The sequence below is a fragment of the Drosophila miranda genome (assembly GCF_003369915.1).
Source record: "Drosophila miranda strain MSH22 chromosome Y unlocalized genomic scaffold, D.miranda_PacBio2.1 Contig_Y3_pilon, whole genome shotgun sequence".
NCBI lineage: Eukaryota > Metazoa > Arthropoda > Insecta > Diptera > Drosophilidae > Drosophila > Drosophila miranda.
In genome coordinates this window covers 2,704,388-2,776,082 of record NW_022881625.1, presented here as the reverse complement: position 1 = coordinate 2,776,082, position 71,695 = coordinate 2,704,388, and the positions used below count along the sequence as shown (strand labels likewise).

The window sequence follows — 71,695 nt, the reverse complement described above, 5'->3', positions numbered from 1 at the left end:
CTCACGCAGGAGACGGAAAGGGGCGAACGGGTAATATCATATGCTAGCAGGACGCTAAATGGACCCGAAAGGAACTATTCGGCGACCGAGAAAGAATGTCTGGCCATTGTATGGGCCATCCGCCGGTTGAGGCCATACTTGGAAGGATATCGCTTCAAGGTGGTCACGGACCACATGGCTCTGAAATGGCTAAATAGCATAGAAAGTCCGTCGGGAAGAGTGGCGAGATGGGCATTAGAGCTACAGCAGTACGACTTTGAAGTCGCGTACAGGAAAGGACAGCTCAACGTGGTAGCCGACGCACTCTCCGACAACCGGTGGAGGAGCGAGGCCGTCGGACAAGAAATGAGGAGGGAACACAACCAGTAGGCGAGCCGCCCTGCAAGTGGTTAGAGGGCATGGTAGAAAAGATCAGAAAAGAATCCCGAAGTACCCCGACTATGTGGATAAGGGGGGAAACTTGTACCGGCACATTCCTCACCGGGCAGGGAGCGAAGAAGTCGCCTCGTGGAAGTTATGTGTGCCGAAATATGCCGAGAAAGGGTTTTAAAGGAAAGCCACGATAGCCCGGAAGCAGGCCACGCCGGCGGAAGGAGAACCGCGGCACGGGTGGCGGCAAGATATTACTGGCCAGGGATGTACAGGGACGTGAGGGCCTACGTGCGGAAGTGCGAACTATGTCTTCGCTTTAAGCCAAGTCAGCTACAAGCGGCAGGAGAAATGTTGACACAGGTGCCGAAAGAACCATGGGCAACGGTATGCGCGGACTTTGTGGGTCCTCTGCCGAGGTCGAAACATGGGAACTCGATGCTGTTGGTGCTGGTGGATCGATTCTCCAAGTGGACCGAGTTGGTGCGCTGAGGAAGGCCACAGCAGAGGCACTGTCGAGAGCGCATAATAGCCCGTTTTGGCACGCCCAAAGTCTTCATTACGGACAATGGGGTGAAGTTTGCAAGCAGGGCATTTACAAGATTCCTGGAGCAGCTAGGAGTTCGCCACCAGTTTACGGCGCCATACACGCCGCAAGAGAATCCGACAGAGCGAACGAACAGAACGGTAAAGACCATGATAGCTCAGTTCACCGAGGGTGATCAAAGGTGTTGGGATGAAAAATGGCCGGAGCTGATGCTGGCCATTAATTCGGGAGTGTCGGATACAACGGGATATTCACCGGCGTTCGTGGTGCAAGGAAAGGAACCCCGGCTGCCAAAGGCCTATATGACGAGGAGACGGTAGGCACGGGACAAGGCACAGAGACGCCGAAAGAAAATGCGAAGAAATTAAAGGAGCTGTTTCAGTTGGTTCGACGCAACTTGGAAAGGGCAGCCCAGGATCAGGCCAGGCATTACAACCTGAGAAGAAGACCGTGGAGACCCAAAGTGGGAGAGGTCGTGTGGGCCAAACAGCACCACTTTCCAATGCAGCGGAGGGATTCGCCGCGAAGCTGGCACCAAGGTACGATGGGCCATACCAGATAGAGGACTTTATATCCCCGGTTATCTGCAACCTAAGAAAGGAGGGCGACAGGAAGAAGAGAACGGCACACATACGAGATCTGAAACCCCAACCCGAGGAGCGAGAGACACAGGGGTGAAGGAGAATGGCTGTAATAGGTCGCCCTAAAGGGTCACGCAGGACCAGGAACGGTAGAGTGCCACGCAGGACACTGGGGAAGGGTGCCGCGCAGGAAAGCGAAAATTAGTAAAAAGAAAGGCAAATAAAGCTAGAAGAGGAAAAGCTCAGCAAACCTGAACAGGAAACGCGTCACCCAAAGCTGGGAGGCGAATCCAGGGTCGGGGAGTGTAATCTAAGACAGTGGATGACCAGGAAAAACCCAGGGGCCAGGCTCACGCCTCAACGCGGACTCACGGGGCAACTACGAGCGTCGGGCCGGAACGACGGGTGCCGCTCATGCGTGGACTACCGGGCGAGGAGTCGGATGATCCTCGGGTCCGAGCCACTGTGTGAGGGAGACACCTGTCAAAAGAGTCCGGCCGGTGGCGCATAGGAGTTGCCCTGGGATGTGAGCCCAAGATTCCAGCCCGGGCGGAGGGTCGGAGGACCCATTGTTCACGAGCGGAATCGCGGCAAGCGGCCCGCATTGAGGGCAGAGGGCGAGCTGGAAAGGGAGAAAGGATTGAGTAAAAGTCATCCGGGTCGGGAGAACTCACCCAGGCCAAGGAGGGTCCGAGCAGCACGGGATGAAGAAGACAGGTCGGCGGTGGCATGTAAGAATAAATAGCAATTTTTATAACGATTAAAAGTAAATAATTAGCAATCCATTAATCCATTAAATAGCAATTAAAATAAACAATAATAAAGGGCTAAATAAAAATTGTGAATAAGCAAAAATAAAATGGGGTAATAAAAAGCAAAATAATCATGAACGGGAAGGGGGTGGGTCCATCAAAGATGGAAAAGTGTTATCCATGAGCCAACAGAGAAACGCGGCGGATAGAGAGCGGAGAGCGCGACGGCACTCACACAACCAGGGGAAAGATGCCGTTAGAGAGCGCGGCCGGCAGAGAGACGAGGCTGAGGGCCATGAGTACAAACGCAACAACCGTTAGAACCAGGCAGAAGAGACCGAAACACGGAGCACCGGCACCGGTAGAGGGAACGATTGGCAATGCAACGCGTGTATATAGGCGGGTGGAAAACGGAACAGCGAACACTTGAAGGTAATTATCACCAGAAAGAACGCAAGAAAAGCAGCAAGAACAAAAAAATGGAGATGAAACGCGGGCTCAACCACGAGGATGGCAGGAAGAAGATGGAGGATATTAGGGCCTTCCTGGAGGAGCAACAGGCGATCGTAGGAGAAGGGGGCTATCGCGCCGGTACTTCTCGTCAGCGACGGGCGTCTCTGCTCTCGCGTAGCGACGAGGAGGATTGGTGCGATGGCTCCCAGTTCCTTCAACTGCTGGCCTCGCCGTTGGTTTCACCGGCGCCATCGGGGCACGACTCGGTGTCGCCGACGGTGTCATCGGATGAGGAGGAGGAGGACGACGACGAGGTCATATGCACCGACGGCCCGCGCGCGCCAACCGCTCAGGAGAAGGCCAGATGGAGACGGCAGCAAGGGGCGAGCCGGAGACGAGGAATGGAAGGCCGCTGACCCTGCGCGACAAAATCGAGGCGGTGAGGCGGAGGTTTCAGGAGGCGACGCCGGAGGAGCAGCGCCGGATGCACCAAGTGCTGGAGAAGGCGTGGGCCATCAGGCGGCGGAGGACGAGCGGATGGAGGCGCGGCGGCGACAGGCGGAAAGAGCCGCCAGTACGGAGGAGCGCGGCCCAGACGGCGACGGCGGTCCCGACGGCGACGGCCGAAGCAGCGGCAGCCACGGCGACGGCGGAGGCAGCAATGGCGACGCGGGAGGCAGCGACGCGGACTGCAGAAGCGGCGAAGGTGACAGCAGAGACGCAGGCGCGGAAATGGCGACGGCGGTCCGACGGCGACGGCCGAAGCAGCGGCAGCCACGGCGACGGCGGAGGCGGCGATGCGAACGGCAGAGGCGGCGACGGCGGCAGCAGGGACGCAGACCGCGGAAACGGCGACGGCGGCCCAGACGGCGACGGCCGAGGCAGCGGCAGAAGCAGAGACGCGGGCCGCGGAAACGGCGACAGCACCGACGGAGGTGGAACTCGAGGCGTGGGAGCGCGGACCGTGGGTGTGGCCCGCACCGGAGAGGTCGACGGCGGCCGAGCGCCCGGCTCTGAAGCGGCAGGCCTCCTGCCCGGAGCCCTGTGCAGGACCGAAGCGACCGGCCCTGCAACGGCAGAGCTCGGCACCGGCAGCCACGGTCCACTGGACGGCGATCCCGCGGGAGGAGTGGCCGGCGGCGGTGGTCCGCGCGCAGACCCAGATTCGCCTCGTGGGTAGGAGGGTGAAGAAGCTGGTGAGCGAGCGGGTACCCGGTACCGCATTGCGATGTCGGCCACACGCACGGAGGTGTTCCGCGAACAGAAGTAAGGGAAAACGAGGGGGAAAGAATGAAATTGTTTTCTTGATTCTGGCTATAATAATTATACGATCTGGTTGAGATTTTACACTCTAGAACATATAGTCATCCTCTACGATTCTGCATTTTTGGTTTTATCGTATCTTTAAAAATGTGGATGCCACAGATTTTCGTCCTTTGTGGGGGTGGAAGTGGGCGGGGCAAAGTTTTGAAATATTTTTGTAGCAGTGACATATCACAGATGTCTGGATCCAAAACATCGTTGCTCTAGCTCTTATAGTCTTTGAGCACTAGGCGCTGAAGGGGACGGACGGACGGACAGACGGACGGACGGACGGACGGACGGACGGAAGGACGGACAGACGGACAGACAGACAGGGCTCAATCGACTCGGCTATTGATGCTGATCAAGAATATATATACTTTATGGGGTCGGAAACGATTCCTTCTGGACGTTACACACATCCACTTTTACCACAAATCTAATATACCCCAATACTCATTTTGAGTATCGGGTATAAAAAGGGGAAAGGAAAAAAAGAGCAAAAAGAAAAAAAAAGAAAAAAAACAAGGGCGAAACACGCGGGAAGAAAATGAATAAAGAGAAGACGAAAAAGAGAAAAGTGAAATACTTACTGGGGAGAGATATCGAGTGGATCGCCTAAACGCCCCTACACCTTATCGATAGGCGGGGATTCGGCCCCAGCCAGAAAATTGCAAGGGCTGGCAGCGCCGCCCGAGCAAAGGCGCCAGAGGGCGCCAGGGCGCCCGTGATCCCAGATACAGTAAGGAGCGCGCGTAAAATGGGGCCGTTTGAATGGGGAAAGCACACTCCGTCGCAAGGTCGCGGAAAACGGGAGTATTCCGCTACGGGAAGAAAGAGGGGGGTGTGAGGAACCGCGGTTCAGCCTCAACGCTGCCACACCTGACGAGAGCCCACGCGTGGTGGAGATCCATAGATAAGCTGAATTGTAGCATCTAGCCCTAAGTCCTAATATAAGTACGAATAAAGAGAAATTCGATTAAAGAAAAGGAAGGTCTTATCATTTGTCGTTGGGGGCTCGCTCAGCGAGCCAAGAAGCAGGTCCGTTACAATATCTCTGTAGTTTTGTAGTCCTTATTTGTAGTAATTGTAGATAGATTGTCCTTATCTGTAATGTAATTTAATTAATTTTAGTTATTTATTTTAGCATATTTACCTTTCTTTCTTCTTCTTCCTTCCCAACTATCACCCATTCCCCAATATCTGAAAAGTGGCAAGGCCATTAATGACCCAAAAAAATACCACGCCAATTAGGAAAATACCGCGCCGATAACACACCAAAAAGTCACTACAAATTGCATTTCTCAATGCTAGTGTGTTATCGGTCGCCAACTTCGGCAATTACGCCCAGCCATTCCCCTTTTCACCACCACCCATTTCAAACTTCAATACATACCCATAGCAGTTGAGCAGGAACAAAATTAACACTGCCAACCTCCGCCACTCTGCCAAACGCCCCAATAAAGCCATTTCAACCGCCCATATGATGCTATGCGGTCGACTCTTCGGAGCGTCTCGCGCCCGGATCGTAAGATCCGGAAGTTTAAAGTATCCGGGCGGTTATACGGGAGCAGGCATCTATCCCCCCCTTCCCATCCCATCCCTTACAACAGAGCAGCCAATACACACAGCACAAAGAACACACAAGAACACTAGCCATTAACCAACGACAACACGGACAGCCACTAAAGCAAACGGCAACTCCAATTCTCCATTGCCTACTTATCGGTGCTGCTGCCTTCGGACTACTTTCATCTCACTTAATATTGGGGTGAGTGAAAGTGGAACCGGGGGTGAGAGCACCGGTAAATGACGATCGGCGATCGGGCCGGTCGAGTTGAGGGGGAGAGTATGGGAGTTGGTGGACATATGAGTGTTCCACCATGAACCTCGTCCGCCACTCTCATCTCGTCCACCCGCTCGAGAGGTTGTGATCGTCGGACGTGCCATAACCGTTTCGTGTCGTGTCGCTTTTGATTGTTTTGTGCCGTGTCGCAATTGACGTTTTTTCTGTGTTGCCCTGTTCTTTTTGTGGTGTCTGTTGTGTGCCGTGCCTTGCCGTGCCGCCCATCCTCCACCACACCCATTACTATCTATGACAAACTTTTGTTCCCGTCCACATCACAAACCAAAAAGAGATAACTGTGATAGACGAGAAAACAGAGAATAAAAGTGTCAATAAATACATTAAACACAAACACACACACACAAGAGACTTTTCAATTAAAAACAACAAACAGGCAACAGATCGGCAACACACAAACCAACAGCCAGCCATGACCAGAGGAATGGCCAGACGAGGGTCAACCAGACGACACAGCGACGGCGGCAGAGCGGCCCGCAGAGGCGCCCTAGCAGCAGCAGCAGCAGCCAACAACACCAACACCAACACCGCCAATAGCAGCAGCAGCAGCAGAGCCCTCGGCGCAGGCGCCAACACCAACGCCCCAGCCAATGCAGAGCGCCGACGCCACAGCCATCCATCGAGTGAGTACCCAGCCATTGCCATGGCCGATATATCCACGGCCACAGCCACTCCCCCTCGAGCCCCATCACATCAGCAGCAACAGCAGCGCCAATATCAAGTGCAAATCCCGCAACCCCGCCAAATCACAAAATCCCGCCAAACACAAAGGGAAAGGCCGAAAAGACGCAACTTTTCCCGCCTCTCACACTCTCGGACAGTTCGGGAGTAACGGGAGAGGGAGAAGACGGCGGAGAGCGGGCGCGCAGGAGCAGAGCGCCAAAACGGCCAACGGGCAGCCACACACACGACCGGATCGAACCCGTTGCGTGTCGAACTTGGTTCGAGTTCGAGCAGCGGGTCGATCCGAACCATAGCCCAGCCTGCACCAATACAGCGGCAATCAGCAGCAACTACACAACCACAATCACAACAAATCCCACCAACACCAAAACGACGCCGCGGCCTCATCGACAGTGGGAGTGACGATGAGGGTGAGGGTGAGAGGAAGCAGGCTAGACGACGGGGCCGCCATCACCAGCAGCGGCAGCAGCGGCCGCCAATTAGGAAGCTGAAGAAAAAAAGGCAGACAATGGAGGAGCTAGAGGCTATTGTCCAGGAGCAGCTGAGGCAGCACGAGCTGAGGGAGCAACAGCAGAAGCAGCAGAAACGGACGGCACCACAATTAATACCACAATTAACAATAGAGATAATAATGACGCCAATACAAATACAAATACTGACAAAAAAAAAAAAAAAAAAAAAAAAAAAAAAAAAAAAATACTGCCAATACAAACACCAACACCACCACCGCCATCACCATCACAAACACCCCTGCCACTACCACCGACGATGACATCCGGCACGGCGAGTTCGGGCATCAGCCCAGCCAGGAACGTGGCTTGAGGATCCTCATCCGAGGACTATCCCACTCCATGCCGCCGGATTGGATTCGCAGCAGTATGCTGAACGAGGGGTTCACGGTTCGGTTTGTAAGGGTGATCACCGATCGATTCGATCGCAGCCGCCAATTACACCTCTTTGAGGCTGAGATCGCCCCCAAACCGGACCGTGGCCAATACGTGGTATTGAAGCTGCGACGCCTGGGTGGGAGGCCCGTCACGGTTGAGAGACTTGGAGTCTCCCGTGACCCCGCCCAGTGCCATCGATGTCAGGTGTTTGGCCACACCCGCGCATACTGTAGGCGAGCTGCTGTCTGCATGAAATGCGCGGGTGGACACCTGACGACGGAGTGCAGCAAGCCAAGGAACGTCGCTCCCAAATGCGCCAACTGCCAGGGCCAGCACATCAGCTCATACAAGGGATGCCCATCCATTAAGGCAGCCAGGCAGCGACTCGTGACCCACAGGGTCGCCAGGGAGGAGGAGCGTCGCAATCAGCAGCCACAGCCAATCCAATAGCGACAACAGCCAATCCAACGTAGCCAGCAGCAGCCACATCCACAGCCACTCCATAATCCGCAGCAGCAACGCCAACACCAACCGGATCGGCAGCATCGGCAGCAGCATCGGTATGGCGACCAACATCCCCAGCCATCGACCAGGGGGCGCCAACACCAGAGGGTCCAGCCGATGCAGCCGATTGCGAATGATGCTCCGACGCCACGCCAACACCAGCAGCAGCAGTGGCCAGACGTCCAGTGTGATGGCAGCTGCGCTCAAAATCTGCAATTATACGAACAGCAAATAAAAGAGTTGGAAAGGAGGATTAACCAGATGGCAGAGCAACTCACCAAATTGGCTGCAGCAAATGGCAAGGGCACAACAGCCATGCCCCCACTCCAACCAACAGCAGCAGCAGTTCCTGCCCCTCTGCCAATACCATCAGTCGCCGCCAATACAGCAGCAGCCATATCGGATTCAGAGTCCGACATTGACTGCGACGCGACTGAATGAAAAAAGACACATGAAATCACAAAAAAAAAAAAAAAAAAAAAAAAAAAAAAAAAAAAAAAAAAAAAAAAAAAAAAAAAAAAGCACATGAAATCCACACTTACCTGCCAATTATCAGACAGAGCTGCAAAAGAAGAAGAAACAGGAGGGAGAAGCAGACAGCCAATACGCAAATACTCACCTGCAAACGTCTGCACGCCAACACAAACCAGACAAGGGTCGCCAGCAACTACATCCAAATCGACGACAGGCACCTGCAAATAAAGACAAATTAAACCACACGCCAAAACAAACACCTTCTCATCTGGGTGGCCGGACCAGCAGCCACTCAAAACGCCATTACAAACCGACGATGAACGTGGCCGAGGAGGCCAGGCCAATACAACTGACAACGCATCCTGGTGGCCGGACCAGAGCCACTTGGATGCGGCCAATCAACACAATCGACAACGTATCCTGGTGGCCGGACCAGTTCGCCACCTGGATGCGGCCAATAATACGATCCGTTGGCATCACAAACCGATGCAAATGCCAACAGAATGAATCTGATCTCTCAGCTTTATTTTACGTGGCGGTTCCTCAGGGAGGGATTTCAAACACGGCGTCTAATGTTTATTTGCAGCTTAGCCTCGATTAGTGCGATATATATACATATATCACGCCATCACGCACCACCGCTACATACGCAGGAACCTGGTACGATGCGCCAGTTAGCGCCCCTAAAAAGAAGCTATAGCTATGTACATAGCGACTCTTCCGGTACCAATTGAAAGTATCCTGGTCGGGCATACAATCCCCCTTGGTGAGGGGCGAGGTGTATCTAACACGTCTTCCGATCTATGGGTCTCGGCACCCGGTTGAGAGCGCAACTCCACGAGGAGCCTAGCGGCTCTCCCCGCGTAACGTTTGGGTATCAACCACAGCCACCACGATACTCCCACTAGGGGGCCGACCTCAATGTGCAGCCTTGGAACTGCACAACCCGTGGTACCGATCTTAAGGACTCAGCTCGATCCTCCCTTTTAGCCCCGACCGGCCTGGATAGGGAATCCACCCAGCCCGTGCGCCGCTTGCGCGTTCAGCAGCTGCTGTCGCCTGGAGAACGCCAGTCCGGCGAACCCGTCGAGAGTCCGCATTCTCTCCTGAGAAGCCGTCACATCGGAGAAGGTCCAGTCGCCATCCGTGTACTGCACTCCAAGTCCATCGAGGTCTCGCAAGTCTTCATAGAGGGGACAAGCACATAGGAAGTGCTGCCAATCCTCGCGTTCTGCGCCGCATAGACAGGCTTCTTCCATGCAGAAATGCATTGAGCGATCCGTGGCCCGTCAGCAGGAACCCAGCGCGCAGCGTGAAGCCAAACCTTCGTTCGCTGTAGACGAAGCCTGCGTTCGGGATGAACAACGACAATGCAGTTGGGTGGCCGGACCAGTGCCACTCGAGTGCAGCAACCAACACCAACAAACGACAGATGCAGCGTGGGCGGCCGGACCAGAGCCACTCGCCATCTCCAACTTTTGCCCACGATGCACGCCATCTCCAAGTCCAGCCATCGCCACTAAAGATCTCATTTGGTGCCACTAATTCCTGCACAGGGGGACAGCGGAGCCGGCCGGTATGCGGAGCAATGTTCTGCATTGCGTTTGCCATGCCGGCCGGTGCTTTGTTGTAGTTGTCCTCCTGTTAAAAATAAATGATATTTAAGTATGTTTATTGTTGTGTAAATGTATTGTAATTATTGTTTGCTTTACCTTGTATATATCTCTGTAGTTTTGTAGTCCTTATTTGTAGTAATTGTAGATAGATTGTCCCTAGCTGTAATGTAATTTAATTAATTTTAGCTATTTATTTTAGCTGTAATGTCTCCTCTTCCAGGCTGAGGTAAGCTCAGTCCTGTCCAGGGGTCTTCCTACAAGACATTTGTACTTCGCAGGAACTCCGAAAGGGGGGGTCGGCTCGTCTTACTGGGCGGACGTGAGGGTCGAGAAGAAAGGCGCGAAGCGAGGCACACCCGCGTGGGTCGAGAGAGAGGCGGACGCAGGGCGAGGCACACCTGCGTGGGTCGGGAAAGGGTGGTCACAGGGCGAGTCACACCTGTGGGGGTCGAGAGAGGGGCGCAGGGCGTGTCACACCTGCGTGAGGGGGGGTTTCGAGGATTGATCGGGGGTTAGTGGAGGTGAGTGTGGCTCGCCGGCGAGTAGTTGTTGGTGACCGGGGAGGGGTTTGGATCCCCAAAAAGACTTACACGGGGTTGGTTCTCGTTACAATAATGATTTATTTGCTTGCTGGTTAAACAGGTAATTTGTTACATTGAATATTTTTTTGTTTTTTCGTCACGTTCCCGGAAGGATTCTTAACTTGTATCTTAATTGTCACGCGGGACAACGTCTATACTCGGCCCGGGTCTCGGGAAAACTTCGCTGCCGCCGATCTCTAACTTATCAGTATCTACGTGTCTTCGTCTTCGTCGGCTTCGGATTGGCTGCCGCTTCGCGGAGCGTCCCGAAGCCGTGAAGGGAAGGGGCGGGGGTTCTTATCGGCTAGTCTGTGCTTCGGGAGCTTAAGTTTAGTGGTGGGGGTAATGTGTTGGCCCGGTGGGGAGTTGTCGCCGGCTAACGATTCGTGTCTCGGGAGCTTATGGCTAAACGCGTGGCAATGTGTTGGTGTGGGGGGCGTTCTTACCGGCTAATTGTCAGTGCTTCGGGAGCTTTTCGTTAGAGGCGGGGGTAATGTGTTGGTACGAGAATGTGGGATTGGCTGTCGTGAAACGGTAGGCGAAACGATATGGGGAATGAGTTTCTTTATTGGTGGTACATTTATCGTATGCATTCTCTGTTCTTAAGGCTAAGTAACGATATATTTAAGGGAAACTGGAGATATAAAAAGGGGAAAAATGAGGCGGTGACGATCCCGCGATGTAGCGCGCTGTGACGAACCTTCTTAAGGTTCGTTACACCCCCCCCTTTCTTCCGGGAGGAGGTCGACGCAGACAGGCGCGGCCCGGGATCGCTTGTGGACCCGGTAGCACTGATCCCAGGACCAGCTTCGGAAGCGGAGCCTCTCCGCTTCCAGCAGCCGCTGGTGTATCTCCTCGATGAGGCCCGCCGGTAGGGCCCGGCCTGGGATGTTCACCTGCCAATCTGCCGGCGCGATTACCCACTGGGTGGGCTGGTTCAGCTCTTCGATCAGGGAGAATTCCGCTGGACTTTGCCCCTCCCGCGTAGATTCGTCTTGAAGAAATCGTAGTATTTCATCCAAGTCGCAGTCCACCAGCAACTCGTCTTGTCCTTCCCACTCCCAGTTGGGGGTCGCGCGTCTCCTCCGCAACGGGTTGTTTTACCCTCCGTAGGGTCATGGTGGGGTACCCGCTGTCCGGCCCCGTTTCCCACTGCTCCTCCGGTTCGGTCAGCTCCGCTTGTCGAACCCAAGCGGCGTTTCCCTCTTCTGTAGCCCCGGTGGGCCATTCAGTGGGAGGGCCTTGCGCTGCCTCCGCGTTGGGCGCTTCGGCGTGCGTTGGTGTGGTTGCCGCTGACTCTTCTGGGGGATTGGGGCATCGGGGAGGATCCGATGCGGGCGTTGGCGGTCGGCGTGCGGGGGCGTGGCGCGCGACTTCGGGGGATTGGGGCATCGGGGAGGATCCGATGCGGGCGTTGGCGGTCGCGCTTCGGCGTGCGGGGGGGCGGTTACGCGTGACGCGTAACCATGGCGTGACGTGTGGTGAAGGTCTCTGTTCGGCTATGATTGCGACGTAGGGTTCTCCTCTCTCTCCCCGTCGTCGTAGTACGCGTTGTATGGTTTCGGTGTGTAACGCTCCAGCCCTCTCGGGCGTAATGCACGGCGCGGGGATCGCGGCTCTGGTGAACGGCATCTTCAAACTCTGTTCGAACATCGGCGCGTATGATGGCGTCTCTGGTTCCGGGAAGCTGTGCTGGCTAGAACCGGCATCTTCGAACTCCTCTTCGAATGACGGTGACCCTGGCTCCGGGGAGCAGGGCGCGGCTCGTCGTTAATACGGCGGCGGCGACCACAGGTTCTCTCGACGGAACCCGGATGGTCGGCGGGAGAACAGCGGGGGGCTGTCTCGGGAACCCACGTGGTCGGCTGCCCCTGCCTCGTCGGCGTCTAGCTCCATATCTGCGTACATGTCCCCATCGGAGGTGTGGGGTTCTTCGGCTACTCCTGGCTTCGGGGCGGCTTCCTCGTCCGCCTTGGCAGCGGACTGCGGTTCCTCGGCGTCGGAGAAATCCGTGAGGTCTACGACTTCGGGTGACTCTGCTGATGCAGCGGCTCTCTGGTGCGCCTTAGCTGGGGTGTTCTCGGTGGCGTTCATGGCTGGTTCTTCGGTGCGTAGAGTTCGGGGAGGGGGAGAGTGTCTATTTTCTATTTAATCTATATTAATCTTCTTAATTCTAGGGCCTCCCAGGGGGCGTGACGAAAACTTACATTGTTTTGTTTATGGTATAGTAGGGTTTTATCAAAATCGCCTTGCTCGCTCGGCGTTCGGAATCTGACTTATTTCTTGTATTTCTAACGTCATGCATTTCCCTCCGCTGACAGCGCGACTCACGGGAGCCGGCGTCAGCGGGCTTGCAATTCTGTAATCTAAGCTATGGTAAATGGATCCGTGGGACGATTATGGACGTTTGGGGCATGGGTTTATGAATGTGTGTAATGAGTGTAATGCATGAATCGGCCGAATTGACATTTATATATTTTTGTTTCGTTCTTTCTTTATTTTTTTTTTGTTTTTTTTTGTGGATATTTCATTTTCGTCGTCTTTTCCCTTCGTAACTTTCGTTTTACGGGCAGCGCAGCTATGCATCGCACGCGGGCGCCGATAGGATTTCGGGCGCCGATGGGCCAGGTGTAGGGCCAGCTCTTATCGCTGGGCTCGGCCGGCCTCTGGGCATGTATCGCCGCGGGAAGGCTCTGCCGGGGGCAACAGTACCGTGCGCCGTCTCTGTTGTTCTGGCCGGTTCGTCATTGGCCGGGGGGTTACGGGGGGCGGCCTCCACGTCTCGTGCTGTATGCTCGTTCCGAAGGCCTTGGGATTTGAGGCGGCGGTATAGCACCCAGATGATGGCGCAGAGAGGGATGGCGACGACGAGGGTGAACAAATAGGAGGCGGCGCTCCTTATCGTCACCGTCTCGTTCAGGTCGTCGATGTAGTTTGAATTTTGTAGGCTTAACTCCCCTAGGAACGGCAAGCTTAGCTTTTCCTTGTGTGCCGTTACGTTTATTCGAGTCATCGCCGGTACCACCGCCTTTCTTTTGGAGTCGCCGAGGTGATTCACGTACCAGGTCCCGTTAAACGAGACCGGTGGGAGTACGTAACTAGGTACGATCCCGAGATTGCTTGGGTGGTCCCCGCCTCATCTACAACGGTGAACCTTGCGTCGTTGACGATGATGGTGCCGTGGTCCACCACGACGATCGGATCCAAGTGACCGGGCGAAGTCGCGCAGTGCGCGACGGACCCGGTCACCATCTGCTGAGCGCAGGTGATCCCCTCGCGTTCTCTGCAAACCGTAGCGCCGATGGTGGCTTCGCAATCCCCGATGCTAAGGGTTTGGGGCCCGCATTCTGCCACGATGTCTCCCTCGCTGAAATCCAGTATCTTGTTCTGATGTTGGACCGGGAAAATAAGCATTTTCCTACAGACCAGCTTCGGTTGGGGAAACTTGATGACAAAGTGGAGTAGGTCTGCGCTCTGGAAGACGCAAATATTTGACACTTCTAGTAGCTCCACTAGGCTGATGTTAGCGAGGTGTTGCTCGCCCAATTCCTTAATGTCAGCGCCGTCCAGAAGGGCGGGGCTGATCACGTTGATCTTGGCAAGGGTTAAGGCCAGGATGAGGTCTTCCAGATCCGTTATAATGATCCTGTTCCGGGCTATTATGGCTTCGGCCCGGTCGGCGTTGTCCTCCTTGGCGATGTGGTTCACGAGGCGGGTCAGCTCGTTGATCCGGGTTTGAATCCTGGAGTTGATTTCGTTTTGGCCACGGCTGGACTCCGCCAGCTGCTTTTGTTGGAATTTGACCTGCACCCAGTCGTCGAAGTCGGGCGTTCCGGCCACTACCTTCAATGCTGTTCCGAGCAGGTTTATACTCCTTGTTCCCCGATGGTGGACCCTTAGCGTGGCCACCAGGTTCTTGATGTGGTCCAGGTCGGCTGCTATCACTTGCGCCATCCGGTCTAGGCTAAACAGCTCCGCGGCTTGTTCCGTTTCGGCGACGTAATCTTCGTATGAAGTCACGTTCGTAGTGTGGTGCAGGTATCCGTGGTTGGCCCAAATGGCCCAAACGGGGACGCCACCGCTATTGGGATATAGTCCGCGTCAGTGTAGTCATTCAACTTGAACAGCGCGCGCGTCGAGGTTAGCAGAGTGAGGAAAATCAGTAGGTCCTTCATGTTGTGTGGTTTTGTGTTATCTTCGGATGCGTTTGGGTTGGGATCGATTCGACCGTTTGGCTGTGGTGGCGTAATGGCACTGATCGGTGATGGTGGGGTCTCGGACTGCCGGAGACGCTTGTCGCGGGCTACGCCGTCGGTCGACCTAGTGTCGGTACTTTTCGGGATCCGGGCAGTCGTCGCTTGCCTCGCTCGGGTTTTTCCCCGGCACGGGCGCCCCTTCCCCCCTTTTCCCTTCGTTTCAGCCGGTACCGGTGCCCCTGTCGTGGTCCGGCGCTTGTTCGGCGGTACCTGGGTCGTCCGCCTCCCCGGCACGTTCGTCGGGTTCGCGGTCGTGGAATTCTCTCAGATCGTTGATGTTGGCGACCTTCCGTTTCCGGCTGCTCGGGTGCTGCAGCTGAACGATGTTTGGCGACGGGAAACCCTTCACGCGATAGGGGCCGTCAAATTTAGGGGCCAGTTTTGCCGCGAAGCCTTCGGCGGCGTTTGAGAGGTGATGCTGCCGTAGAAGTACTAGCGAACCGATCGTGGGACGCCACTGTCGTCGGCGAAGGTTGTAGTGCCTCCCTTGTTCTTGGCTGGCCCTTTGAATGTTGTTTCTGACGATGGCGAACACTTCTTTTAGCCTGGCGGCCTTACCCATAGGAGTTTCCTGGGCGCTTCCCGTCCCCGGCGTGACCTCGTCGTATAAGGCGACGGGCAGTCGGGGCTCTCTTCCGTGTACGTGGAATGCCGGGCTGAAACCGGTAGTCTCCGAGACGCTCGAGTTGATCGCCAGCGTCATTTCTGGCAAGAGTTCGTCCCACGTGTTTTGGTGATCGTCCACGAATTGGGCGATCATCGTCTTCACGGTCCGGTTTGCCCTTTCCGTCGGGTTCTCTTGCGGACAATAGGGCGCGGTGTGTTGGAGTTCCACGCCGGCGGTGTGCAGGAAGGTCTTGAACGACCGACTGGTGAACTGGGTGCCGTTGTCACAGACAAACAACTTCGGAACACCGAAGCTACTCAGTATGCGTTCCCTGAAAGCTCGTTCGAGGCTAGCCGTCGTTGCCTTCTTAGCGGGCACCAGTTCGACCCATTTGGAGAAGGTGTCAAAGAAAACTAGCAGGATGGCGTTCCCCCGTTTGGATCGGGGTAACGGTCCGACGAAGTCGGCGCACAGGGTGGCGAAGGGTTCCTCGGCCTTGCGAGTGAGCATCCTGCCCATTGGCTTGCGTTGGGTAGCCTTGAACTTCTGGCAGCTCACGCAACCGCGGATATATCGCCTCACGTCGCGATAAAATCCCGGCCAATAATACCTCTGGGATATCCTCGTGATAGTTTTTCGTACGCCGAGGTGGCCTGCCGTCGGTTGGTCGTGGCACTCGCGGAGGACTCTCGCTCGGCAGTCCTTGGGCACACAGAGCTTCCACGGCACGTGGTCGTCATCGTCGGCTCCGTGCCCCAGGTTTCGGTAAAGCTGCACGTTTTCGTACGTGTAGTCCGGGTATTTTTGGGGCTCGTCGTGAACTTGTTGGATCCTTCTTCTGAGCCACGGGCAGGTCGTGCCCTCTTCTTCGACGCGTGAAAGGGATTCCAAAGGATGCCTGGAGAGCGCGTCGGCGACCACGTTCTGGTTGCCGGCCCGATAATGTACGTCGTATTGGTACTGCTGCAGCTCCAGCACCCATCTCGCCACTCTCCCGTAAGGGCTCTCAAGGGTGTTTAGCCATTTCAGCGCGAGATGGTCGGTCACCACGTCGAACCGGTATCCTTGCAAGTAACAGCGCAATTTCCGGATTGCCCATAGGCATTCCTTGTCGGTGGCCGAATAATTCTCCTCTGCCTTGTTAAGGCGCCGGCTGATGTAGGCGATGACGCGTTCCTTCCCTTCGATCTCTTGGGTGAGGACCGCGCCCACACCCACGTTGCTCGCGTCGGTCTGCAGGGAGAATTTGACGTTGAAGTCCGGGCAGGCGAGCACCGGGGCGGTGGTGAGTCGCACTTTGAGTTCGTCGAAGGAGTCCTGATGTTCCTGTCCCCATGCCCATGCTCTCCCCTTCTTTAGTAGCAATGACATCTGTTGCACTATGGTGGCGAAATTGGGGACGAATCGACGATACCAGCCCGCCATGCCTATGCATTGCCGCAATTCCTTCAGGTTACTGGGCGGTCTCAGGTCTTTGATGGCCGCTATCTTGTCAGGGTCGGTATGAATGCCTTCTGCGCTGACCATGTGACCCAGGTATTTTATGCGGCGCTGGAAAAAATACGCATTTGTCTGCGTTGATCCGCAGATTGGCCCGGCGCAGTCGCGAGAAGACTCTCTTGACGTTGCGCAAATGTTCCGCGAAATCCTTGCCGACGATGACGATGTCGTCCAGATACGCGAAAGCGAAGGGTTCCATGTCTGCGCCGATGACCGTGTCGAGGGTACGCTGGAACGTGGCTCCCGCGGAATGTAACCCGAAAGGCATTACCTTCCACTGATAGAGGCCTCTTCCGGGCACCGTGAACGCCGTGGCCTCCTTACTGTCATGAGCCATCGGTATCTGCCAGTATCCATTCTTCAGATCCAGCGTGGTGATGAACCGCGCGTTTTGGAGTCTTTCCAGTATATAGTTGATCCTCGGCAACGGGTATGCGTCCGGGATCGAATGTTCGTTTAGTTGTCGATAGTCCACACACATGGACGAGGACAATGGGGGCGCTGTGGGGACTTCGCGAGGGCTCGATCAGGCCTTCTGCTATCAGCTGGTCGACCTGCTCGTCGATGATCCGACGCATAGCCGGGTTCTTTGGGTATTACCGTTGCTTTATGGGACGCTGGTCCCTCATAACTATCGTGTGCTCCGTGAGGTCCGTGGTCCCTCGGAGGCCTGCGAGCTTCGGCAGCTCTTCGTCCAGGAATTCCTGGATTTGCGGCGCCACGTCGGGAGGCCAGGGGTCGGGGACCCTTTCTGGCTCCTCTTCGCTTAGCCGGCTGGTTCCGGGAGCGGGGGTCTGGTCTCGGCCCTCGGGGAGTATGGTCATGTCGAACGCGCTTGGCGGTTCGATCCCACGAGGGTACTCCCTCATATTAGCGACCCCCGGGGTAGTTTCGGGTGTAGGCAGGGCATTTTCGGGACTCCGGCTGAATACATGGGTCGTGTCGTATTCGGCGTGATGCACGAACATGCGGGTCTCGATGATGCCGCTAGTACTAGACCAGTGGCTCGTTCGGGTGACGCAGATTTCCGCTCTGGTGCCTGCTATTGTGAAACCTTCGGCGACGCGGGGAGGGTGGCTCCGGCAGCCCACCGTGGCGTTGGTGCTGATGAGTTGATCTCCGGCCACGGGCGCGTCGGGGCCCCGGTCGCTCCTATTCCCGGTTCTCGGCTGGGAAAACTTCGGGCAGTAAGGACGATTTCGGATGTGGGAGTTTCCGTTATCGAAAGGGCTGCGTTACCGCGCTCGCTCGCCGGGGCGGCTAACGTGGTCGTTGTATTCGGCGCTGGGCCGCTGGACGATCGTCGCCGCCGTGGGGGTTCGATCGTTGCTCCGGGCTCTCCACCACTCGTCGAGGACGTTGGACCGGGGGTCCTGGTGGGTCTGTTCGCGTCCCTTGTTGCCTTACCCGAGATTTTGCCCTGGTTGGATGACCTGGGGTCAGGGCGTTCCGTCGGGGTCCTGGGCTTCGTGTTCCTGATTCCTTGTTTGCGTGGCGTATCGTTCGTCGCCTTGGGTTTCGTAGGCGCGTGTTCCGGGGTGTGCACCTGGCTGGCGGTAACTACCGGTGTATTTGTCGCGAGGCGACTGTCGCGGAGTTGGAGGAGGGTGGTACCACACTGTATCGTTGTTTCGATGGCGCAGAGGAAGTCCATCCCCACGATGACCTGCTCTAGCATGTTTGGTAACGCTAGGAGCGGTATCTGTACCTCGCGCTTGTCCAGTTTAACGAACGCCAACAGAATTTGCGTTACTTCGCGTACCGACCCGTCTGCCAGGCGGATCTGGACGCACGCTTCCCTGAGGCCGGCGTCGTTGCCGAGCTGCCGGTTGGCGCTGACGAAACTCCGGGACGCCCCGGTATCCACAGTGGCCTCTGTGGCCCGTCCTCCTATCGTCACCCTCGCCACTATCCGGCCGTCCTGTATCTGTAGTGGGTGGCTTAGTTCTGGGTTTGGGGAGGCGTCGTTACCGGCTGTTCCCGTGCCAGTCGGGGACGCTGGTCGTTTCCCGACGAGTCTTGGCGGCAGCAATCGATGGTCCTTACGCCTCGCTTACCGCATTCCCAACAGAACAGGATAGAGGGGTTGGTGCAATTGTGGGAGGCATGGCCGGCTTCGCCGCAGCGGCGACAGGCCATCCGTGGGTTGGCGATGCGGTGAGCGACTTCCGGCGCTGGAGTGTCGGGTCGGTTTGACGATGGTCTCCTTGCCGGTCCTGCCGTGTCCCATTGGGCTTCCGAAAGGAGGTCCGGTTTGCTTCGACCTCGTTTTGCGTCTGGTGCGTCGTCGGTCTAGTGTATCTTGGGCCGGGCCGAGGGGCAGTGGGAGCAGTGGGGTTATTCCGCTCTTGGATGGATTCGAACTCCGTAGCCAACATCGTTAGTTGGGCCAAACTTCGCAGTTCGTGTCTTCGCACGTACAGTTGATATGCCGGCAGAGTATTATCATAAATCCTGTTGAGCTCTTGGGCATCATCGTACCCGGCGTGGTGCATGAGCAACCTGAGCTCGATTATGAAGTCCTTGAATGACTCGCCCGTCGCTTGCTTGCGGGCTCGGATCTGATCCTCTAACTGTTCAAAATACCGCGGCGGGAGGAAAAAGGCCAAAAATTCTGGCCGGAAGTTGGCCCACGAGGCGCCTTGCAGCCTGCTGGTGCGGAACCAGCGGTTGGCTCGGTCGATAAGGATTTCCGCCATAGCTCGAGGCAAGTGGTTGGTGTCTATCCCGTACGAAAGCGCGCGCTCTTCCAACAGCTCGATGAAAGACAACGGATCATCCTGTCCGTCGAATTGGATCCCCCACCTCCTAATCCGTTACGCCATCTGGGCAGCTTGACTGTATCGATGGGCTTCCAACGCGTCGTTACCTCCCGGGGTCTATCGCTTTCAGGGAGGAGCCTCCTCATGGGAGAGGGCGGACTTCTGGGGACGGGGGTCTTGGGGGGACGGCTGCGGTCACCACGATGGGCGGGCCGGTTGGTCTGCCTTCGGGGCCCCAGGGATCTGCAGACCGCTTTTGGGGTCTGCCTTCCGTCTCTCCGCCTGCCCGGAAGTAGAGGGTTGCGGCGACTTTGCGCGTCCCGGTGGTTTGGCGTATTGCCGTTCGAGTTCCGCCAGTCGAATCCAGGCCTCTTGTTCGAGGGGTCCTTCGACCAGCGTGGCGAACCTTTTCCGTAGGTCCTCAACTGTCCCTTCGCGGTCGAACCCGAATTCTTCCGCGAAGGCTTCCAGTTCTTCCCGGCGGCGTTTGTGGATCCAGCCGGTGCTGACCCCCGGATTAACGATCAATTCGTCCCCGTCGTATTCACCTGATTGTTCCCCCGTATAGGGCTCCATGCTTCTCTTGGTCGTTGCGTCGCTGTTCCTACGGACTGGTTCAGCGTCCGGGATCTTGAGGTACTGTGTTCCCTTTTCTTTTCACTGTCACTTAGTACACGTACGTAGACTCGTTCGCGATCCTCACCGTTAGAATTGTGGGGATTTGAGCACGTTACGCGCCGCGGTAGTGGGGTGGGTTTTTTTTCTGCGGTCGAGCGTTCGGCCGCGTATGCACGTAGGCGTACACGCGGGGGGTTATCTTTCCCCCTTCTTTTTTTTGGTCTGTCTCTTGCACTCCCGACTGCCGTGGGTTTTTAATCCACGAACCCCTCGTTAGAGTTTCCTTCGGGTCCCTGCTCGGGCGCCACTTGTAATGTCTCCTCTTCCAGGCTGAGGTAAGCTCAGTCCTGTCCAGGGCTCTTCCTACAAGACATTTGTACTTCGCAGGAACTCCGAAAGGGGGGTCGGCTCGTCTTACTGGGCGGACGTGAGGGTCGAGAAGAAAGGCGCGGAGCTAGGCACACCCGCGTGGGTCGAGAGAGAGGCGGACGCAGGGCGAGGCACACCTGCGTGGGTCGGGAAAGAGGGGTCACAGGGCGAGTCACACATGTGGGGGTCGAGAGAGGGGCGCAGGGCGTGTCACACCTGCGTGAGGGGGGGGGTTTTCGAGGATTGATCGGGGGTTAGTGGAGGTGAGTGTGGCTCGCTGGCGAGTAGTTGTTGGTGACCGGGGAGGGGTTTGGATCCCCAAAAATGACTTACACGGGGTTGGTTCTCGTTACAATAATGATTTATTTGCTTGCTGGTTATACAGGTAATTTGTTACATTGAATATTTTTTTGTTGTTTCGTCACGTTCCCGGAAGGATTCTTAACTTGTATCTTAGTTGTCACGCGGGACAACGTCTATACTCGGCCCGGGTCTCCGCGTAAGTGAAGTCTGCTCGGCGCTTGCGCGCTCGTGAAAACTTCTCTGCCGCCGATCTCTTACTTATCAGTATCTACGTGTCTTCGTCTTCGTCGGCTTCGGATTGCCTGCCGCTTCGCGGAGCGTCCCGAAGCCGCGAAGGGAAGGGGCGGGGGTTCTTATCGGCTAGTCTGTGCTTCGGGAGCTTAAGTTTAGAGGTGGGGGTAATGTGTTGGCCCGGTGGGGAGTTGTCGCCGGCTAACGGTTCGTGTCTCGGGAGCTTATGGCTAAACGCGTGGCAATGTGTTGGTGTGGGGGGCGTTCTTACCGGCTAATTGTCAGTGCTTCGGGAGCTTTTCGTTAGAGGTGGGGGTAATGTGTTGGTACGAGAATGTGGGATTGGCTGTCGTGAAACGGTAGGCGAAACGATATGGGGAATGAGTTTCTTTATTGGTGGTACATTTATCGTATGCATTCTCTGTTCTTAAGGCTAAGTAACGATATATTTAAGGGAAACTGGAGATATAAAAAGGCGAACCTTCTTAAGGTTCGTTACATAGCACAATTACCTTTCCAATACCTGACAAGTGGCAACGCCAATATTGACCCAAAAATACCACGCCAATTAGAAAAATCCCCGAGCCGATAACACACAAAAAGCCAATTCAACTTGCATTTCTCAATGCCAGTGTGTTTTCGGCCGCCAACTTCGGCAATTATGCGCAGCCAATTCCTCACCCACCCCCCACCCACTTCAAACGTCACTAAATGCCAAATGTGCAGGAATAAAATGAACACTGCCATCCTTCGCCACTCTGCCAAACGCCCCAATAAAGCCATTACAACCGCCCACAAGATGCTATGCGGTCGACTCTTCGGAGCGTCTCGCGCCCGGATCGTAAGATCCGGAAGTTGAAAGTATCCGGGCGGTTATACGGGAGCAGGCAAACTTTCCCCTTCCCATCCCATCCCATCCCCCGACAACAGAGCAGCCAACACAAACAGCACAAAGAACACACAAGAAACACATAACAACAAACAAACAGCACAAATCAGAAACATAAACAGCTACATCTGCCTCGACACATCTACAATAGGAGAAAGGGAAGGGGGAGAGAGGAAAGAGGCGACGGCGAGGAGGGAGAGAGGAGGCGACAGTGAGAGCACATAACTCGTCCCACTCATCTCGTCACCCTCAAGTCCATCTCGACTGCATACTTTTTTTTTTTTTTTCTTCTTATTTTTTTTTTTTTTTTTTTTTTTTTTTTCTCGTGCCTTTTCCACACACCAACATCTATGACAAGCTTGTCCACATCACAAACAAAAAGAAAACTGATAGAAGAAAGCAGTGAATAAAAGCCAATAAATACATACACAACACACAAGAGACCAATAAAAACAAAACAGCAGCAGACCAACACACAAACAACAGCACCATACAGAGAATGCAACAGTCAACCAACGACACAGCACGCGCAGAGCGCCGCAGAGCGCCTAGCAGCAGCAGCAGCAGCCAACAACACCAACACCAACACCCAATACACAGCAGCAGCAGAGCCCTCGGCGCAGGCGCCAACACCAACGCCCCAGCCAATGCAGAGCGCCGACGCCACAGCGACGGCAGCTGCAGCCAACAGGAGCAGCGAGCCAATGCCAATTCCAGTGAGTACCCAGCCATTGCCATGGCCGATATATCCACGGCCACAGCCACTCCCCCTCGAGCCCAATCAAATCAGCAGCAACAGCAGCACCAATACAAACTGCAAATCCCGTAACCCCGCCAAATCCAAAAAACCCGCCAAACGCAAAGGGAAAGGCCGATAGGACGCCGCTCTCGCTGCCGCTTTTCCCGCCTCTCACGCTCTCGGACATACAAAACCGTTCGAGAGTAACGGGAGAGGGAGAAGACGGAGGAGAGCCGGCAAACCGACGCGCAGGAGCAGAGCGCCAAAACGGCCAACGGGAAGCCACACACACACACACACGAACGGATCGAACACGTTGCGAGTCGAACTTGGTTCGAGTTCGAGCAGCGGGTCGATCCGAGCCATAGCCCAGTCAGCACCAATACTACGACAAACACCATCACCAGCAGCGACCGCCAATCAAAAGGCCAAAGAAGAAGAGGCAAACCATGGAGGAGCTGGAGGCCATTGTCCAGGAGCAGCTGAGGCAGCACCAGCTGCGGCAGCAACAGCAAACGCAGCAGAAACGGACAACAAAAACCGCCAACACCAACACAGTTGCCGCTCCTGCCTCTCTGACGCAATCTACACAGCCAACACATGCCCCTGCCCCAGCCTCTGCCACTACTATAAATGCAAATAGCCAGACCCACAGCCATCACCAACATCGACAACAGCCAATACATAGACAATCACCAGCCATTCACATAGACAATACTGACAATATCAATACAAATAATTACGCCAACGCAATTACAAATACAAATACACCCGCCAATACAAACACCAACACCACCACCGCCATCACCATCACAAACACCCCTGCCACTACCACCGACAATGACATCCGGCACGGCGAATTCGGGCATCAGCCCAGCCAGGAACGTGGCTTGAGGATCCTCATCCGAGGACTCTCCCACTCCACGCCGCCGGATTGGATTCGCAGCAGTATGCTGAACGAGGGGTTCACGGTTCGGTATGTGAGGGTGAACACCGATCGATTTAATCGCAGCCGCCAATTCAACAATTCAGCCAATGGACCGTGGCCAATACGAGGTATTGAAGCTGCGACGCCTGGGTGGGAGGCCCGTCACGGTTGAGAGACTTGGAGTCTCCCGTGACCCCGCCCAGTGCCATCGATGTCAGATGTTTGGCCACACCCGCGCATATTGTAGACGCGCTGCTGTCTGCATGAAATGCGCGGGTGGACATCTGGACATGCAGCACGAACGTGCCAGGCCACGCAGGCCAGCACATCAGCGCCTACACGGGCCGCAGCGCCTACAAGGAAGCCAGGCAGCGGCTCGTGGCCCACAGGGTCGCCAGGGAGGAGGAGCGTCGCAATCAGCAGCCACAGCCAATCCAACAGCGACAACAGCCAATACAACGTAGCCAGCAGCAGCCACATCCACAGCCACTCCTAAATCCGCAGCAGCAACGCCAACACCAACCGGATCGGCAGCATCGGCAGCAGCATCGGTATGGAGACCAACATCCCCAGCCATTGACCAGGGGGCGCCAACACCAGAGGGTCCAGCCGATGCAACCGATCGCGAATGATGCCCCGACGCCACGCCAACACCAGCAGCAGCAGCGGTCAGCAGCTCAGTGCGATGGCAGCTGTGCCAAACTTCTAAAAGAGAGCGCCATTAAACTCAAAATGCTGGAGGAAAGGTTGGCAGCAATGGCCACGCTGATCGCAAACCTGACAGAGGCTAGAGGCGGGGGCTTGGCAGCCATGCCGCCACTACAGACAACACCACCTACACACCCGCCGCCACCACAACCAGCAGCCAATACAGCAGCAGCAGTAGCTATATCGGACAGTGAGCCGGATATGGACATGGACGACGACAGCCAATGGACCGATGAAGAGCCTTACGATGACCTACGTAGGTTCCTAAATGGACAATCCAGTGGCGACTTCGAAAGCGACGGATTATACGGCGTCTACTGATTCGGCCAAATTGCAGAAGTTTAATGCCAATAAAACCTGAAAATAGACAAAAATTAAACACAATTAACAAAAATCTGCAAATGACCAACAAACATACTCACCTGCTATTAAACCGACAGAGCTGCCCCTCCAGCAGCTGCCTCGCCACTCCTGCAACTCTCTTGAGGCATAATGGGCCAGCCACTAAAACACAATAAAAACAGTCAATACACGACATCGCGAAAAACGGCCAAAACACACAAAATCCACACTTACCTGCCAATCACCAGACAGAGCTGCCAATCAAGAAGCTGCCACCGACCATCACAATGACGTCACGCCACTCCGAACCAACAGCTGCCATTTCCAACGACGACGCAGGTGCTGGCGTCTGTTGCCGCTCCACCGGGTCACACCCGTCTCTCATGCCAATTATGTGAGGCCTGGTGTTGAGCCGCCGGACGCCTGCAATTGAAGTGGAAACAGGAGAGAGGCTGCCAACAAACACAAATACTCACCTGCAAACGCCTCTCACGCCAACACAAATCAGACAAGGGTCGCCAGCAACAACATCAAACGCCGACAGCACCTGCAAATAAAAACAAATTTAATCACACGCCAAAACGAACACCTCCTCATCTGGGTGGCCGGACCAGCAGCCACTCAGAAATCGCAATTAAAACCGACGACGAAGGTGGCCGAGGAGGCCAGGCCAATACACCTGACAACGCATCCTGGTGGCCGGACCAGCAGCCACTCGGATGCGGCCAACAAAAACACAATCGACAACGTATCCTGGTGGCCGGACCAGTTCGCCACTTGGATGCGGCCAATAACTCGGACCATTGCCATCACGCATCGACGCCAACTCCAACACACAACGACAATGCAGTTGGGTGGCCGGACCAGTGCCACTCGAGTGCAGCAGCCAACACCAACAAACGACAGATGCAACGTGGGCGACCGGACCAGAGCCGCTCGCCAACAACACCATCAATGCCCACGATGCACGCCATTTCCAAGTCCAGCCATCGCCACTAAAGACCCCAGGTGGTGCCACTAATCCTGCACAGGGGGACAACGGAGCCGGCCGGTATGCGGCGCAATGTTCTGCATTGCGTTTGCCATGCCGGCCGGTGCTTCGTTGTAGTTGTCCTCCTGTTAAAAATAAATGATGTTTAAGTATGTTTATTGTTGTGTAAATGCATTGTAATTATTGTTTGTTTTACCTTGTATATATCTCTGTAGTTTTGTAGTCCTTATTTGTAGTAATTGTAGATAGATTGTCCTTAGCTGTAATGTAATTTAATTAATTTTAGTTATTTATTTTAGCATATTTACCTTTCCCTCTTCTTCTTCTTTCCCAACTATCTACCATTCCCAAATACCTGACAAGTGGCAAGGCCATTAATGACCCAAAAAATACCACGCCAATTAGGAAAATACCGCGCCGATAACACACCAAAAAGCCAATTCAAATTGCATTTCTCAATGCTAGTGTGTTATCGGTCGCCAACTTCGGCAATTACGCCCAGCCATTCCCCTTTTCACCCCCACCCATTTCAAACTTTAATACATACCCATAGAAGTTGAGCAGGATCAAAATCCACACTGCCAACCTTCGCCACTCAGCCAAATGCCCCAACAATGCCAATACAATCGCCCACATGATGCTATGCGGTCGACGCTTCGGAGCGTCTCGCGCCCGGATCGTAAGATCCGGAAGTTTAAAGTATCCGGGCGGTTATACGGGAGCAGGCAAACTTTCCCCTTCCCATCCCATCCCATCCTTGACAACAGAGCAGCCAATTCACACAGCACAGAGAAACATAAGACACGGGCCATTGTCCAACAACTCTTCGACTCTTCGGAGCGTCTCGCGCCCGGATCGTAAGATCCGGAAGTTTAAAGTATCTGGGCGGTTATAAGGGAGCAGGCAAACTTTCCCCTTCCCATCCCATCCCATCCTTGACAACAGAGCAGCCAATTCACACAGCACAGAGAAACATAAGACACGGGCCATTGCCCAACAACACACAGACAGCCACTAATGCAAACAGCCATTAAACTTTCATTGCCTACTTGTCGGTGCTGCTGCCCTCGGAACACTTTCATCTCACTCAATTTTGGGGTGAGTGAAAGTGGAAGCGAGGGTGAGAGCACAGGTAAGTGACGATCGGCGATCGGGTCTTTCGAGTTGAGGGGGAAAGTGTGAGAGTTGGCGGACATGTGAGAGTTCCACCATGAACCTCGTCCGCCACTCTCATCTCGTCCAACCGCTCGAGAGGTTGTGATCGTCGGACGTGCCATAACCGTTTCGTGTCGTGTCGCCTTTGATTGTTCTGTGCCGTGTCGCCATTGACGTTTTTTCTGTGTTGCCCTGTTCTTTTTTGTGGTTCTGTTGTGTGCCGTGCCGCCCTTCCTCCACCACACCCATTACTATCTATGACAAGCTTTTGTTCCCGTCCACATCACAAACCAAAAAGAGATAACTGTGATAGACGAGAAAACAGAGAATAAAAGTGCCAATAAATACATTAAACACAAACATACACACACAAGAGACTTTTCAATTAAAAACAACAAACAGGCAGCAGATCGCCAACACACAAACCAACAGCCAGCCATGACCAGAGGAATGGCCAGACGAGGGTCGAACAGACGCCACAGCGACGGCGGCAGAGCGGCCCGCAGAGGCGCCCTAGCAGCAGCAGCAGCAGCCAACAACACCAACACAAACACCGCCAATAGCAGCAGCAGCAGCAGAGCCCTCGGCGCAGGCGCCAAAACCAACGCCCCAGCCAGTGCAGAGTGCCGACGCCACAGCCATAAATCGAGTGAGTACCCAGCCATTGCCATGGCCGATATATCCACGGCCACACCCACTCCCCCCTCGAGCCCCGTCACAAAAACCGCGCCAACCACAAAGGGAAAGGCCGAAAAGACGCCGCTCTCACTGCAACTTTTCCCGCCTCTCACGCTCTTGGACGCACAAAACTGTTCAGGAGTAACGGGAGAGGGAGAAGTCGGAGGAGAGCCGGCAAGCCGAAGCGCAAGAGCGGAGCGCCAAAACGGCCAACGGGCCGCCACACACACACACACACGACCGGATCGAACCTGTTGCGAGTCGAACCTGGTTCGAGCTCGAGCAGCGGGTCGATCCGGGCCAATGCTGAGCCTGCACAAATGCCACCAATCCCACCAACACCAAAACGACGCCGCGCCCTCATCGACCGTGGGAGTGACGATGAGGGTGAGGGTGAGAGGAAGCAGGCTAGACGACGGGGCCGCCATCACCAGCAGCGGCAGCAGCGGCCGCCAATTAGGAAGCCGAAGAAAAAAAGGCAGACAATGGAGGAGCTAGAGGCTATTGTCCAGGAGCAGTTGAGGCAGCACGAGCTGAGGGAGCAACAGCAGAAGCAGAAGCACATGCAGCCAACACCAACACAGTTGCCGATCCTGCCACTATGCCGCAATTAACACAGCCAACTACTATAAATGCCAACAGGCAGACCCACAGCCATCACCAACATCGGCAACAGCCAGTACATAGGCAATCACCAGCCATTCACACAGACAATACCACAATTAACAATAGAGATAATAATGACGCCAATACAAATACAAATACACCTGCCAATACAAACACCAACACCACCACCGCCATCACCATCACAAACACCCCTGCCACAACCACCGTCGATGACATCCGGCACGGCGAATTCGGGCATCAGCCCAGCCAGGATCGTGGGTTGAGGATTCTCATCCGAGGACTCTCCCACTCCACGCCGCCGGATTGGATTCGCAGCAGTATGCTGAACGAGGGGTTCACGGTTCGGTTTGTGAGGGTGATTACCGATCGATTTGATCGCAGCCGCCAATTCAACCTCTTCGAGGCTGAGATCGCCCCCAAACCGGACCGTGGCCAATACGAGGTATTGAAGTTGCGACGCCTGGGTGGGAGGCCCGTCACGGTTGAGAGACTTGGAGTCTCCCGTGACCCCGCCCAGTGCCATCGATGTCAGATGTTTGGCCACACCCGCGCATATTGTAGACGCGCTGCAGTTTGCATGAAATGCGCGGGTGGGCACCTGACGACGGAGTGCAGCAAGCCGAGGAACGTCGCTCCCAAATGCGCCAACTGCCAGGGCCAGCACATCAGTGCCTACAAGGGATGCCCATCCTTTAAGGCAGCCAGGCAGCGACTCGTGGCCCACAGGGTCGCCATGGAGGAGGAGCGACGCAATCAGCAGCCACAGCCAATCCAACGTAGCCAGCAGCAGCCACATCCACAGCCACATCCACAGCCACATCCACAGCCACATCCACAGCCACTCCATAATCCGCAGCAGCAACGCCAACACCAACCGGATCGGCAGCATCGGCAGCAGTATCGGTATCGCGACCAACATCCCCAGCCATCGACCAGGGGCGCCAACACCAGAGGGTCCAGCCGATGCAACCGATCGCGAATGATGCCCCGACGCCACGCCAACACCAGCAGCAGCAGCGGCCAGACGTCCAGTGTGATGGCAGCTGCGCTCAAAATCTGCAATTATACGAACAGCAAATAAAAGAGTTGAAAAGGAGGATTAACCAGATGGCAGAGCAACTCACCAAATTGGCTGCAGCAAATGCCAAGGGCACAACAGCCATGCCCCCACTCCAACCAACAGCAGCAGCAGTTCCTGCCCCTCTGCCAATACCATCAGTCGCCGCCAATACAGCAGCAGCCATATCGGATTCAGAGTCCGACATTGACTGCGACGCGACTGAATTAGACGATGGCGACGACGACGAATGGACCGATCACGATCCATTTGAGGTGCTGGATGGCCTGGGCGAAATATGGAGGGCCCAAATTGCCAGCGCACGCGAAAGCATGCGATCGGCCGGCGCCTACTGATGCGCCCAATCGTCGATCCAGAGGCCAGCCACTGCAACAAAGAAAAACAGTCAATACACGACAACACGAAAAACGGCCAAAACACACAAAATCCACACTTACCTGCCAATCACCAGACAGAGCTGCCCCTCAAGAGGCTGCCTCGCCATCAACATTGACCATTTCCTGCCAAAGGGAAGGAACAGGAGGCCTCTTTCGATGACGCTGCCGCCTGACCATGGCTGTGACGTCACGCCACTCCGAACAAACAGCAGCCATTCCAACGACGACGCAGATGCTGGCGTCTGTTGCCGCTCCACTGGGTCACACCCGTCTCTCATGCCAATTATGTGAGGGCGGGATGGCCTGGTGTTGAGCCGCCGGACGCCAGCAAATCCTACAAAGGAAGAAGAAACAGGAAGGAGAAACAGACTGCCAAAACACAAAATACTCACCTGCTGTTTTACGCCAACACCAACCAGACAAGGGTCGCCAGCAACTACATCCAAATCGACGAAAGGCACCTACAAATAAACACAAATTAAATCACACGCCAAAAACAAACACCTCCTCATCTGGGTGGCCGGACCAGTAGCCACTCAAAATTACACCAACAATCCGAAGACGAACGTGGCCGAGGAGGCCAGGCCAATACACCTGACAATGCATCCTGGGTGGCCGGACCAGAGCCACTTGGATGCGGCCAATCAACAACAAAAACGACAACGTATCCTGGTGGCCTGACCAGCAGCCACTCGGATGCGGCCAATAAAACAATTCGTTGGCATCACATTTCGATGTCAATGCCAACACACTGGACAATGCATCTCGGGTGGCGGGACCACTGCCACTCGGTCTGCTGCACCCAACCAACGACAGATGCAGCGTGGGCGGCCGGACCTGAGCCGCTCGCCATCAACACCATCATTGCGCACGATGCACGCCAATACAAACATCCAGCCAATAAACAACACACAGGGGGACAACAGAGCCGGCCGGTATACGGCGTAATGTTCGCATTGCGTTTGTTATGCCGGCCGGTGCTTCGTTGTAGTTGTCCTCCTGTTAGAAACAAAATAAATACAATTAATATGTTTATATGTTGTAAATGTATGTCAATTATCGTTTATTTTACCTCGTCTGCAATAATGTATTTGTTGTAGATGTCAGTCCTGTTGTTTCTGTAGTTTTTGCATGTCCGTAGATAGTTTGTCCATAGTTTTAGTACTTGCCTGTGATATTAGGAATAAGTTTTTGTAAATTAATGTAGTTTTCTGTGGATAATTGTATATTTTTCGTAGTTTTCTAATTAGTTTTACCTTCTTACTCTTCTTCCCAACCTATCTGCCATTCCCATAATTCCCCTTGACACGTGGTATTACTAAAAATACCACGCAAATACCAGACTCTGACCGATAACACACCAAAAAGCCATTTCAAATTTAAAATGCATTTATCAATGCCCAGTGTGTTATCGGTCGCAACTTCGGCAATTATGCCCAGCCAATCCCACACCCACCCCACCCACCCACTTCAAATGCCACCAAAGACCAAACAAGGCTAAGCAGGAACAAAATGAACACTGCCATCCTTCGCCACTCTGCCAAATGCCCCAATAAAGCCATTTCAACCGCCCACATGATGCTATGCGGTCGACTCTTCGGAGCGTCGCGCGCCCGGATCGTAAGATCCGGCAGTTTACAGTATCCGGGCGGTTATACGGGAGCAGGCATATTTCCCCCATCCCATCCCATCACCCGACAACAGAGCAGCCAATACACACTGCACATGTGGCGGACATGTGAGAGTTCCACCATGAACCTCGTCCGCCACTCTCATCTCGTCCACCCGCTCGAGAGGTTGTGATCGTCGGACGTGCCATAACCGTTTCGTGTCGTGTCGCCTTTGATTGTTCTGTGCCGTGTCGCCATTGACGTTTTTTCTGTGTTGCCCTGTTCTTTTTTGTGGTGTCTGTTGTGTGCCATGCCGTGCCGTGCCGCCCTTCCACCACCACACTCATTACTATCTGTGACAAGCTTTTGTTCCCGTGCACGTCACAAACCAAAAAAAAGCACCTCGTCGTCGTTGTGGCTGTGGCTGCCCTCTTGGAGAACCAGTGGCACTGGTCCGGCCACCAGCTGGGAGCCAGGAGTAGACGGCACACATATTACTGTGGCGACACGGGTCCGACCGCCAAAGTGAAATGGATGTGAGTGTGTATGTGCGTCGGCAATTGTGGCCCTAATGTAGAGCGAGTGGCACTGGTCCGGCCACCAGCTGTGGGCAATGGCGGACAACGACACACCTACTCGAACGGCACAGGTCCGGCCGCCCAAGTGTAATGGGGGTTTGTGTGGGTGTGTCTGAATGGCTGGCGGTAAGTATTTTGAGAGCACTTTTTAATCGTATGTGTGGCTGATGGATTTTTCCTTTTCCAGGACCATAGGGCACTCTGAATGCCATGGCACTGGATCCGGCCACCAACTAAGGACGATGGCGGACACGACACACATAACTCGAACGGCACAGGTCCGGCCGCCCAAGTGTAATGGATGTTTGTGTGTGTGTGTGTATTTCCATTCCAGGTGCACATGGCACTCTGAATGCCACGGCACCTGGTTCCAGCAACCAGTTGATGGCAATGGCGGACATGACACACCTACTCGAACGGCACAGGTCCGGCCGCCCAAGTGTAATGGATGTTTGTGTGTGTGTTTCTGAATGGCTGGCGGTAAGTATTTTGAGAGCCCTTTTTAATCGTATGTGTGGCTGATGGATTTTTCCTTTTCCAGGACCATAGGGCACTCTGAATGCCATGGCACTGGATCCGGCCACCAACTAAGGACGATGGCGGACACGACACACATAACTCGAACGGCACAGGTCCGGCCGCCCAAGTGTAATGAGGGACTCCATTGAAAGCATCCGAGCGCTCTACGAGCTGGTGGCCATCCAGCTTCATGACGATAGGGTCCTCCCAAACTTCGCCGTTGTTTAGGATAGCGGTGGAGGAAAAAAGGAAGCAGGAAAATGGGAAAGCACCGAAAAACAAGAGGAGCAAAGGGGTGGACACCCAGACGAAAACCTGCGCGGTTGGAGTGGATGCGAAAACTCCAACTCCAGGAGATAAAGACACAGGGGAGACACCGACGGCGCCTCCGAACAGGGAGTGGAGGAAAGTTGAAAGAAGGCCGAGAGTTAGGAAGCCGAAGCCTTCTAGGGTGATAACGGAGAAGGCACGCCCGGATGCCATCATCATAGCGGCGAAAGACCCGAGCAGCTACGCAGAGATTCTGCGAAAGGTAAAAGGAGACGAGAAGCTACAAGGGCTAGGAGAGGCGGTGGCAAGAATCCACCGCACCCAAAAGGGGGAACTCCTGCTCCAGCTCAGCAAATCAGGAGAGGAAACCTCGTCCTTCCAGAGTCTGGTCGGCGAGTCGCTAGGGGACGCAGCAGAGGTCCGCGCCCTCCAACAGCGAGTCATCGTTGAATGCAGCGACTTGGACGAGGTGACCACCAAGGAGGAGATAAGGGACGCCCTCATGTCCCAGGTCCAGTTGGCAAACGTGGCACTGGACGACATATCAATAAGGAGAGGGTACGGACAGACGCAGATTGCAACTGTCCGACTTCCGACAGAGGACGCCCGCAGGGCACTCAAAATAGGAGGACTGAAGGTCGGCTGGGTAAGAGGCAGACTTAGGGAAAGGGTCAGCGTCACCAAATGCTTCCGCTGCATGGGGTTCGGCCACATGGCCAGACAGTGTAGAAGCGATGTAGATCGTTCTAAGCTGTGCCGGAGATGCGGGAAGGAGGACCACCTTGCAAAAGACTGCGACAAGGACCCCCAGTGCATGTTCTGCAAGGGAAAGAAGGAAGATTGGAGGCATATCGCAGGAAGCGGCAGGTGCCCCCTCTTTAGACAGGCACTTGCAAAGAGGATAGGATGAGGTGCATGCAGCTGAACCTTAACCACTGCGAGGTGGCACAGGCACTACTGAGCCAAGACGCCAGGGAGAGGAAACCGGACGTGGTCATCGTATGCGAACCATACAAACCGGTGCCAGGCAGCGGTTGGGCACAAAGTAAGTGCAGGAAGGCCGCGATCTGGGGCGTCGAGACCCCGCCGCTCGATGTGGATTCGTCAATGGAGGGCTTTGTAAGAGCTAGACTCAAGGGTGTAACTTTCTACAGTTGTTACGCACCGCCGAGTTGGGACCTGTCGCGTTTCAAAACTATGTTGGAACACATTGCGGAAGACACTCGTGTGAGGACACCCTTTGTCATCGTGGGCCGTCGAATGGGGCAGCAAAGAGACCAACGCAAGAGGGTACTGCCTACTGGAGCAGTTCTCGTCTCTCGACGTCGGACTGGCAAACGACGGGAAAAAGATGACCTTCTGCAGGGCGGGAAGATCCTCAATAATAGATCTGACCTTTCTGAGCAGTTCGCTATGTAGACATTCCACCTGGAGAGTGGGTGTCGAATTCACATTTAGCAACCACCAGGCGATACACTTTGAGCTCGGACAGCGCAACAGAGTCCCCAGGAAGCCAAAAACAACGGGGCCAAAGTGGAAGGATAGTCTACTGGACGTCGCAGCCTTCTCGGACTCCTTCAGGCAACACGAGTGGAACCTAGCTGGTATCTCAGCGGAGGAAGCGGCACGGGAACTGACGCAGAGGATAGCCGACGCATGCGATCAGTCCATGCCAAGGAGGAAGCCGAGGAAGACGAGGAAGACCTTGCTACTGGTGGACGCAGGAAATAGGCGAGCTTAGAAGGGCTTGTCTCCGAGCGCGACGGCGTGCCGAAAGAGCGAGAGGCCGCTACGCCTTTGAAACCAGGCAAGAGGAATTTCGCACGGCAAAACACGGGCTGAAGGTGGCCATCAAGAAGAGTGAGAGCGACTGCTTCCGCCACATATGCGACGAAGCGGAGGTAGACCCCTGGGGTACTGCTTATAAAGTAGTCACCAAAAGGATCAGAGGAATAAGCACTCCTACCCCGACGTGCCCGCAACTGCTGCATAGGATTGTGACAGCGCTGTTCCCCAGGCACCCGCAGAAGGAAGAAGCTAACCTGGACCAGGAGGAACCACCATACGAGCCAGTATCTACACTGGAGGTCATAGAAGCAACCAGGAGAGTTGGCGACCGGAAGGCACCAGGGCCGGATGGAATACCCAACAAGGCCCTAAAGCTCGCGGTGGCCACCCGACCGGAACCCTTTGCGGAGACTTTCAACAGTTGCCTCAGGGAGGGAACATTCCCAAAACGATGGAAGAGGCAGCGTCTAATTCTGCTGCCCAAAGGCAACGATCCATCGGCGTACAGACCAATCTGCCTGTTGGACACGGTGGGCAAGCTGCTTGAAAGAGTGCTGTACAACAGGCTTCTAGAGTTCGTGGAGGAAACAGAAGCACTCTCAGAGGCGCAATATGGATTCCGGAAATCCCGCTCGACCGTGGACGCCATCATGGCGGTAGTTAGCATCGCAGCGAAGGCCATAGAAGGAACAAGATGGAGGTGGGGCACCAAGGAGTACTGTGCCATCGTGACGCTGGACATCCGAAACGCTTTCAACTCGGCCAACTGGTCAAGGATCGAGACGGCGTTGTACCGAATCGGGGTACCGGTATACCTTCTGAGGATGATCTCCAGTTACTTCTCGGACAGGGTGCTGAGCTACGAGACGGACCAAGGAGAGATAGCGTACGAGGTTACGGCAGGAGTCCCGCAAGGATCAGTCTTGGGGCCGCTCCTGTGGAACCTCATGTACGACAGCGTGCTCAGACTGCAGCTACCCCCAGGTTGCCAGCTAATCGGTTTCGCTGACGACCTGGCCCTAGTCGTTGTAGCTAAGGAGGTCCAGAAAGTCGAATTGGTAGCCAATACAGCTATTGATCTAATTTCTGGATGGATGTGGGAAGCCGGTCTGGATCTGGCTGGCCACAAGACGGAAGCAGTCCTCATCACGAGCAGGAAGAAGACGGAGTACGCCACAGTGCGAGTAGGAGCAGACCTGATAAAATCGCAAGACTCCAAGTATTTGGGAGTGATGTTGGACAACCGCCTAACCTTCCGCTCGCATGTGGAGTATGCTAGCCAGAAGGCAGCGAGGATGCAAGGAGCTCTCTACCGCATGCTTCCAAATGTTGGTAGACCAAAGACTGGATGCCGAAGACTGATGGCAAGCGTAGTGTCCTCCATCCTTCTCTACGCAGCGCCAATCTGGGCGGCAGCGGTCATAAACAACCAAGGCCTGCGAAGGAAGTTAGCTGCTCCATACAGGCTAGCCGCGCTGAGGGTCATCTCGGCTTACAGGACTGTGTCCGAGGACGCAGCACTAGTCCTAGCGGGTATGATACCCGTGGACATACTGGCCAGGGAGATGAAAATAGTGTACGAAACGAGTACGGCGCAGGGAACCATAGGCGGCACGGCGGCCATCCGCAATACAGCGCGACAGGCCTCCATCGAAACATGGCAGGAACGGTGGAATCAGAGCGTCAAAGGGAGGTGGACGCATAAACTGATCAGTAGCGCGAAGGAGTGGATCGGAAGAAGCAGAGGCAACGCGGACTACCACATAACGCAATTCCTAACCGCGGCCTAGAATAGGCCCCCCTCCCGCGAAGCAATACCTAACGGTGATCCCGCGGGGGGAAGAGGTGTGTATGTGTGTGGGGTGGTTTAGTACGTATGACTTGACTAGAGCAAGGAATCGTGCATGCCAATGGCACGGGTCATTGGTATCTCATGAAGATTTCCACTCCTCATGGCGCATCCATGAAAAAAAAAAAAGTGTAATGGGTGTTTGTGTGTGTGTGTCTGTTTTTGGCTATTCTAGCAATCACCAACGCACTGCATTCGATTTGAATTTGTCCGGCCGTATGATTTTGCAAGTGTGTATGGCAGCATTTTTATTCGTTTATGTTTTATTTAATGGCTTTGATGGCGGCAGCGTCCGTTGTTCATTTTTGTTGTGGCATGCGAGTGATATGCGAGTCATTTAATCCAATGCAGTGGCAGAGATGTGTCCAATTAGTACACAGCGTTCCAGGATATCTGGTTGTCAAGATGGTACCTCATGTTGCGGGCGTAGGCCTTAATGTCATCCATGGAGTCGTCATCTGTCCACATCTCATCGTCATCATTTTCTTCATCCATTTCAGGATCCGTCTCTGGAATGGCGGCTGGCGTTGGCCCTAACGTTTTTTGTGGTGGCTGTGATCGTGGTGGTTTCTTTGACCGCCTGGCTGCTGGAGCTGGGGCAACCACTGTTGCTGCTGCCATTGTTGGTGGATTTTCCGATGTTTCTGGAACTGCTGGAGTTGCCGTCACTGCCTGGGATTGGATGAGCGAGGTGAGTAGTGACATCATCACTTCCAGCCTCTTTTCCAATCGCGTCATCCTCTGCGTATTCTCCAACAGTGCCTGGCTGCAGGATCCCTCGAAAGATTGGCGTTTCGGCTGCATCTTCTGCCGGGAGCGGATGTTGGCAAGCTGCTGCTGCTGCTGTCGCAGTTGTTGTTCGCGCTGCGGCTGCTGTTGCAGCTGCTGTAGCTGCTGCTGTTGTGCCTGGGAACGGCTCAATGGCTGCTCTGGACGTCGTCGCCCAGTGCGTGGGCCAGAGGCAGCAGGCGTCTGTTTTTTGTCTGTATTGGCTGCTGCTGCTTCTGCTTCTGCTGATGTTGTTGTCCTCTTCGTCGCCCCGGAGAGGAGACATTGAGTGGCGTCCATGCTGCCTACTGCTGCTGTCCGCGCCAGAGATTGGCTGGCGTTTGAGCTGGCTGTTGCTGCTGCTGTCGGCGCCCTGGATGTGCTGGTGTTGTTTTTGCTGGGGGCTGCTGCTCTGGCAATGGCTGCAGAAGCGAGCTGCGCTTGCGACGCAACTCCTGCATGGCCACTCGGTGCGACAGAAGGCGGCCCCATGCTGCCTTGAATGCCGGACATCTCTTGTAGGCGCTGATGTGGGCGCCCTGGCAATTGGCGCATTTAGATGCGTCTGCCCTTGGCTTGACACATGCCGTGGACGCGTGGGCACCCGCACACTTCATACAGACGAATGAACGCCTGCAGTAGGTGCGGGTGTGCCCAAAAGCCTGACATCTGTGGCACTGGGCTGGGTCCACCGGCTTGGCCTGCCTCTCAACGATCACCAACTGGTTGTCCATCTGGGTTAATTGGAGGACATCGTGGTGGCTTTCATCCGGCGTGGGGGCTATCTCCAACTCGAACTGGTCGAGTGGCTGTCCATCGGATCTCGCTTTGATGGCTCTAATAAATTTAACTGAATAGCCCAGTTCGGCCATCTGATTTGTTATTAGTTGGGTGCTTGTGGAGTGGTGGAGATCTCGCACGACGATCCGTAGCCCACGGTCACTCTTGTGCTGGTGTGTGTAGTGGCCAGTCATCGCCTCGTTGCCGCCGCCATCGCCCAGGATTGCCATGGTGGCATCCCTGGTAGCCATGTCGCGGGCCTGGATACGGACACCATTGCGGCTGATGAGCTTGGTGTGATAGCTACTGTTGCCCACCCTCGGGTCATTCTGCAGCTTGTCCAGAATGGGCATAATGTCGGGGACAGCTGGCAGAATGATGGGGGGGTGGGGGGAATAATTGTCGTTGGTTGGTGCTGTCGCTGCAGCATCCGAATTTGTCTGGCATTGGGCATACTCAGGGAGGGCAGGTGGAGCAGCCCAACGCCGCCGCCGCTGCTGCTGTGGGTTCCTGTGCCGCAACTACTAGTTGCATTTGCAGGTGAGTGAGGTAGAGCTAGTGGAGCATTGGCAGTGGCAGGGGCAGGGGCAGGGGCGGGGGCAGGGGCATTTTGTGTAATTGTCCGCTGATGTTGTTGCTGGTTTGATTGTTGGTGATGGGGATGGTTTTGAATTTGGGGGACATGGGATTTGCTTGGCTGTTGGATACTTTCCCGGAGTCGTCGCTTGGCCGATGCATGATTGGCATCCAAATTGTGAAGTGGTTTGAAAGAGTAACGTATAAAAAAAAGGTATAAATACTGGGATCCACAAAAGGGAACATTTGGAAAAGTACCAAGAAGGGATATTGGTCTCCCTATGTTACACAACTTTGCCGCCTCAATTCAAGTTAAAAGGTAAACGAAGGAGAGCGGGTTTTTTTTCTGTTTTTTGAGTTTAAACTTGTAAAATAATTACGGCGTCAATTCGAAAATGGAGGATTCTCAAGTTTAACGCTGTACTGGGGGGTCTCAGACTGTGCAGATCTAGCCTCGGTCTCTTGGAAGAAAAACTGTTGGCGAAGACAGACGTGCTATTTTTGTCCAGTCCAAGTATAAAGAAAAAAAAGAGGAATAAAAACCGGGAAAAGATCTTAACAGCTGAATACAGCAAAAAGAAAGAAATATTGTGCGTTTATAAAGTAAAAGTGTGGTAAATGCCAATCTCAATTGGTATGTATTTCAGCGTCGCTAATATACACCACATACACTCGTGGCTTTTTTTTTATTGTAGGAAATTAATTTTTCACTTATGTGTCACGGACCCGCGATATATTGGAGGCCGTCCAATTCTGCGGAAATTATTAAAGCTATGTAAACGGTCAGCCAATTTCTACCCGAAATATAGATCTGGGTCTCGACCTATTTTCGTTTCCCCATACGAAGTGCCGAGGAGTGCCCAGATGTGAAGCCGGCGGCATCGATCAGTGTAACCGCTGATTCCTATTTTTATGCTATAGTGTCGTTAGTGTAATTAGCTTAGTAAATTTCTTTTGGTTGTGTTTTTACATTCTGTTCGGAAGAAATAGCAAGTGGAATGTGTGACAGGGCGAAAGTGAACAACGGTTAAACGGCAGAGGAGAGCGTGAGTTTTTTTTTTGTAAAAGTATTTCTCCAGCTTTCGTTTTAGGAACGTTGCCGCAGTCCATGGAAGCGCTTTCATCGCTGTTTCAACGCATTTATTAAAACAAATCAAAGGAAGGCCGTAAGTGATCCCAAAACATAAAGATAAAATATTGGAGTTTGTTTGTTATGAGCAAAAAAAAACTTTACGTAGTCAGGGGCTTCGTCGCTTAAGAGAGGCTGTGCGCTCTCCCTTATGCCCTGCTGGCAACCATAAGCGCTTACGCCGCGCATAAGAACCAGCCCTCTTAAGAACAAGGCACAAAAGGGAAGATGCGAGGCTGGTCGCACTGACGTTCTTTTATGCTTTCTACTTGCGGTTGCTTTCGCTAATGCACTTGAATAACTGACCTGACATAACGATCGCGGCGCACAGTTTTTACATTCCCTTTTGCATATTTATTTATTATTATTATCTATTTGCCTAACATAAAAGCTGGAGGTATGTACACGTGAAATTTTAATGAACGTTACTGTGTCAGTATTATGATTGTTGGAGTAGAGCTGTGTCCCGTCCGTTCTGGGAAATAAAAAAACCCCCCATTTCTTGCCGATGAGACGGAAGCCGGAACAAGCACGGAGACGAACCATTACCTGCTCAGCCTTCCGTGAAGGTTTGGTAATATCCAATATGCTACAATTGTCGTCGTCATCGTCATCAAACTCAACAACCATAACATCACTGTCATCATCGTCATCATCATCCACCTCGGCGCGGACGCGCTTCAGTGGCGAACGGGCCGCTGCAGCAGAGGTGGATGGGATATCATCGGTATTGGCTGTGTTTGTTGCCGTTGGCTGATGTTGTTGTTGTTGATGTGTTTGCTGCTGCTGTTGTTCCTCTGGCGGTGTTAGTGGTGGGGGGGGGGGGGGGGGGGGTCCGCCTGTTAACATTGCTGCATCGTCTGGCTGCCGACGTAATTGTAGTTGTCGTTTTTGTGTTTGATGTCGCTGTTTGTGTGCTGATGTATGTCATCATTGTATTTGTGGTTGTGGTTGTGGTATTGGCTGTGTGCATTGCATTTGGAACCGCTGCTGTGGCCGATCGAGCGGGGTTTGTGCCATGGCTGTGGTTCGAGTTCGAACTCGCTCCCGAACGGGCACTCGAACACGAATCTTTTGTTGGCTGCTGTTCGTGCAGAGGCTGCTCGAGTGCCCTCTCGTACTGTTGCTGGTACGAGGTCGTTACCCGCTCTCTCTTTGCGCCTTCTCTCGCTCCTTGCTGTTTCCGGCTCTCTCCACACGATGCATCGGCATACGGTGCCTCGATACGTGTCTGTGTGTGTTGGAGTGTGGGAAGCGGAATTATTGGCGCGCTTGGTACCGCTTGGCTTGGCTTGGCTTGACATTGCGGTGCTTTGGCTGACGCCGCTGCCGCTGCCGACGCCGCCAATGCCTCAAGCCGGCGACTACCGCTGCTGCTGCTGATGGTCTGCTGCTGCTGCTGCTGGCGTTCCTGGTTATGGACCGCCTCCACCCAGTCGCCGATCTGGAACTGCTCCTGGCTGGTGAGATTGGGAATGGCCGCCCAGCTGTTGGGGCAGGGCAGGTCGGGGATGGGGCTTGTGGCCGGAGTGGCCGTGATGGTGGTGTCGGCATTTGTGGTCCTCACATACCCGGTAAGTATACCCGGAAGTGCCTCCAACCAGGTGGATTGACGTCTCAGTATCGCTGCGTTTGCCACGGTGCCGGTGGCTGGCTGCGCTGTCGGAGCTGGCAGTGGAAATGGCTGATTTGGGGCGATCCCTGGCTGTGACGCCGTGTGGTCCTCGTCGTCGTCGTCCTCTTGTGGCAGTGGATCCGCGGGGCATAGCTGCGCTGGATTGGCTTTGGTTGGATTTGGTAATACATTTTTCGACCGACGCGAGTAGAGTTTTTATACCCGATACTCAAAATAAGTATTGGGGTATATTAGATTTGTGGTAAAAGTGGATGTGTGTAACGTCCAGAAGGAATCGTTTCCGACCCCATAAAGTATACGCAATGGACGAAAATCTGGGGCATCCACAAATCTCAGAGACTATTAAGGCTAGAGTAACCAAATTTGGTATCCGCACTTCTGTTAGATCTCACTATAAAACGTATATCTCAGAATTTCGCCCCACCCCCTTCCGCCCCCACAAAGGACGAAAATCTGTTGCATCCACAATATTGCAGATTCGAGAAAACTAAAAACGCAGAATCATAGATAATTACCATATCTATCAGATTGCTGAATCTGGATCAGATCGGATCATTTTTGTAGCCAAAAGGAACAAATCAATTTGCAGTGGCTACGCAGCGGGAAAGGGAAAAGGTAAAGACAAAATATTCGGCACTTTGACGGAGGGACTAAACCTCAGACACGTCTCGACACCACAACGTTCACGACACGACTTTTCATTTGGACAGAGACCCAGACTCGAGACCACTCCACGATCGGGGCAAAAGGCTCCAAAAGTACGAATTGTCAAGAGGGGGGAGGGGGACTCGTCAAAGCATTTCGCGTCAGAGCGGCGCGAAATGAATAATAGTGTGTCAAGTTTTTTTTTTTTTAATTTAATATACTTATTTATTTTATCTATAATATCTACTGTACAATTTATATTTAACTTAATTTAACGGACAAGAGTATGCTGGGACTAGGGGCCCCGGGGACTGCGGTACTGCCGCAAAGCATTGCTTCGCAGTGGCGTGGGCACCTACTCCGTCTGCTCCTTCCGCCTTCTCTCCAAGGACCTAAGCGTTCGCATCACGCTAGAGGCGAACTCCGCGGCCGCTTCCCACACCTTCGGGTCTGCCAGCATCAGCGGCACCAGAGTCTCGGTGCTGACCCTAGACCCTGCTGATGTCTCCAATGTCTGACGCTCGAGGTCAAACCTGTGGCGGTCGAAGAGGACGTGGCGAGCGTCCTCCTCTATGCCTGTGCCACACTCGGGGCACCAGTCCTCTGTCTCGTGGCCGAAGCGCTTGAGGTAGCCGCGGAAGCAGCCATGTCCGCTCAGTGCCTGGGTAAGGTAGAAATCCACCTGGCCGTGCTTCCTTTCAACCCAGCATGCTATGCTTCGGATGAGGGTGTGGGTCGATCGGCCTTTGGGTGAGTGGTCCCATCGAGTCTGCCATCTGTCTATGCTGGTCCTTCTGGCGGCGTCCTTAATTTCTGCTTTGGAGCGTACCTCGGCTGGATGGATCTCCTTCCTCTCCCTTATCAGCTCCCTGAGCGGAACTTGCCCGGCAATGACTAACGCGGCTTCGTCTGAGATGGTCCGGAACGAGCACGCGATCCTAATGGCGCACAGTCTGTACGTTGCCTCCACACCTCGCATGTAGCTCCTCACCTTCGCGGCTTCTGCCCACACCGGTGCGGCGTAGAGCATCTGCGACGTCGACGCTCGTCAGCAGTTTCCTCGTTGCCCGCTTTGGCCCTCTGGTGTTTAGCAGCATCCTGGATCCGGCATCCGCGGTCCCACCGGCCTTCGTGTGGACGTATTCCAGATGCTCTTTGAAGGACAGCCGCGTGTCGATGAGGACTCCAAGGTACTTGATGGACCTCTGCGATTCGATCGCGGTCCCACCAACCTGGACTCTGGCGGTATCGACCACTTTACGGCTGGATATCAGGACCGCCTCCGTTTTTTGGGCCGCCAGCTCCAGCCCCGCGGCGGCTAGACACGCCTCGACGGCTTGTATGGCGACGTTGGCAAGCTCCTCCACTGCGGCAAGTTCCTTCGCTACCGCCACTATTGCGACGTCGTCAGCGAAACCCACCAGGTTAGTGTTGGCTGGCATCGGGAGCCGTAGGACCCCGTCGTACATGGCGTTCCAGAGCAGAGGTCCCAAAACGGAGCCCTGCGGGACTCCGGCTGAGACTTCGTATGCCCTAGAGCCCTGACATGTGTCCATTGTCAGCACCCTATTGCTGAAATAGCTGCGCGCTATATTCAGTAGGTAGCCCGGGATGTTGAAGGACTTCAGTGCCTCCAGCGTCCAAGTCCAGTCGGCCGAGTTGAAGGCGTTTCTTATGTCCAGTGTCACCACCAGACAATAGGACTTGGTTCCGCCTCTCCACCTAGTCCCAGCTTCCTCCGCCGTTTGTACGACCCTCAAGATGGCGTCCAGCGTCGACCTCCCTTTCCTGAACCCGTATTGGTTCTGGGAGAGACCGCCTGCTGCTTCGATGGCTGCGCTCAGCCTCGCACCGATCACCCTTTCGAAGACTTTTCCCATGGAGTCCAGAAGGCAGATGGGCCTGTAGGAAGAGGCCACCCCTGGCGGCTTGCCCGGCTGGTTAATAGTAGCAGCCGTTGCCTTTCCACCTCTCGGGGAACGTCCCCTCCTGGAGGCATTTGTTGAAAAGGCCCGCAACTTCCCTCGGGAGTAGAAGAAGTGCCAGCTTCAACGCGCTGTTGGGGATCGCATCCGGACCCGGAGCCTTCATAGGTATCAGGTTTCTGCCTGCCTGCAACACCTCGGCTTCCGTAAACTCTCAGATGTCGCTCGGGCTATGCTCGAACCGCAGGGAGCTAGGGATCTGCCGTCCTCGAGGAAACAGTGCCCTGACTATACCCTCCAGTGCCTCTGGATGTGTTGGAGCTTTACTGCCCGCGTTCAGCCTCTTCACCACCATCCTGTACGCGCCTCCCCAGGGGTCCTCTTCGGCGGCATCACACAGCTTAAGGAAGCATTCTCTCTTGCTGTTCCTTATGGCGGTCTTCAGATCCTTCCTCGCCGCTTTGTAGGTCTCGCTGCATCAGGCCAAGCGCGGTGTGCCTCTGGCTCGCTGGAGCAGCCTTCTGGCCCGGTGGCAGGTTCTACGGAGAACCGCAATCGCTTCGCTCCACCAGAAAACTGGATCCTTGTGCTTACGGAACGTCCCTCTCGGTAGCATGCTCTGGTCGCAGGCGCCTTCAACTGCGTCCGCCAATTTGGTCGCCATATCGTTGGCTCCGTCTGCATCGTTTGCAGAGTAGCTCTCAAGGGCGCTTGCGAAGGCTTGGGCCCTCAGCGTGTCCTGCCGGTACGCCTTCCCATGCCGGAACGGGGTACCTCTCGATCGGGCAAGGGTGCCCAGGGTGCATAGTATGGCCTCGTGGTCGCTGGCAGTATATACGTCGCTGATCCTCCATCGGGCGTGCCGGGCCAGCGTGCTGCTGGCATAGGTGAGATCGATGATCGACCCTACACCTGCCCTGCTGAAAGTTTGTTGGGACCCTTCGTTCAGAAGGACGACGTCCAGAGAGGCAAAAGCCTCCAACACCGTGCGGCCTCTGGCGTTTGTACGGGAGGACCCCCATTCCAGTCGTTCCAGTAGAAGCTCCAGCTGTAGAACCATATGCCGCCTACGTATGTAGGCCCGTCCGCCGACTTGGTGTCGCGCAATTGTGGCGCGTCGACGCCACAGAGCCACAGGGCCGCTTTGCCAGTAAGGTCCGTGGCCCAATCGCTGCTACTGCCCACCTTATGTGGCTCGCTGAGGAGTGCCACCTCAGAGCCAAGCTCGCGCACCGTCTGCGTCAGGAGATCCTGTGCGGCCCTGCAGTGATTCAGGTTGAGTTGAATCAACTGCATGTCGTCCTGGTTTTGCCGACCCCGCTTCGCGTGGCTGGGCAGTTTTTAGTGCCTGCCTGGTGCGTGACCTCCTTCTTTCCAGCTGCTGAGCAGATGAAGCACGCAGGCTCTTTTTTGCATTCGGCAACTTTGTGCCCTTTCTCCCCGCATTTGATGCAGCAGCCGCTCCTGTCCACTGTACTCTTGCAGTTCCGTGCGATATGCCCGGGTTCCAGACATCGGTAGCACCTTGGGAGTCCATCTCTTTCCCGGATCCTACATATGGTCCAGCCGATCCTCACCTTGCCGCCTTTCAGGACCGCTTGGCCCAGGGAGAAGGGCAAGCTGACCACCGCCAGCTGAGCCTCCGCGTAACCGCGGCGCAGACTGCGGACTCTTACTCGACATTCGTCAATGTTGAATTGGCGAGTTAGAGCGGCACAGATCTCCTGCTCCGTCGCGAGGGAGTCGATGTCCCGTATCTCCAATATGACCACCTTCGAGTCTTCCGTCATTGCGCGCACAGACGCTCCTTTTCGCTGCCTTGGGCGCGTAGGTGGGGTTCTCGGCTCCACCATTGGACCTTCGGCCACGGATGGCTGGCTAAGTTTACGCCACGGTTCGGTTTGCGCTGCGGCATCTTTCCTCCAGACGGTCGTTGTCTGCTGCTCCTTGTCTGCGTTGCGCGTGCTCTGTGAGCATTTCGGGCACAGGCCTTGGGCGTCGGAGCCTTCCTGCACCGCGCTTCTACCCGCTGCAGCCTCTTGGCTCGATTCGATGATGTTCGAATGCAGCTCCTTCATGCGCACGAACAGTGCTCTGGTGGCCATGTTGATGTGGCGCGTATTTTTGTCCATCATCCTGGTCTGAACCTCATCAAGGATTTTTCCCAGCTCCGAGAGGTTCTCAAGGCAGTTAGCCACCTGGTGGGCCTTGCTCTTCTTGGGCGGCGTTTGCCTCTGGGAACTTCCCGGGCTGGCTGGGTCCCGAACCCTCTTGGGGTCTCCCTAGAGTCAAGGTCCCGACTCTGCGCCGCTGCTGCTGGAGATGGAGATAGCTCGGGAGCCGGCGATCGGGCGAGCATGCTACCCTTCCTGAAGGCGAGCTTTTCATCCTCCTCCATTCCTATTGTTTACTTTAGAATTTGAATTTCGAAATTAAAATCTCCCTCCATTGGCGCGCAACTCCAGCTCTCTCCAACACTCTGGCAGACCTCGGTCGATCGGGGCTGTCTGGCAACACCGTCCGTGTGGCAACTCTACGCGATCAACTGTCTGGCGGCGCGATCAGCTGCTGTGTGTGAAGCTCCGGACGAGAAGAAGAAGAAAGAAGAAAAGTTGAGTGAAAATTCCTTTCAAATTCAAGTGTGTGTGTGTGTGTGTGGTGTGGTGTGAGTCAAGAAAGTGAAGTGGGGCCACGCTCAAAAGTATGCTGTCTCTTCTTTGTAATTCTCCCTAACTTAAAATTTGATTTGCAATCCCCTGTGAGTTCGTCAACTTGATGTTTTGTTGGCTATAATGCGTATGTGGTCTTCAGTCCCCTCTACTACCCTTGCCGCCTGCTGAGGGCAGACGACTAGGAATGTAGCATGTACATGTGGGCGGGCAGTTTATAGGGGGCGTAATTGTTTTATGCGAAGACTAGCATTTTTGGCTCAATTTAGGCCGTAGTGGTGGTGTGGCGGCAACTGGTGCTGATTTGAAAGTCGATTTGAAACCGATAATCAATTGTCAGCACCGTTGCCGCCGAAGATTTATCACAGATTGTAATAATTTTGTAGTGGGGTGTCGGAGAACCGCACTAATTACGAAAATAACAATGGGGGGGGGGGGGGGGGTGGGGGGGGGAAAGGGGTTAAAGAAATGAGATCGAAAATTCAGAAAGTGCAGTGTTGCAACACGTAGTCAATTGAGGAATAGATAAAGAGAAAAAGGTAAACAATGCAGGTGCTTTGCGTGGAAAATAAGAGGAAATACACTAAATAAAAAAGAGACAAGCACTTGCAGAAATAACAATACAGATAAGTAGTAGACTGGAGTGAAGACGACGGAAAAACAGGTAATAAAAGAGATACTACACTGGAACAAAGACTAGACAAAACAGGTACAATTGATTTACGTTTACAATATTACAATAAACATAACAATTTAAAACAATGTCTATATCTTTCTTATAATTACAGGGAAGACAAGAAACAGCGGAGCATCGGCCGGCATAGCAAAACACAATGCTTGTAAAGACATTGCGTTGCATATCGGCCGACCCCGTCGTCCCCCCTGGTCATCGAAATTGGCGTCATCCGAAGTCGTCAGAAGTAGGTGCAATTAGCACCTCGTCGTCGTTGTGGCTGTGGCTGCCCTCTTGGAGAACCAGTGGCACTGGTCCGGCCACCAGCTGGGAGCCAGGAGTAGACGGCACACATATTACTGTGGCGACACGGGTCCGGCCGCCAAAGTGAAATGGATGTGAGTGTGTGTGTGCGTCGGCAATTGTGGCCCTAGTGTAGAGCGAGTGGCACTGGTCCGGCCACCAGCTGTGGGCAATAGCGGACAACGACACACCTACTCGAACGGCACAGGTCCGGCCGCCCAAGTGTAATGGATGTTTGTGTGTGTGTGTCTGAATGGCTGGCGGTAAGTATTTTGAGAGCCCTTTTTAATCGTATGTGTGGCTGATGGATTTTTCCTTTTCCAGGACCATAGGGCACTCTGAATGCCATGGCACTGGACCCGGCCACCAACTAAGGACGATGCGGGACACGACACACCTACTCGAACGGCACAGGTCCGGCCGCCCAAGTGTAATGGATGTTTGTGTGTGTGGGTCTGAATGGCTGGCGGTAAGTATTTTGAGAGCCCTTTTTAATCGTATGTGTGGCTGATGGATTTTTCCTTTTCCAGGACCATAGGGCACTCTGAATGCCATGGCACTGGATCCGGCCACCAACTAAGGACGATGGCGGACACGACACACATAACTCGAACGGCACAGGTCCGGCCGCCCAAGTGTAATGGATGTTTGTGTGTGTGTGTCTGAATGGCTGGCGGTAAGTATTTTGAGAGCCATTTTTAATCATATGTGTGGCTGATGGATTTTTCCTTTTCCAGGACCATAGGGCACTCTGTATGCCATGGCACTGGATCCGGCCACCAACTAAGGACGATGGCGGACATGACACACCTACTCAAACGGCACAGGTCCGGCCGCCCAAGTGTAATGGATGTTTGTGTGTGTGTGTCTGAATGGCTGGCGGTAAGTATTTTGAGAGCCCTTTTTAATCGTATGTGTGGCTGATGGATTTTTCCTTTTCCAGGACCATAGGGCACTCTGAATGCCATGGCACTGGATCCGGCCACCAACTAAGGACGATGGCGGACACGACACACATAACTCGAACGGCACAGGTCCGGCCGCCCAAGTGTAATGGGTGTTTGTGTGTGTGTGTCTGTTTTTGGCTATTCTAGCAAAACGCACACAACGCACTGCATTCGATTTGAATTTGTCCGGCCGTATGATTTTGCAAGTGTGTATGGCAGCATTTTTATTCGTTTATGTTTTATTTAATGGCTTTGATGGCGGCAGCGTCCGTTGTTCGTTTTTGTTGTGGCATGCGAGTGATATGCATTTGTCATTTAATCCAATGCAGTGGCAGAGATGTGTCCAATTAGTACACAGCGTTCCAGGATATCTGGTTGTCAAGATGGTACCTCATGTTGCGGGCGTAGGCCTTAATGTCATCCATGGAGTCGTCATCTGTCCACATCTCATCGTCATCATTTTCTTCATCCATTTCAGGATCCGTCTCTGGAATGGCGGCTGGCGTTGGCCCTAACTTTTTTTGTGGTGGCTGTGATCGTGGTGGTTTCTTTGACCGCCTGGCTGCTGGAGCTGGGGCAACCACTGTTGCTGCTGCCATTGTTGGTGGATTTTCCGATGTTTCTGGAACTGCTGGAGTTGCCGTCACTGCCTGGGATTGGATGAGCGAGGTAATAGTGACATCATCACTTCCAGACTCTTTTCCAATCGCGTCATCCTCTGCGTATTCTCCAACAGTGCCTGGCTGCAGGATCCCTCGAAAGATTGGCGTTTCGGCTGCATCTTCTGCCGGGAGCGGATGTTGGCAAGCTGCTGCTGCTGCTGTCGCTGTTGTTGTTCGCGCTGCTGCTGCTGTTGCAGCTGCTGTAGCTGCTGCTGTTGTGCCTGGGAACGGCTCAATGGCTGCTCTGGACGTAGTCGCCCAGTGCGTGGGCCAGAGGCAGCAGGCGTCTGTTTTTTTGTCTGTATTGGCTGCTGCTGCTTCTGTTTCTGCTGATGTTGTTGTCCTCTTCGTCGCCCAGGAGAGGAGACATTGAGTGGCGTCGTTGAGTGCTGCTGCTGTCGGCGCCCTGGATGTGCTGGTGTTGTTTTTGCTGGTGGCTGCTGCTCTGGCAATGGCTGCAGAAGCGAGCTGCGCTTGCGACGCAACTCCTGCATGGCCACTCGGTGCGACAGAAGGCGGCCCCTTGCTGCCTTGAATGCCGGACATCCCTTGTAGGCGCTGATGTGGGCGCCCTGGCAATTGGCGCATTTAGGGGCGTCTGCCCTTGGCTTGGCACATGCCGTGGACGCGTGGGCACCCGCACACTTCATACAGACGAATGAACGCCTGCAGTAGGTGCGGGTGTGCCCAAAAGCCTGACATCTGTGGCACTGGGCTGGGTCCACCGGCTTGGCCTGCCTCTCAACGATCACCAACTGGTTGTCCAGCTGGGTTAATTGGAGGACATCGTGCTGGCTTTCATCCGGCGTGGGGGCTATCTCCAACTCGAACTGGTCGAGTGGCTGTCCATCGGATCTCGCTTTAATGGCTCTAATAAATTTAACTGAATAGCCCAGTTCGGCCATCTGATTTGTTATTAGTTGGGTGCTTGTGGAGTGGTGGAGATCTCGCACGACGATCCGTAGCCCACGGTCACTCTTGTGCTTGTGTGTGTAGTGGCCAGTCATCGCCTCGTTGCCGCCGCCATCGCCCAGGATTGCCATGATGGCATCCCTGGTAGATGACGTAGCCATGTCGCGGGCCTGGATACGGACACCATTGCGGCTGATGAGCTTGGTGTGATAGCTACTGTTGCCCACCCTCGGGTCATTCTGCAGCTTGTCCAGAATGGGTATAATGTCGGGGACAGCTGGCAGAATGATTAGGGGGGGGGGGGGGGGGGGGGAATAATTGTCGTTGGTTGGTGCTGTCGCTGCAGCATCCGAATTTGTCTGGCATTGGGCATACTCAGGGAGGGCAGGTGGGGCAGCCCAACGCCGCCGCCGCTGCTGCTGTGGGTTCCTGTGCCGCAACTACTAGTTGCATTTGCAGGTGAGTGAGGTAGAGCTAGTGGAGCATTGGCAGTGGCAGGGGCAGGGGCAGGGGCGGGGCAGGGGCATTTTGTGTAATTGTCCGCTGATGTTGTTGCTGGTTTGATTGTTGGTGATGGTTTTGAATTTGAGGGATATGGGATTTGCTTTAAGAGAATTTAATTCCATATTTGTAAACACTCAAGAAAGTGATAGTGTTAACACATGTAACAAAATCCATGTATTAGATAAATTTTTAACTAAGGGTAAAGAAGAATACTCGAATGAAGAAATATCGAGGGGGAACGTTGTGAGTTGCTGCGGACACCGCAACTCTACAGTTATACCCGATACTAAGTCAGTATGGCTCTCCTCCGGCAGACGCCGCTAATATTGAACCACACGACAAAGAGTGCGTGCGAGAGAGACAGAAAATCAGTCTGAGCGTGACGTCGGGCGCTGCGTAGCCACTGAAAATTGCTTTCTTGCTTTTGGCTACAAAAATGATCCCATCTGATCCAGATTCAGCAATCTGATAGATATGGTCATTATCTATGATTCTGCGTTTTTAGTTTTCTCGAATGTGCAATCTTGTGGATGCAACAGATTTTCGTCTTTTGTGGGGGCGGAAGGGGGTGGGGCGAAATTCTAAGATAAACGTTTTATAGTGAGATCTAACAGAAGTGCGGATACCAAATTTGGTTACTCTAGCCTTTATAGTCTCTGAGATTTGTGGATGCCCCAGATTTTCGGCCGACCATGAAAACTTTGTGTTAGAGAGAGACAGAGCGAGAAAGAATGAAATTGTTTTCTTGATTCTGGCTATAATCATTATACGATCTGGTTCAGATTTTGCACTGTAGAAGATATGGTCATCCTCGCCGATTCTGCGTTTTTGGTTTTATCGTATCTTTAAAAATGTGGATGCCACAGATTTTCGTCCTTTGTGGAGGCGGAAGTGGGCGGGCGAAGTTTTGAAATATTTTTGTAGCAGTGACATATCACAGAAGTCTGGATCCAAAACATCGTTGCTCTAGCTCTTATAGTCTTTGAGCACTAGGCGCTGAAGGGGACGGGCGGAGGGACGGACGGACGGACGGACGGACGGACGGACGGACAGACGGACAGACAGACAGGGCTCAATCGACTCGGCTATTGATGCTGATCAAGAATATATATACTTTATGGGGTCGGAAACGATTCCTTCTGGACGTTACACACATCCACTTTTACCACAAATCTAATATACCCCAATACTCATTTTGAGTATCGGGTATAAAAACTATATTTTATGAGATTCTGAACAAGTACAGAAAGGACGACTGGAACATTCTATCAACAGATGCCTCAGTTACAGAAAGTACATGTGGCATAGGAATAGTAGAATGGCCTAGTGGAAATATCCACAAGTACAAAATAGAAAACAGATTATCCTCAGTAGGTGCCGAACTCGGAGGCCTTAAAAAGGCCTGCGAACTATGTCTTAAATATAATTACAAAAAGGCTTTGATTTTAAGTGATGGATTAGAAGCTATTAATTTAATTAAAAATAAGAATACAGACTCGTACCTAGTGAACCTAGTGTACCTATTCACAACATAATTAACCAATCAGACATTCAGAAACTTGACATTCTATGGGTCCCTGGTCACAAGGGTGTGGCCATCAACGAAAAGACTGACATAGCAGCAAAGGCTGCTACAAGTGAGGGGTTTACAATAAATATAAAATACAGCTACAAGGAGGCTCAAAGAGAAATTAGGAACTTTTTAGTATACAAATGGAATGAGGACTACAGGACGAAGTGTAGGACGAAGGGATCCAGCCTCATAGACATATTTCCAGACATACCCAGTAAACCCCGGCATTTTTCTCTTAAATGGAATGCTAAAAGCATCAATACCATTAACAGACTTATGACGGGACACACATACGACAAAGTCGTCCTACACAGAATCAAAGCAATTGACTCAAATATCTGCGAAACGTGCAATGTAACTGAATATGCCGAACACCTGATCTTCGATTGCCAAAGATTTGCCGGGCTCAGAAGGAAATTCAAAATCTTTAAATATTATAACAATTTACATCAATTATTAATAAAAACGAGGGGGAACGTTGTGAGTTGCTGCGTACACCGCAACTCTACAGTTATACCCGATACTAAGTCAGTATGGCTCTCCTGCGGCAGACGCCGCTAATATTGAACCACACGACAAAGAGTGCGTGCGAGAGAGACAGAAAATCAGTCTGAGCGTGACGTCGGGCGCTGCGTGGCCACTGCAAATTGATTTCTTGCTTTTGGCTACAAAAATGATCCGATCTGATCCAGATTCAGCAATCTGATAGATATAGTCATTATCTATAATTCTGCCTTTTTAGGTTTCTCGAATGTGCAATATTGTGGATGCAACAGATTTTCGTTCTTTGTGGGAGCGGAAAGGGGTGGGGCGAAATTCTGAGATATACGTTTTATAGTGAGATCTAACAGAAGTGCGGATACCAAATTTGGTTACTCTAGCCTTAATAGTCTCTGAGATTTGTGGATGCCCCAGATTTTCGTCCTTTGCGGGGGCGGAAGGGGGTGTGGCGAAATTTGGACACGAAACGGTCAAGGTCAGATATCACAGGAGTGTGGATACCAAATTTGGTTGCTCTGGCTCTTATAGGTTCTGAGATCCTTGAACTCATATTTTGCAATTGGCAAAGCCGACCATGAAACCTGTGTGTTAGAGAGAGACAGAGCGAGAAAGAATGAAATTGTTTTCTTGATTCTGGCTATAATAATTATACGATCTGATTGAGATTTTACACTCTAGAACATATAGTCATCTTCTACGATTCTGCGTTTTTGGTTTTATCGTATCTTTAAAAATGTGGATGCCACAGATTTTCGTCCTTTGTGGGGGCGGAAGTGGGCGGGGCAAAGTTTTGAAATATTTTTGTAGCAGTGACATATCACAGATGTCTGGATCCAAAACATAGTTGCTCTAGCTCTTATAGTCTTTGAGCACTAGGCGCTGAAGGGGACGGACGGACGGACGGACGGACGGACGGACAGACGGACCGACGGACGGACGGACGGACGGACGGACAGACGGACAGACAGACAGGGCTCAATCGACTCGGCTATTGATGCTGATCAAGAATATATATACTTTATGGGGTCGGAAACGATTCCTTCTGGACGTTACACACATCCACTTTTACCACAAATCTAATATACACCAATACTCATTTTGAGTATCGGGTATAAAAAGAGCCGCTACATCTCAGAGAGCTGGCAATCTTCATCAAAACTGCTGACTTAAACTTTTGACCCCTTTTTTCTTCATCATGTTATAAAGTAATTTCAGTTTATTTTGTAAAACAGTTAAGTAATTTTCCTCTTTTTTTTATATACCGACCTGTCAAACTCGCCAAACTACATCACCAGTATCTGATCAATGTGGCTACAGTGCTACGATCAAAATTCCGATCATCCTTGAGATGATTTAAAACCAAAAAAAAAAAAAAAAAGTAATAAGAACATTAATAAAGTACGCTTCAGGGTCACACTAAGTGCCCTGAGCAAGTTTACAAATCAAAAAATCACATCCCCAATGTTGGACAGGCAGATGAGCAGCAGCGGGATGCCGACGATGGCATAGAAATCGTTGTCACCTTGCCCCAGTCGGATTTTAAGGTCTTTTAAGGCTTTATTTAGCTGTCACAAAGTTGAAAAGAGTAATCGTGTACATTTCCAAGTGCTGGAAACAAAAGTTTCACACCATATTTTAGGTGGCATCATTTTTACGCGCTAAAAAGTGAATTTTCAGCAGCAGCAGGCACGCAAATCGAATCAAAACATTCAGGTCTATGTGCGCGTTAGGTGAGTGCCCCATCTACGGGTAGTAGATCGCCCAATAAGTACGATTTCCATCCCTGCAGGCCGCTGAATGCACGCGAGCGATGCATACGCTCCGCAGAGGTTGTGGATGTGCTCAATCCACGCGAGATCCTCACACGCCACACCCTCGACTCGAAATTGACGAAGAAGTTTACGTTTGATCGGAGCTTCGGCCCCGAGTCCAAGCAATGCGATGTCAATGCGGTGGTGGTGTCGCCCCTGATCGAAGAGGTGCTAAGCGGCTACAATTGCACGGTGTTCGCGTACGGACAGACGGGTACTGAACAGAATAGAACAGAAATAAGGTGAAAACTGGCACAGGGAGAGCTTTTGGTCGTGGCTCACCCAATTCCTGGCTCAGATGCTGCTTGGAGGCCGCCTGCTGCTCCAAATAGAGACTCAGGCTGCCGCTGTACTCCTTGAGGACCGTTTTCTTGGTTAGCTTCTGATTGACTTCTGGCTTATTCTGGATATTCTTCGCCCGATGCGCGTACTCCAGCGTGCTGAGTGTATCGTCAATGTCCTTGTGCCCTGGCGAGATGGTGGCAATGATCGAGGTCTTTGTCCGGCCGCCCAGCGACTCCTGCAGCAGGCGAGTCAGCTTCGATTCGCGGTACGGGACATGGGGGCCCGATCCACCAGAGCGGTAATCACACGGCCCAGCGTCAGGAGGCTCTGGTTGATTTTGACCGTCTCGCGCACGCGTATCCCCTTCTCGTTGCCCGCCTTGTAGACGTTCTCGCTGCCCGCCAGATCCACCAGATTGAGTTTTCCGATCTTCAGCATATCCTCGCCATCGATGCCGTTCTCACGAATGTGCACCACTATGGAGAAGACGGTGTGGCTGCGCGAGGACTGCGCGTTCATCAGGGTGGTCGCGGTCTTGCGTCGCTCCTTGCCCTTCTCCAGGAGCTTGTAGACATCGTCCTTGCTCTGGACAGTGATCTCCTCGAGGCCCTTGATGATCACCGAACCCTTCTTTGTGCTGTCGTCGAAGATGCGTATCTTTGTGGAGTCATCGGTGGAGAGGAGGTCGCACAGCTCCTCGTTGTACAGCTCCAGGTAGGAGATGCGCATCGTAAACTCAACTTCCATCATGCGGAGTTCGTCGAAAAGGTGACTCAAGGCACGCGGTATGATGCCCACATCAGAGTCCTACAAAAGGGCCAAAAGCCAAAGACAAAAGGCAGGTAGAGCAGCAATTAACGTTTGAGCCGCCTCCCTCGTCCGATTCTAGGAATTAGAAAACTGGTTCCCCTCTACTCACATCTTCCCAAGAGGACTTCAACTCCGCGGTCTCATTCCCCACCATCGTGTGCGTCTTGACAGTACCCGTCTGTCCGTACGCGAACACCGTGCAATTGTAGCCGCTTAGCACCTCTTCGATCAGGGGCGACACCACCACCGCATAGACATCGCATTGCTTGGACTCGGGGCCGAAGCTCCGATCAAACGTAAACTTCTTCGTCAACTTCGAGTCGAGGGTGTGGCGTGTGAGGATCTCGCGTGGATTGAGCACATCCACAACCTCTGCGGAGCGTATGCATCGCTTGCGTGCATTCATCGGCCTGCAGGGATGGAAATCGTACTTATTGGGCGATCTACTACCCGTAGATGGGGCACTCACCTAACGCGCACATAGACCTGAATGTTTTGATTCGATTTGCGTGCCTGCTGCTGCTGAAGTTGCAGGCGTACGTTGTTCGATGTGTCCATTTTACAGCACAAAACTCAAAATTCACTTTTTAGCGCGTAAAAATGTTGCCACCCAAAATATGGTGTGAAACTTTTGTTTCCAGCACTTGGAAATGTACACGTTTACTCTTTTCAACTTTGTGACAGCTAAATAAAGCCATAAAAGACCTTAAAATCCGACTGGGGCAAGGTGACAACGATTTCTATGCCATCGTCGGCATCCCGCTGATGCTCATCTGCCTGTCCAACATTGGGGATGTGATGGCCACGTCATTCCGGTGAGCCTCTGCGCGCTGACATCTCCACAGCCGCGTGACTCTGCCGCTAATGACTCCACTCCACACCACTTCTCTCTTTCATAGTTTTCTCTACTGGCGCATCTGCTGCTATGTGTGCACGCGGACGGCCAAGCGGCCGAGGAATGCCCGCTCCAGGCAGCGGTCGGTGAGGGACAGCGGTATGCCCGCTCCCAGCCGCCACCCTCGTTCCGTCGATCCATGAAGATGACACAGCGATCGGGCAATGACTCCGGGTTCGGTCCCTCCATGGGGCATGCCCATTCCGATCCGGAGCTGCGCATCATGGGCGGGGCGTCGGTGGCGGCTACGATGATAGGGAGTTTGGCCACCGCAGCAGTGGAGGACGCAATCGCCGCCAGCAGCAGATTGCGGCACAGCCTCGCCAGCAGCGGCACAACATCTACGGGGTGTAGCGCTTGTAGCAGGGAATGCTGAGTTTTTGTGGCGCCATCTAGTGGTCAGAGTGGCAGGCGAATGACAGGTCAAGGGAAAACCAAAAAGTCGGTAACAGGTCAAAACGTCAGGCTATCTCTGTTGAAAATGCATCCAGGGACCTGTTAGAGGATTTGCCGCCAGAACGTTGGCGTCCCTATCGGCTATTCCCTCGTGAAAGTCCATTGAGTCGGTTGCGTATCGGTCCGACGAAAAGGAAAAACCAAGAATTTAGTGAAGAGAAAAACTCTAGGGAATATAAATATCTAAATCCAAGATTCGACTGCGAGATTCTTGGTTGAAGGCGAGTGGGCTTTTCAGTCGTCAGAAGCCGTATAGCGCTGAGTCCGGTTGGGGTAAGTGCTGCGGGAAGAGAAGAGAAGGGCTAAAGGAGAATAAAGAGTTGTCCCATTTGTAGTCTTGGCGCTTAGTAAATCGAGTTAAGCAGTGCGGATTCGATCGTCCAAGGAAGCCAGCCAGCAAACAACAGCAGCCGCAAGCCTAACAAAGTGGCGTTTAAACCTTTGGGATTGTCAGGAAAGCGCTCAGCCATCGGAGAAGCGAGCGTGGAAGCAGAGGGAGAAGACATTTGAGGAGCGCTCGGTCCCCCAAGCGGCTAGCTTCCCGAGGCGTTGGCGTCGGCACTTTAGTAGTCGAGCGCGACGCGGCAGATAAGGAGGGCCCGTCCCTTGGTCGCGAGCAGATCGGCGGAGAGAAAGTGTCGATCTAGCACCGTCGGAGATTGGCCGTTTGGCCTTTTCTTTGCTTTCGCGTACCTTTCACCTGCAGAAGCAGGGGAAAAGAATTTGTGCTGTTCCCTTTCGCCCAGGAGGTGGAAAGGAAACATAGATAACAGTCGGGAGAAAGAGAATAGAAAAAAAAGAGGAAGCAACGGATTGACGGAGTAATAGTATTCGTGTTTGTAAATGTGTAATTAATTATGATTTCTGTGCGGAGTTAATTAGGAGAGAGTTAGATTTGATTCCGGTAGTGGCTTCTCGTGACTCTCGCCGATCTGCAAATATGATTTCCCCCAACCTTGTGCCCATTTAAGTGTTCTTCCGCCCCAGCAGCCTTAGGTATTCATCGAGGAAAGCGCTTTCGCCGATGGAGCCATAAACTGGAGAAGAGGTATGAGTGGACTTAAATTCTATTATTAATTTTTTTTTTTTAATGTAATTTAATGCGAGTGCACGACCAAGTTGCGCACACTCGCCTGCCAGATTTGCTACTGGCGGAATTTATTTCAGCTTTTTCTTATTACCGTTACATTGGCAATTTACATTTAAGCTTAACTTACAACAATAATGTTTTTTGAATTTTTGCGGGCAATTGACATTAACATTAACATCTAGAGACATGTTTACATTCTATCAGTCTGGCAGCCCTATTTTGACATTCGCAAAGAGATGAGTATTCGACAAATTGCAACATTAATGACATTTATAGACTAATTTAATTCTATTTATTTTCTATTTCACGTACTGGAGGATCATCGTCGTCGTCTGGAGCAGTGTGGATGGCACAGGGCGCATCCGCCTCAGCGCTATATGTGCACGTGTGTGTGATGCAGCAGATCACGCATCTGCGGCATCAGAATTGGCAGAGGCTGGATCCAGGAGTTGGCGTGAATGTTGATGGTGATGGTGTTTGGCGAGTGACTCTGGTCCGGCCGCCCACGTTGCTTCTACCTGGAGACCTGGGGAGTGGCACTGGTCCGGCCAATCAGGGTGCGTTGACCAGTGGAAATGGCCGCAAATGAATATATTCTAAGAATGTCGTCAAATTAGCAGCAAAAGTTTGGTCTATTTGTCGTGGCATCTGCTGGTGGGGCAGCTCTGTCGATGGCGTGTCAGGTGAGTACGTATTGGTCATTTTTCGTGGTTATGTGAGTTAATGTTTTCCATCTGTTTTTAGTGGCTGCCTCAGGACCGACTTTTGGGCTCATCAAAAGACGTCAGAGTAGAAGATACCGTAGGCGTCCATGATCTCCTCCGCTATCTCGTCGTCAAATGAATCGTGGTCCGTCCACTTGTCGTCGCCATCGTCGCTGAGTGCTTCGCAGTCCATATCAGAGTCCTCCGATACGGCTGCGGCGTCAGGTTGTGTATTGGCGGCGGGTCTTGGAGGTGTTGGTGCTGCTGCTGGTGTCTGTGTTGGAGGATTGGCCACAGCTGAGCCACTGCCCTTTGCTTCAGTCAGGTTTGTAATTAGTGTGGTAAGTTCTTGCAGTCTTTTCTCTAAATTTTCAATTTTAACGGCGTACTCTTTTAGCATTTCCACACACTTGCCATCGCATTGGACGGCTGGCTGCTGCTGATGCTGGGGATTTCTCGGTGTCTGGAAACGTTTTGGAGTTGGCTGCACCCGTTGATCGCGCTGGCATTGGCGCCCCTTGGCCTGTGGCTGGGAATGATGGCCGCGATGCTGGTGCTGCTGCTGGTGCTGCCGACCCAAATTGTGTCCGCGCTGCTGCTGTTTTTGTTGCTGCTGCTGCTCATCCCTTAGCTTCTGCTGGATCTTGGCCAAATGGTTTTCGGCCGGATTGGCTTGCGCACCTCGGCTATACAAGAGCCTGCGGGTGTTGGGCGTTGCTGCTGCAGCTGGTGTTGGTGTTGGTGCTGCTGGTTTGGCCCCCTGTCGGCCGCTTGAATGCTGCTGTTGCTGTTGGGGTTGGTGTTGTGGCCGCTTCTTTTGAGATGGCTGCTGCTGCTTGGGGCGTGGATATGGGGCTGCTGTTGCTGGGAAGGACGACGACTGCTCTTCGGCTGTTGCCGTTCTGCCGCGCGTGGCTGCTGCTGCTGCTCAGCACTCCCAGACCGCAACACCCTGCTGTAGGAAGGCCTGCCATTGCCTCTGGTGACTCGGCTGCTGAGTTTGTGGACGTTGTTGTTGGTCAGTTGGCTGCTGGGGCTGCTGGCGTTGCTGTTGATACTGCTGCCGCTGCTGCTCAGCGATGAGCCTGTTTGCCCTTAGCAGACTGCGAGCCTTTTTGAAGGCGGCACCTCCTTTATAGCAACTCACATGCTTGCCGCTACAATTGGCGCATTTAGGGTCTTCCTGCCTGGGTTTCCTGCAGGCTGTTGAGGGGTGATCTCCTGCGCATTTCATGCATTTAAATGGCCGTCTACAATAATTTTTTGTATGGGCAAATTCCTGACACCGATGACACTGAGCTGGGTCGCGTGGCTTGGCTTGTCTCTCGAACGAAACGCATTGGTTGGCCAGTTGTTTTATGGCAAGTATTGCCTCATGGCCGCCATCCGCCTTGGGCTGTATTTCCACCTCAAATATGTTTAGTGGCCTTCCATTGAATCTATGCTTTAGGCATCGGATAAACCGGGCAGTATATCCGAGCCGTTCCAGCTCATCAGTTATCCAGCTGCTTGGCGTAGTGTGGTGTAAGTGCCGGACTATGACACGGTAGCCCCTGTCGCTGCGCGGCTGGTGTGTATGGAGTTGGGTGTCGTCTTCGGCAAGGGCATTCTGGATGGCGTTATACGTAGCCATGTCGTCACACTGGACTCTGAGTCCACTGTTGGCCATGGATTTGGTCGGGGGGGTATGAGGGGTACAATTGCAGGCACCAGGGGCAGGAAGAGTGTAGGGACCTTGGTGCTACGTATTGGCGGTTGAACGGGCGTTAAATTTATATTAATGGCTGGCTGTTGTTGCGGCTGATGAACCTCCGTCTCCATCTGTTGTCTTTCTGACTCCGTCATTTGTGGCTCCCTATGTTGTTGGACCTCACACTGTTGACCAACCGTCGGCGACTCTTGCTCTGACTCCATCTGTCGGGTCTCCTGATGTAGTCTTTTGGCAAATCGGCTCTTGAACATAGGCGAATTTAATGTCAGGCAGGCAATATCGTCATCATCCGAATCCGTTTCGATCGCCGCGCATCTTCGTTTGAGCGGCGAGCGAAACGAATTTGTAGTCAAGTTGGCCTTTGCTATAGGGGTAAGGGGCAGGGGCAGGGGCGGCTCATTATCCAACAGCGGAGGCACATTATTTAGCCATTCTTTTACATTGTGTGCGTCCGCCTGTGTCAATGTAGGTAACAAGCATTTTCTGCTCCTGCTAGTGGTGGTACCTTTTGCTGTCGTCAATTGTTTTTGCTGTTGCTGGTCATTGTTTTGTTGTATGCCGGTTAAAGGTTCGGCATAAGTCAATGTGTTTGTTATACCCGATACTCAAAATGAGTATTGGGGTATATTAGATTTGTGGTAAAAGTGGATGTGTGTAACGTCCAGAAGGAATCGTTTCCGACCCCATAAAGTATATATATTCTTGATCAGCATCAATAGCCGAGTCGATTGAGCCCTGTCTGTCTGTCCGTCTGTCCGTCCGTCCGTCCGTCCCCTTCAGCGCCAAGTGCTCAAAGACTATAAGAGCTAGAGCAACGATGTTTTGGATCCAGACATCTGTGATATGTCACTGCTACAAAAATATTTCAAAACCTTGCCCCGCCCACTTCCGCCCCCACAAAAGACGAAAATCTGTGGCATCCACATTTTTAAAGATACGATAAAACCAAAAAACGCAGAATCGTAGAGGATGACTATATGTTCTAGAGTGCAAAATCTGAACCAGATCGTATAATTATTATAGCCAGAATCAAGAAAACAATTTCATTCTTTCTCGCTCTGTCTCTCTCTAACACACAGGTTTCATGGTCGGCTTTGCCAATTGCAAAATATGAGTTCAAGGATCTCAGAACCTATAAGAGCCAGAGCAACCAAATTTGGTATCCACACTCCTGTGATATCTGACCTTGACCGTTTCGTGTCCAAATTTCGCCACACCCCGTTCCGCCCCCGCAAAGGACGAAAATCTGGGGCATCCACACATCTCAGAGACTATTAAGGCTAGAGTAACCAAATTTGGTATCCGCACTTCTGTTAGATCTCACTATAAAACGTATATCTCAGAATTTCGCCCCACCCCCTTCCGCCCCCACAAAGTACGAAAATCTGTTGCATCCACAATATTGCACATTCGAGAAAACTAAAAACGCAGAATCATAGATAATGACTATATCTATCAGATTGCTGAATCTGGATCAGATCGGATCATTTTTGTAGCCAAAAGCAAGAAATCAATTTGCAGTGGCCACGCAGCGCCCGACGTCACGCTCAGACTGATTTTCTGTCTCTCTCGCACGCACTCTTTGTCGTGTGGTTCAATATTAGCGGCGTCTGCCGCAGGAGAGCCATACTGACTTAGTATCGGGTATAACTGTAGAGTTGCGGTGTACGCAGCAACTCACAACGTTCCCCTCGTTTTTGTTTTGGTGCTGGCGTAGGTCAGGGTAGCTTCGTTTGGTTTGCTGTTTGTGTTTGTGTTTCGTTTTGCGTTTTGTTTCGGCGTTGTCGGCTTTGTCGGCGGGAGAGAGCAAGCATCTCTCTTTTTGTCATGTGTTCTTGTGTGCAAATTAAATAACTGCGGTAGCGGATTGTGTTTTTAAAAAGTTTTTATTCTACTTCTAACTTCACTGATATAGATTTAAGTAGAGGGTCACAAAGGATTCCGGGCAAAGGGTTTGCGCGATCTTAATTTTTAGCTCGACTTTGCGGTGTCGCTTCTGGATCAAGACTGACTTGAACTTTCTGATCTTTGCATCGTTGATCCCTTTCGGGAATAGTTTTTCTATAAACATTTCAATTGATTTCGCCATCCCGAGTATTGGATTTCGTCATCCAAAGAGAGAACTGTAAAATTCCTAAAGTGCAGGATCTGCAGAAAGCCGGGAGTGAGATTGTTTATGAGAAGCCGGGTGTGGGCAAACATTGGTTTTCCATTTAGGCGAGTGTCAAGGATTGGGATTGCGGCGGGAGCCCTTGAGATTGTACATCTTAGAAATCAATTAGGCGGAGGCCCAAGATTGAAATTGTTTTCGTCTTGGAAAGCCAAAGATTGTTTACAACTCGTATAAGAGCTCAATAGAATTGGGTACGTTAACTCCCCCATTCTTAAATGTTTCGTCCCGATACATTTTGAAGTTCTGATAGAGCTCTAATTTCTTCTGACAGTATTTGAATGTTGCTTTCCACTATTTCTTCTGACGGTATTCTTATTGATTTAATAAGTACAAATTTGGTTAATTTATAGCCGAAGTAAAATAACATTATCAATATCAAAATGATTAAGAATAATGTTGTTAATGGTAAGGCCGTATTACCTAATGTTATAAGGGGATTTAAAATATTAACATTATCAAAAGAAAATTGCTTATCATTCGATTGTATATAATCAACTAATTCAAAATCGCTATATCTATGATGCGATATATATCTTAGAATTTTACCCTTATCATTTATGTGGGTTATATTATTTATTACAATTGTGTTGTTGAATATAAGGAGATACGATCCTAACAAAGTAGTATTGTCTACGATATTTTTGCCTGAAACTAATATGGCACCATCCTGAATGATGTCTATTTCTTTGTTTTTTTCCCTTTTTTTAGTGCAGTTGGCTTTAAAGCCATTAAGTAAATTGGTGAAACAGGTCTTCTTTAAATTTATTTGTGCGTAATTGTTAAAAGTTTTACTTTTAAAATTATTCATTAAATAGTATTTCTCCTTACATTCACAAACTTTTTCACTTATAACTAACATTCCATCATTTTGTGAGATGGCTCTTGCATGGTAAAACTTGCAAATATCTTTAATTTGAGGATATTTTATGTAAATGATTATTAAATCAGCATTTCGAATTATTTTAACCGTTGCAATGTCCAGCAGATCAGACAGTTCAACAGGATGTTTTTCATGCCGCCCCTGCCCCTGCCCCTTACCCCTATAGCAAAGGCCAACTTGACTACAAATTCGTTTCGCTCGCCGCTCAAACGAAGATGCGCGGCGATCGAAACGGATTCGGATGATGACGATATTGCCTGCCTGACATTAAATACGCCTATGTTCAAGAGCCGATTTGCCAAAAGACTACATCAGGAGACCCGACAGATGGAGTCAGAGCAAGAGTCGGCGACGGTTGGTCAACAGTGTGAGGTCCAACAACATAGGGAGCCACAAATGACGGAGTCAGAAAGACAACAGATGGAGACGGAGGTTCATCAGCCGCAACAACAGCCAGCCATTAATATAAATTTAACGCCCGTTCAACCGTTTTTATTTAAAATTTTTGTATTGAAAATGTTTACTTTTAAGAGGGTTATGGTATCAACTAAATTTAGTAGGTCAAAAGTTATTAATTTTAAACGATGCTTTCTCAGTATCGTTTCTTCATTGAAGATGACATTTTTTAATGAATTTGATAGCAATTCAATTTCTTTGAAAAATTTGGAATTTATTACAAATTGTTTATTATTATTTTCAGTTAATTCATTTACTTTATTTTGTGTTTTCAAAAAGTCGTCATGAAAATATTTAATATTTTATGTTATCTTTATGTATAATTCTGTTTCTGTTGTTGATTATAATTTTATTCGGTCGATTTTCCTTAACTACCTGCTTTTTGTATCGGGATTGAAGTTTATTTCTTTCCCCGAATTTCTTTTCATAAACTACTTCTCCTATTTTATAATCTTTTTCTCTTCTATCTTTGTTATGTAGCTTAAGCATTTTGGTCTGAGCTTCCTTAAGTAATATTGGATTATGCTTGTGTTCTATTTTGTTATACAATATGTCATATGGCATTTGATTGGTCGTTGAATGTATCGTCAGGTTATATTTCAGTGCCGCCCTTATTATTATTTCTGAATAATCTGTTAGATTTAGTTCATCCTTGATGCACCGCGCTATTTCTGTTAGTGTGGAATGTACCCTTTCTACCTGACCATTTGAGGTGCTGTGTCTGGGATCAGCATAATAAATAGTTAAGTTACTTCTTTGTATGAATGATCTAAATTGTGCTGAAGTAAAGCTTGGTTCGTTGTCAGTCATTAAAGATGTTGCTAACGGAAAGTGTTGCAAAATTTCCATTACCTTATTTTCAATGTTTAATTTACTTTGAATTTCCTTGACCACCAAGTATTTGGAATAAGAATCTATACAAGTTATGAATGTTAGGTTTTGGGCATAGTATATGTCTAAGTGTAATTGATCTCCTTCTTTTGCTGGAATGGGAGCTTCCCCAATTGGAATTTTTACAGGGTGTCTGTGATATTTGCTTTTGTTACAGATCTCACAATTTTTTATATATTCTTTTAATTTTTTGTGCAGGTTTGGCCAATAATACAGCTTAGTTATTTGTTTGTAATTTTCGTCTAGTCCTCTATGGGCTCTGCAATGTGTTTCTTCTATAATTATAGCTTTATCTTCTGAATTTACTACATCTTGGAGGAACTTTCTCGTGAAGAGAAATTTATTTATGAAGTTTTCCTTTAGCTTATTTTGGATAAGGTATAAATCTTCTAAAGTGCGGTGTATTCCTGTGGTTAAGTGAGGCTGAATAAATTCTTTTAAAATGATTAACAGATTGTCTACCGTATCAAATTCAATAATATGTCGGGTATTTTCATAAACTCTTACTAACTCATGAACTGTGAATCTCCCTTGCGCTAATAGTAGCTGCTGTTTAAATTGGCTTAGAGGCTTGCTAGTCTCTTGAATGACGTTTTCAAAACTACTCTCTGCTGAATGCTGAGTATTTATGTCTGATTCTGATTCTGTCTGGTCGACATCACTATCTGTCATATGACTTATTTTAATCCGAGATAAAGCGTCCGCTACTACGTTAGTTGAGCCTGGCTTATAAATGATTTTTGGTGTGAAACTTACTATGAAGTAATACCAACGTTTCATTTCAACATTTGGATTTTTTTGCGACATTGCAAAGGACAAAGATCACCAGATCTGTATGTATTTCAATTCCACTCACTCCGTATAAATAATTTCGCAAATTTTTTAATGCCCATACAATAGCTAATAATTCCTTTTTATTAGTAGCATATAATTGCTCGGTTTTACTTAAAGTTTTAGAAATAAATGTTATGGGATTCCCATCTTGCGACAAAACTGCACCTATTGCTATGTCCGATGCATCTGTGGTTAATGTGAATTTTTTACTGTAATCTGGTTGTACTAATTCAATATGTGCTATTAAACTGTCCTTTAAATTATTAAATGCTCCCATTGCTGGTTCATCCAGCTGTATTAATGTTTTCTTGGATGCCCTTCGTGAAACTTTCCCATTTACTCCACTCAGATATTTTGTTAATGGTTTGGCAATTGTAGCATAATTTCGGAAAAATTTTCTGTAATACCCTGTTAGTCCTAAGAAGCTACGTAGCTCTCTGATATTTTTAGGAATTGGATAGTTTTGTATTGTGGGGATTTTGTCTGGATCTGTTTTAATGATATTTTGGGAAACAATGTATCCCAGAAATTTGGTTTCCAATTGAAAGAATTTAGACTTTTCTAGAGAAATTTTCATGTTAGCGTTTTGCAATATCTGTATTATATGAATTAGATCTTTATAATGTTGTTCTATAGTTTTTGAAAATATTATTATGTCGTCCATATAGACGTGACAAGTTTTCCCAACTTGTTCTCTAAGTATATCGTCCATTGCCCTTTGGAAAATTCTGGGAGCGTTCGTCAATCCCATAGGCATTCTTAGAAATTCATATTTGCCGTTATTTATGGAAAAAGATGTTTTTTCAATATCTGATTCCCTCATTAAAATCTGATAAAAACCTGACTCTAAATCAATGGCCGAGAAATACTTTGCCTTACCTAAATTGGCAAGGATTACTGAAGGATCTTGCATAGGGTATCTATCCGGTATGGTGTTTTCATTAAGTTTCTTAAAGTCTATTACTAATCTATGTTTAGGAGTTCCGTCCTCATTTACTCCCTTCTTTGGTACTACTATTACCGGTGAATTATATGGGCTTTTACTAGGTCTGATTATACCTTCATCTAACATTTTACTTATTTCGTTATTAACGAAATCGTTAACCGAATAAGCGTATGGATACTGCTTGCCATATACCGGTCTATCATGTTCAGTGTTAATCTCTCCTTTTATATCCGTTTTGAACGGTAACTGTAAATTTATATTGGCATGGTCTTCTTCGATGATAGATACCATTTTCTCTCTGAGATTTTCTAAATTGTCCTCTTTGTAGGTTATTGTGTTATACAATTTCATTTTTTTCAATTCAGAATTTGCATAATTTTGAATGTCGGATATTTCTACGACGGCGCGTTCAGGATTTTTGCATCCCAAACTTTTAAATTGTTCATTGTCGGATAATTCAACGACGGCGTGTTCAGGATTCTTTAATCCCAAACTATTCGAACTTTTAGTGTCGGATAATTCAACGATGGCGTGCTCAGGATATTTTAATCCCAAACTATTAAAACTTTGGATGTCGGATAATTCAACGACGGCGGGTTCAGGATATTTGAATCCCAAACTATTGACGGATAATTCTTCGTCGGCGTGCTCAGGATTTTTTGATCCCAAGCTATATAAACTTCCTTCTACATTTACTGAATCACTTTTCATTTCTTTTTCTTCTTCAAAATATTTTTTTATTATATATTCCTTCAACGGAAGGATGGTTTTTCCTTCTATAAAGGTTAATTTGTTTAAAGAAAGGACCTCGTCATATATTAGTTTCTCCTCATTGTCTTTATAACTTAAAGTCCCCTTTCCTGTATCAATAACAGCTCCGATTTTCTTTAATAGGTTAAATCCTATTAGTAAATCTGCCTCCATTCCATCTATTTCATAAAACACTTGTTTTGTGTTGAAAATAGTTATATTATGGAAATATTTAATTATTGAAAACCCATTCACTGTAGCAACTTTCTTATAAATTGATAATTCTTTTTTATTTTCGTAAATTCCCTTTTTTATATAACAGGAAGTTGCTCCCGTATCTATCAAAACTTTTAATTCTCTGTTTATTTTTTTATTTACTCTTTTTAAGTAGGGCAGACCTACTTCGGGGGCTGATCTAAAAAATGGTCCTCCTCAATGTTATTTATCCGCATTGCTTTATTAGCCGGTTGTTCCGACATTTCGTTTGGCTTTCGTTTTTGCGCCTGATTTTCGTTAGACTAATTATTCGGTACTACGTTGCCCTAAAATGCTGAGCTTGGTTATAATTGTTATTATTTCTCCTATAATAACCGTTAGTATTCTCCCGATAATTTCTATTATTATTATTTCCCCTGAATTGATTGCTGTTCTGTCGGTTCTTGATTTGTATTAATTCGTCTACATCCATTGGTTCTGGGGCCTGATTTTGTTGTCTATTACCCAAGAAATAGGGTTGTCCCCATGACATGTTATTCCTCTGAAGATCCCTTTTTTGGTCGAATGGTGAACTATTAGTCCTTGGTTGTCGTTGGTTGAATCTTAATGTATTGTAGTTATTATTCCCTGAATTTCTGGGGCCACTGAATTGGTAGGCAAATTGGGCCCGAATGTTATTTGATTGCAATTCCTGTACCTTTGCCGAGGCATTCGGTAAATCTGGGGGATGCAATGAAAATAGGATTTCTGCAATGCCGCCGTTTAGACCAGTGACAAAAATGCGTAAGGCATTGTCTCTAATTTTCTTATTTGATTCTTTCGTGATTTCACTGTCCTTTCCGTGAGTCATTATTGTCTTATTTATTAACAAGGTCATTTTCTTGTTAACCTCGTTATAGAAATCTATTATTGAAAGGTTTCCTTGTCGGAGAACGCTTAACTCCTGTTCTATTATGTAAATTGGTCTCTTGTCACTGTAAACAAAGTCAAGTCGTGAAAGTATGGCATCAAAATTTAAAACTGTCCCGTGGTTGGTCAGTGCGTCATGTGCTGGTCCTGTTATTTTGTTTCTCAAAATTGTTAAGGCAATATAATATTGCTTACTTCCTTTCTTATATAACTTCACTGCAGTTTCTGCAGCTTCCCTCCATCCTACGTATTGGTTTAATCCACCATTGAAAATTGGTAGGGATTCTACCTCTACCTGTTTGTGAGTTAATCATTTTTAGTTTTTCAAAATCGAAAGTTAGTTGATTCACCTTAAATTTTTCTTATATGTTTGTTTTTATAATCTAATATAACCTAATTGAACTTATATATTTATTAATACAACTTTTGCTCACGGACTATCCGGTAGGGGTCGTCCTTCTTAGTTTGGCTGACAGATCTTCGAACGGGTCTTCCTTCTTGATTTGGCTGACAGGTCTTCGAACGGGTCTTCCTTTTTAAATTTCTTTGTTTAACTGGGTCTTCTGGGGGTCTTCCTTCTTTGGTTTAGCTGATAGTTTCACTTTCTTTGTGTTTTGGTTTGGTTGGTTTTGTTTAAAAACTTTGGTTTTTTTGGTTTTTTTGTATTTTTGAATTGTCTTTATTAGCTTTTGTATTTATTTGTATTTTGTATTGTATAATGTATTTATTTTTGCACACCCTAAGCTCCGGTTTGTTTCCTTTTTATCTCACACTTTTTATCTTATATCTCACAGTCACTCCGCGTTTTTATATCTGAAGGATTTATTCCATTAATTAATTGTCCTTCGGGTTTCGGCACGACGGTGCTTTTTATACAACGTCGCCCCACGTTGGGCGCCAATTAAATAACTGCGGTAGCGGATTGCGTTTTTAAAAAGTTTTTATTTTACTTCTAACTTCACTGATATAGATTTAAGTAGAGGGTCACAAAGGATTCCGGGCAAAGGGTTTGCGCGATCTTAATTTTTAGCTCGACTTTGCGGTGTCGCTTCTGGATCAAGACTGACTTGAACTTTCTGATCTTTGCATCGTTGATCCCTTTCGGGAATAGTTTTTCTATAAACATTTCAATTGATTTCGCCATCCCGAGTATTGGATTTCGTCATCCAAAGAGAGAACTGTAAAATGCCTAAAGTGCAGGATCTGCAGAAAGCCGGGAGTGAGATTGTTTATGAGAAGCCGGGTGTGGGCAAACATTGGTTTTCCATTTAGGCGAGTGTCAAAGATTGGGATTGCGGCGGGAGCCCTTGAGATTGTACATCTTAGAAATCAATTAGGCGGAGGCCCAAGATTGAAATTGTTTTCGTTTTGGAAAGCCAAAGATTGTTTACAACTCGTATAAGAGCTCAATAGAATTGGGTACGTTAACTTGCATGTTTGGCGGCAAACGTTCTAGGGCTTGCAGAGACGCGCTTTTGTTTTGTTTTTGCGCCGAGGGTTCAGATGCTGAGAGAGCGCAAGCGTCGCTCTCTATGATGCTTGAGTGAGTTGTTTCGATTGTTTGGCGCGAAAACATATGGGCGTAGTTCTTGTTTTTATTGTTTGCATTTAAATGCTCTTTGGTGAGAGCGAAAGCGCCGCTATCTTTGGCAGCCGTTGCGCTTTCGCTTCTGGGAGCAATTTTTGTCGGCGTCTTTGTCGGTGTCTTTGATGATTGTTCATGTATGCAAGCGTCAGTTTTTGTTTTTTTTGGGATTGGCGGCATTTTTTTTACATATAGACTCCTGTCCAAGAAGTGACGCTCAAACTCCAGAACCGTCGCTCCCAAGGAACTCTGGGAACTCTCTGGCGAGTCCATCTCCAACTCACCCGCTTCGGCTGATGTTTTTCTTGCCGAGTTGTCCAATAAATCCATATTGTAGGTCGTCAAACTTGGAGCAAGTGCGTCAGTATGGTGGCCTGGTCCAGTTGCGTCAGTAGCCTTGCTTTTCTTTCCTCTTATATTGCAGCTAGATTTTAACTGCGTGGTCCAGAGCTTATTGAGTTTATTGGCTTCACTGTATTACGGCGCTGATTACAGATGATTAGATTGCATTAATTGCAATTATTTGGCACATATAGTTCATTTCCCGGTTTATACATTGTAGCATATCACATACAACGATTGTTGTTCAAAACTTCGCCCCGCCCTATTCCGCCCCCACAAAGGACGAAAGTCTGTGGCATCCACATTTTTAAAGATACGATAAAACCAAAAACGCAGAATCGTAGAAGATGACTATATGTTCTAGAGTGTAAAATCTCAACCAGATCGTATAATTATTATAGCCAGAATCAAGAAAACAATTTCATTCTTTCTCGCTCTGTCTCTCTCTAACACACAGGTTTCATGGTCGGCTTTGCCAATTGCAAAATATGAGTTCAAGGATCTCAGAACCTATAAGAGCCAGAGCAACCAAATTTGGTATCCACACTCCTGTGATATCGGACCTTGACCGATTTGTGTCCAAATTTCGCCACACCCCCTTCCGCCCCGCAAAGGACGAAAATCTGGGGCATCCACAAATCTCAGAGACTATTAAGGCTAGAGTAACCAAATTTGGTGTCCGCACTTCTGTTAGATCTCACTATAAAACGTATATCTCAGAATTTCGCCCCACCCCCTTCCGCCCCACAAAGGACGAAAAACTGTTGCATCCGCAATATTGCACATTCGAGAAAACTAAAAACGCAGAATCAAAGATAACGACCATATCTATCAGATTGCTGAATCTGGACCAGATCAGATAATTTTTATAGCCAAAAGGAACAAATCAATTTGCACTGGCTACGCAGCGCCCGACGTCACGCTCAGACTGATTTTCTGTCTCTCTCGCACGCACTCTTTGTCGTGTCGTTTAATATTAGCAGCGTCTGCCGGAGGAAAGCCATACTGAATTAGTATCGGGTATAACTGTAGAGTTGCGGTGTCCGCAGCAACTCACAACGTTCCCCCTCGTTATACCCGATACTCAAAATGAGTATTGGGGTATATTAGAATTGTGGTAAAAGTGGATGTGTGTAACGGCCAGAAGGAATCGTTTCCGACCCCATAAAGTATATATATTCTTGATCGGCATCAATAGCCGAGTCGATTGAGCCCTGTCTGTCTGTCCGTCTGTCCGTCCGTCCGTCCGTCCGTCCGTCCGTCCGTCCGTCCGTCCGTCCGTCCGTCCGTCCGTCCGTCCGTCCGTCCGTCCCCTTCAGCGCCTAGTGCTCAAAGACTATAAGAGCTAGAGCAACGATGTTT

General features: G+C 51.1%; 1 protein-coding gene, 1 long non-coding RNA gene and 1 pseudogene across 2 annotated transcripts; 1 reads left to right on the top strand and 2 right to left on the bottom strand.

The window, feature by feature from the left end:
- Window positions 1-12,262: 12,262 nt before the first annotated feature.
- On the bottom strand, window positions 12,263-12,943 carry LOC117194686. Its single transcript, XM_033399197.1, has 2 exons — window positions 12,822-12,943; window positions 12,263-12,751 (listed from the first exon to the last, which is right to left on the bottom strand). The coding sequence occupies exons 1-2, from the start codon at window positions 12,917-12,919 to the stop codon at window positions 12,385-12,387; spliced, it is 465 nt and encodes a 154-aa protein (XP_033255088.1). The 5' UTR covers window positions 12,920-12,943; the 3' UTR covers window positions 12,263-12,384.
- A 26,275-nt stretch (window positions 12,944-39,218) lies between these two features.
- On the top strand, window positions 39,219-39,883 carry LOC117194506. Its single transcript, XR_004474855.1, has 3 exons — window positions 39,219-39,292; window positions 39,590-39,676; window positions 39,749-39,883. It is a non-coding gene; the product is annotated as an uncharacterized LOC117194506 (long non-coding RNA).
- A 14,658-nt stretch (window positions 39,884-54,541) lies between these two features.
- Window positions 54,542-55,901, bottom strand: LOC117194723 (annotated as a pseudogene).
- Window positions 55,902-71,695: the final 15,794 nt, after the last annotated feature.

Bases quoted from the DNA above. Each gene is read 5' to 3' on its own strand.
- LOC117194686 (XM_033399197.1), bottom strand. From the start codon at position 12,919: ATGCATGACGTTAGAAATACAAGAAATAAGTCAGATTCCGAACGCCGA. The intron at 12,752-12,821 runs GTAAGTTTTCGT...AATAGAAAATAG, and splicing joins TATACCATAAACAAAACAAT to ACACTCTCCCCCTCCCCGAA.